Raw genomic sequence first — 72,089 nt, forward strand, 5'->3', positions numbered from 1 at the left:
AACACAATCATAGAGATATTCATCATCAAACTCATAACAATCAAACACAAGGGATAAATAATTTAAAAAGAATAAATTATAAAACCTGAAATATGAATAATCTTGTTCCACAAATGCTCCCTTGGTGACTTGAGTTACAAAGAAAAGTAGAACAAAAACTAGAAATGAAAAGTGACAAAAGTTGGGAACCATAAATCATTACAAGCAATGAGTTTTATAGGGAAATAATAAAAGTGCTAAAAAACTTTGGTTCAATGCAAAATATTCAGATTTGATACATATCCAATCATACGTAAAAGCCACAATTAAGAGTGAATCATTCTATTTATGGAAGAAAAAATAAATCTTGACTTTTCTCTCGCCTCCCTGCTACGGCCCGTAGCAGCTATTACGGGCGATCGTAGCAAACCCCTAGATCTAGTACTAGAAATCTTCAAATATAGGGGTCATGGCATCATGTTTCTACGGTTGGTAGCAGCTGTTACGGGTGGCCGTATCAACCCCCTGGTTTTTGTATGGGAGAAATTTCAAAAATATTATTTTGCTTCGTTTCTCTTACCTTTGATCCCTCTTTATCTTGAATGCTCATTAGACCCTGGAATTCACAAGAAAACACAAACCAAAGCATAAAACATGACAAATGAAAGGAAATTGAACAAAATGTGGTAAGCATGGAGATGATTTTGTACCTTTTCATGTTGGGGGACCTTCTGATGACGTGTCGCAGCTTACACCACCTTCACATGGTGCAGATGACACTCATCGTCTGACATCTGCAGATGATAACATTCATTATGGATAACTAATGGATTTGGTAAACCCATATGGTGAGTTTTTTTGGAATCGCAAGTACCACACTTAGCCCGTGGAGGACCTATTTAGACCTCATTATCATTTTTGTATTATTTGTAGTATTACTTAGACATTTGCACAACAAAGTTTATTGGATAACATTTTGGCACATCCATTATTTAATGATGAACATAACTTAACATTTGACAAAAGGATTGCATAACTAAGACAAAAGATTACTTAACTTCACAAATGAAAATCTCAACCCTTGAATTCACACTTCCAGATTTTTAATAGATCCACTAAAAATCCGGTATATGAAGACTGGTTTTGAAAAAATCCATACTTTTTAAACTACATGATTTTTCAACATTGAATAAAAACTCCGGGAAAGATAGGTACTTTTGAAAAATCCAGTTTGTTTCATCATATAGCGGTTTTTTGAAATATCTGGTATACCTGATTTTTTATATAGACTGTCATATTTTTTTTTTATTTGTAGCGGATACTTTATTGGTCCTACCGTATTTTTTGTCCGGACGTTTTAATAAATTATGGCATGGGTAAAATACGTATTATGGAAATATGTGGGTGTGCAAGGTCAAATTATGGGGGTGGAAGGATAAATTCTCTTATGGCTAAGAGGTATATTGGGAGGAAAAATGATGTTGGGCATTTTAACTTAGTTTTAGCTCAAAGCAAAAAGAGGGTGTAAGTTGTAGTTGTGGGTTCTTTAAGACGACATTATTCAAAATTTGTATTTGATAGGTTAACTTTGGATGTTATTGAGCTGAAATATATGGGGATTAATTCTTCCACCCTTATGGGTCCTCCCCCACCACCGGGAAAAGTCCCAATTGCCCATAGCATCCAAAGATGCATCTCCATACACACTTTTTTTAGCCATTCCTCAAAGCATATTGATGAGGCATTCTATTATGCCAAAATTTAATCTAGAGATGCATCTTCATATGTATAAAAGGGGAGTTTAAAGATGTATCTCCGTAAACACTATTAATTCAAAATTCAGTGGATGATCCGGAGATGCATCTCCTAACACTTTTGTTTCATATGCTCGCGTCATACCCTTCCTTCTTCCTCCTTCTTCATTTTCTAAAAAGTAATCAAACAACACCATTTGAGCTCTCAATTCTATTCAAGCTTCTCATCCATTCAAGCTTATACCATTAGAGATATTTCTCATCCTTTCAAGCATCTCACCATTCAAGCTTCTCTTTCTCGTTCATTTGATTTGGTAAGTTTGTCAAAATTGTTTCTTTTTAAATGTTTTGATTTATAGTTAGTTGTTTAAGCTACATTAGTTGTTTAAGGTACATTAGATAGTAATGGAGTCAAGATATGTAACCTACATCTACATGCATTGACATTTGTTTGGAGGGTTAGGGCAACAATGGCGTTTCTTCCATGACTTAGAAAATCGCAAGTTTGTCCGAAGAAGCATCTCCAAATTTTCTCTGTGCTGTTTTCGAAGATGTATCTCCGAATTTTTCTCAGGATGAAATTTGGTTAAATTTGTGGTGCGACTGTCTGTTTGTAACGTATGTGTAATGGTTGAAAATAACCATGGCATAGTTAGGCTCAGTCATGTGTCTCAAACCGCATCGGTTTGACGTGAGAGGGTCGCAACCAGGACCACGAGGTTATGGGTTGATGATAACGCGTTTAATGGTTTGCAACATCGAGGTTTGTAACCATATGGTTCTACTTCTCATAGTCACTTGTCTCAGGCCTCTACTTCACGGGGCCACGAGTTCTAAGATAATGCAACACCTGAAGCCCAGGAGGAACCAGCGGTCGATGCCCCTTTAGATATTTATCTAGGATGCCTATTTGACACATTTTTACTTCATCTTTATGCAAACCATGTTGCTAGGAATTCCTGGGAAGGAAAAGTGTATTTTTTTCCTTTGTAATACATATGTTTTAAACTAATTAAATTGATATTGATGGTGAATATTTTTTACAGGAGCGTTTGTGATTGAAATCGGTAAACCACTACTAGAAGATATTAGAAGTTGCAGAGATGATGGTCACCCATTTGGGGGATGACCCAACTAAGGTCGCAAATGAGGTAGTTGACATCGAAGGTGCTCATGCTATATTTATTTATTTTGGAATAACTTTATAAAGACCATCTACATAGGAATAGGGATGCCGAAGGTGACGATCTGCATGTTGACTACCATTAGACCTAGGCATTGAGGTGTTACCTCTTGTTTTTGGTTGACACGTCCATTTTTGTGGACAAAGTGCATCCTACATCAATGGGGTCTACCTTAAGTACTTCATCGACTTGAAGATGTTTCATAAGTACAACTTGAGGGCCACCTGTTTGGTCTACCTGTACTTGAAGTTGGGTGAGGGTTGTCTTTGGAAGACAAAGCATATGACAGGGAGTTGCAGACTACTTACGATAATTTACCATTACTACTATTTTCATAATTATTTTATTACACTTGTTATTAATATTTTATCTAAACCATATTTTAGGGATGAATCATCTCCCACTTTCTTCACATCATCTGGTGAGAAGTTATGCCTACCCACATCGAGGATTAACCATCTTCTATCGCCTTTGCGCCATACAAAGGGAATAATATGATCGAGCAATTTCAGATGTATCTTGACCATACTCTAGCAAATGACATTTACTTCTGCCCATACGAGGGTCACCACGAGACACGTATGTTTAACCTCATTTTTTTTATACTCTAGAAGACTGGCATGTGGGTCATCTCTTATGTATCCTTATCTTTCTGAGAGAGTGATGTATCAGTTTGGATATTTGAAGATTATTTCGAGACCCCCCCCCCCCCCATGAGTTTGCTTCTCCCACCATTGTCCACAAAGATCTTGATGCGATACTAGAGGATTTCGAGAGTTACTTGGTACTAGAGGAGTATCATAATGTGCTAGCTCCTTTATAGCGGACTTATGTTGATGGCTACATGACATGGTTCGATAGCGTGTCACACCTTATCATGACACATACGCTATTGGAAGACCACCTAGGTCAGCTAATTAGGAGGTACTTGAGAGTAGGGATGACCACATCGAGGACATGTCGGTGGTATGTTAGTGTATTATGGAGATGGGGAGATCAGACATAGATGTGAGACTTTTTGAGGATGGAAGTCCCCCGTTAGCTCTCATAGAAGGCATGATTTTCGAGCCATGAAATGCCTTACAGTACATGCGGATGAGAAGGCGGGGGGTTAGGCATACCCAATAAATTTTTGTTTGGTTGCATTATTTTGTATTTTCAGAACAATTTATATATGGTCGGTACATTTTGATAATTGTTTGACTTTTTCATAATTGCGTAATATGTTTGAATCAATTAATGTATGTGTTTTCCTTCTAATTCATGGCCTAAAATGACCTAAAATATGTTGGCCTAAAATGACCTAAAATATGTGTGCCTAAAAAATTATCAAATTTAGTGAATAAAAAAAAACAATTGAGTGCAAAGGATATTTCAGAGATGCATATCCAGATACACCTAAATAATATACGGAGATGCATCTCTGGACCATATTTTGTTCAAAATGGGATGTATATTAGAAAGACAAATATTTGTGTGATTTAGGTGCGTTCAGAAATGTAACTTCGGACATATCAAAGACAATTTCGAATTTCAAGAGATGAGGGGCGCACTTCTAAAAATGGAAAGAGCATTTCCTTAAATCTATTTCCCCTTAGTAAAATCCGTTGTTATCAAGCCTTTCTCTTTTAACTGAGATAGATGTGATTGTGGCATATGTGAGTGTATGTATATAATTCTAGGTATGTGTCCAAGATCTTAGTTTTGAGTAATATCTCATAGTTACATGATTAGTTTTTTAATGTATGTATCCTACTTATTAAGTTTTAAATATGTTGCATAATTTTTGGAAATTATTGCATGCATTAAAATATATTTTTCATTCTTTTGGTCATTTGAATTGATTACATAATTACTTCTTTCGGTTTTCATTCAGACTATAAGCGTGATTTGGACAACAAGAAACACCAATAGATTCACAAACCCTACAATCTCAGTGCATTCATCAACAATTAAGACCATTTTTAAAGGGAAATTACGAGTAATAGGGGCAGATAAACAAAAAAAATCTTTAGTGAATCATTTCAAATTGTCATGATCAGTTGTTGAATAATTACTTCTTTTAATGATGAACCTTTGAAGTCGAATTCAGAGAGTGATCGTGAGCGGTACACGAATGACAACACTTATATTCAATCCACACAAATAGAATGTATTCACTCACAGTGATAACTAATTTAAATGAGAGAGAGAGAGAGAGAGAGAGAGTTTCAAAAAACTAAGAGCTTCTCAACTCGAATTTAGTCAAACAAAATTTTACTTCAGCACAAGGATTCTATTTATAATACTGTTCGTGTGGACTGCAAGTCGAACAAGCCTACCAAGCACATTCTAACTTACATTGTATCATATTTCACTTAAATACATCGTATCTTATAATGTTTCGTATTGCACTTGAGTATATTGTATCTTACGGTGTTTTTGTATTACACTTAAGTACATTGTACTTCATGGTGTACCCCATTTCTCTAATTAACGATAGTGCATTGTAAGACTACACCATCAGATAAGAATTACTTAATTATTTTTATGTTTCATCAATCTATTCTTATGTGTGTGATCACTTAAATTCTTGTAACGTTGGCAATTACATTAAATTACATATTTAATATAATAAATAATGAGCGATATATATATATATATATATATATATATATATATATATATATATATATATATATATATATATATATACATCACTCTTATTCAAGTGACGAAAATATCATGTGATATGACAAAACTTTTATGTGATAATGTTTATGTGTACAATTACCATTTTGCAGCATGTCTATATTTAACACAATGCATAAATCATGTTATCCTTTTCCAGTTCAATATTGACCCTAAGACATTTATCTTGTTACGTAGGATAAGCAAATTACATCTAGGTCATCTGTATCCCTCATCGTGATTTGAGGAGTACCAATCAATCATCTTTATGTTCATCTTGTTACAGACAATGTTTGAACGATAATAAAATACTCAACTGCACGTCTAGGATCAATAATGGTTTTAGGTAGAAGGATAATATACACCACTATCATCATGAGAATAACTTATAACATTGGCATAACATTCTATGAATATTCTCATGTCGAGTCAGTTCTATATAAATATCACTCCTAATATTTATACATATGTAATGACTTGATAACTTTTTATCCATGATCCGTGAGATGTGATCATCAATCTATCCGTATAATAGTATCTATACCTTGATGTTATCACATTTCAAAATAAAACTTGAGTACAAATACTTTAAGAGTAATGTCATAATGTTTAATGGAGTTTTACGATTAAATAATACTTAATATTTCACCAAACAAACTAGCTATTCTATAGATTTTATTACTTTAGAAAACAAACATAATAAAGAAATGTATTATTACTATTATTATTATTAGATAATCCAATACAAATATCAAATTCTAATAAAACTATTGTCTTTTAGGGATTAAACCAACCGTGCCTTCATTCGATTGAGTTTGCACCTTATAAAAGAAGAATAAGTCTCAAACAATTAAAAGAGATTGAAATTGCTCCATCAGCTTCAAATCAAACCAAAATATAAAAAAAGACACTTAATATTACCGTTGTTTTCTAGAAATTCCCATCATAGATTGGACGAAAATAAATATCAACGACTCAGTGATGAGAGAAACAATGACATAAATTGGACGAAAATAAACATCGACAACTCAGTGATGAGAGATTCTGTGACGACCAAAGTCATTGCCCGCGACCACTTATAGGTAGGTGGCCATATGAAAAGCTTCTCATACCATTTGGGTAACATATCAATTTCATATGTTTGTGAACTACATAAAAAAATAAAATATAAATGACTTTATAAATAAAACATACTTCATATCTTTGTGAAATACATGTGACTATTATTTTTATTTGTGTCTGATAAATCATCTATGACACTTTTGGCCCCACCTTTTCGAATTTAAATAAAGTGAAGTGTCTCAAAGGGACCACACTGGCACACTGTCATGAATGGTTTATTTAGACTCGATGGTTGTGGTCCTTGTGGATTGTGAGTAACTTAAGACTCAATTTTGTGGTTGCTTGGTCTGTCATGTAGAGAGAATATTATATGGGTAATGTTGTGGTCACTGAACTTGCTAACTTGCAAAAACCTGTGCTAGTTTGAATTGAAAAAGTGCCTGGCTCGATGGTTAATTCTTTTCTAAATGACTTATGTTCTTTGTGTTTTTTTACTCGTCCTTTGTTTTGTTGTATAAATAAGTACTATTGGAATCATCAAATGGTGGACAATAAAACGTGATCGATGAATTGTATGGGTTAATACTTTGACACGTAGTGAAATTGAAAACCACTAGACACTTTAGTTTTTTATTTATAAAAAGATCACTTGTATTTTTATTTTTATTTTGCTAAAATAAGTATTCCACATGATATCGTTTCTATGAAATATAAAAATTTAAGAAAAACTGTAAAAAAATAAATTAAATAATATTCATAAATTAAGTATTGGCAAAAAATATTTTAATAAAAATTAAATACAGTAATGTAGATATAAATAATTGTTTAATACTTTAAAAATGTTAAATAGTTATATTAATGTTTAACTAGGAAAAATATTTTAAAAGTATTTATTAGAAGAGTAGAATTTATTTGATTAAATATTTTGTTAAAAAAATTACTATTAGTGCAATTTCGTTGAATTAAAAAAAGAGCCAATTTTGTAATATTTAAAAAAAAATTCAAAACTCCATATATATTGTTACACATTAACGTAATACATAATATTTTTGTATTCACATTAATACATAATGTGAATAAATAGTATTGTGAATTTCAGATTAAGTGAATTTTTAATTATTTATGAAAAAAAATAAAGGTGAACATTTAAGTTCTCATTGAAGTTAATTGATTAGAGATTATGATCCAATCAAACAATGTCATTTTTTTAGTATTAATTTATTTTAAAATATTAAAAAATTTAAATTGATTTTAACAATAGGTACCAATGTTCCTTCTTTTAATTATAAAAATAACCAATATTTTCAATTTAAATATCAAAATAATCAAAATTTTAAAAAATATACTAAAATAATTATTTTTTTAACTGATGCACCAGTTGAACTGCCGCATCCAATTAAGCTAGAGAGGAGACGCCATTGGAGTTGGCGCATGCTTCCAATTGCATTGCACTTAGGTGTCGTGCTTCTTGGCGCATGCATGTGTGGTTTAGTGTATGAGTCAATGTCTCTGGCGTATGCATTGCCATGTGTGTGTTGCGCCTAGGACATTGACACATGCATTTCATGGTTCATCTATAAATAACATGCGCATCTCCCATATTTTTGCACAAACTTCTTCTTACCCTCCAATCCCATTTTTTATCATTATACTTCAATCTCCTTCAATTTTTTGTTTTTTAACCATGTATGAATACATTAACAAGAAAAATGCCGATTTATTTTTTTCAACAGTCGCACCTCCGATAAAGATTAGACTTTGGAGTATAGAATCGTTTGAACGTCTTAATCGGACGTTGAACCGTTGGTTAGATGGAGAAATTGCAGATGGTGAAAGGATTAGAAGAATTCAATGCTTGAGTCCACGTTCAACCAAAATGGAGAAGTGCGTCTATGGATGGATATTAAGACTGACATAGACGTTCACAGGATGATGTATAATATGTTCAAAATTATTTTGATGGTTGTAATCGCTTAGTTATAGTAATGGTATTTTATTTGTTGTAGTCTGTTGTGTTGTTGTTTATGTGTTGCTTGTGTGTTGAATGTGTTGTATTTGTTTGTGATGGTATTTCCTCACAAAGTTATCATATGAATTAAATATTGTTTTTTATATAAAGCAAAATAGGTACATGTAATATTATCTTGTTGTGCTTGTTCCAACACTCAGACAGTTAGTACGATTGTGATCGAACTGGCGACATGAACTACATAATCAAACTATTTTGTTCGCCGTATCCATTTCGGTTCGAATACGGGTGGTGTTTGGGCGACCTTTTTTCTTTCTTCGCATAACTTCATTGTGCCAGAGAATGTCCCCTTGATATTCATGTTAGTAATCCTCTTTTGCAACAACTGAAAAGCTATTTTTGTAAACATTGGATAGACTTATGACTTTGTAAACGTCGGATAGTAAGTAGGATGGATCCCTTTGAATCTTTGAACATGCCGCAATGACATGAGAGCAGGGCATACGAAAGGCTTGGAAATTTATGCAGTTACACCAACCTCTATCTAGTTCCACTTTGTATTGTCCCATCGGCATGCCTACATTGTGATCCATGGGCTCAACAACACTGTACCAACCTTTAGTACGGTCAAACACCGTGACCACGTGTGTGTTAGCTTTTGCAGCTTCGTGTCTAATGAATTTTATTGAAGCATCACTGAACAACTGCCCATATTGTAACATTGAACTCCATTTGAAACGTCTAGTCTCAAACAGCGCCCCTAGCCTGAAATATGTTGCTTGCACTAAAGCGGTTATAGGTAGGTTTCAGATGTCTTTGAAGACAGAGTTCATTGATTCCACAAGATTTGTTGTCGTGTGGCCCCAACGTTGACCACTGTCGTATGCCCTAGTTCACTTCTCCAATGAAATACTGTCGATCCATACTACATCTGCGTTAGACAATCTGATGTCTTTGCGGTAGTGTTTGAAAGAAGGTTCTGTTAATGCATAACATGCATTGACAACCTTCTTCCGCAATGCTTTGTCTTTGATCTCTTGCATAAAATTTTGAGCGATATGTCTAAAAGGCGCCTCTTCTTTGCATGCATAAAAAGGCATGCATGCGCCACTAGCCTTGGCGCATGTGACCATGCATGTCTTAAGCAAAGCATGCACCTTAGCCTTAGGCGTCTACACCTATCTCACATACATGTTCCCTATCCCATGCTTCACATGCTGCATAGCTATTCACATGTTGCAACATTATCTCATCTATAAATAGGGCAACAACTCACAACACTCAACATCTACAACACTAACAATCAACCTCTGCAACACTCAACCTTTACAACACTCAACCTCTACAACACTCAACATTTGCAGCATTGTGTCTCTGTTGACTATGGATGATGAACATCGAGGAACAATCGATAATATCACGACATTTGTATGTTACTACTTCTTCTTACTTATTTCGTACTTATTTCTTACTTATGTTTTTATTGTTTATTACTTCTTCTTACTTTATTTCTTATTTATGTTTTATTAGGACCCAAAACGATTTAGATGATGTGTACATGAATATGTATCGCACGATCCTTTGATAGAACTATATATTCGAGGATGCGGTTTTGGTAATCTCCTCAACATAGTCTCATACTCGGTTGACTACAAATTTATTCTTGCTTTGTTGGAGAGATGGATACCCGAGACCCACATATTTCACCTTTCTTTCGGTGAATGTACCGTCACACTTGAGGACATCTACATTATTGGGTCTACGTATCGATGGTAAGGCCGTACATGATAGAGTATACTAGGATAACTCTATTTGCAATGAATTGTTGGGTGCCCCTTTGTGTGACGACCAAGTTACGGGAGAAACTTTTGGTCAAGCTAGGGATCAAGGTATTAACTTAAAATATCTCAAACAATATTATGCGAGTATAACATTGACCGAAGAATCTACCAAGTATGAAAAAATAATTAAAGCTCAATGTTATATTATGATTCTATTCGGTAATTTTTTATTTCCCGAAAGTACTAGTAATACGGTAAATATTATGTATTTACCGTTGTTACGAAACATAAATAAGGTAAGCACATATAGTTGGGGTTCAACTATTTTGACCCATCTATATAGTGCGTTGTATAAAAATGCCCAAAAAAATACTTGTACGTTTTATTCATGCGCATATTTGCTACAAGCATGAGGTTGGTCAAGAATGTCGTCACTCGCCCCAGTAAACGAGAAGTCATTCATATTCCCCTTTGTAACAAAGTAAGTTTAAAACTTTAACATCTAATTTATTAGACTTTATATTACAACTAACTGTAAATAATATTTTTGATCTAGGTGGTCAGTTAAAGGGATGAACTACAACAGGTGTCTGAAACACGTTATAGTAGTCTATCACAATCTATTGGACCACATTGGACCAAACAATGTAATACTCCTATACAATTCTACTTTTGATTTAAAAATAATTATCAAATTACATATCATCTAATCATGTCATATTCTTGTACAGTTTATCTGGAAGCCATATTTGGGTCTTGATCATCAGGTTAACCATGATGATGATGCAGTTTGGACAGCAAAAACACCAATTATCTGGTTCACTACTGTGGAGATGCACCCGAGTGACCAGGTAAAATTGCAGTTCGGCATGCAGTAACGAATTCCAGAACCTCCGACGTGTTTGGGAGATTGACATCAATAAAGAGTCGATGGCCAATGAGATTATTCCGACTGGAGAGACTTCGCAAAAGAGATGTGTCGTCATGAGAGGAATCGACGACAACACATCTTAAATGAACCAGTCATATAGGGTGCTAGACCAACTCAACAGTATATGGCATGGTTTAGGTCGGTTACAACGCCACAATTTATGTCTGAGCCAAGGTATTTGATTGATTCATGCCAACTAGCTTCATCATCATACACACAATAACAAATCCTCGTCCAAGAACAATGTCAACCCACCCAAACCCAACAAACAACTTCACATCATCACCCTACCATATACACCCAACAACCAAACACCCAACCTCGCAACCCATTCATGCCACACACCCAACCTCAAAACCAAGAATCAAACCCTATCCACCAACAACCATATGCAGCCACCACAACAGTCTATAGCCCAGATGATTCATACGATTCACTTCATCGTAGCCCCCCACCAATGACCACCCAAACATCTCATCGCCACAACACATAACCATTGTTTGACTATAGTACACTCCAGGAACCATTGATTCGTTTCCAAACCGATTCAATGTCCCAATTTGGGCAACCATATCGTCCACAATTCACCCAACCACAACAACCCAACTACGACAACATGGGCACCAAACTCAATTACGGAAGCGTCGTTGGCGACAACCCCCCAGCTATTGGGGACAAATGATAACACATCTATCAAATAACGTTGAACCTTCCACCGCTCCTTCACACCAATCATCATTGGATCATGTCAGCACTCAAAGACCCCAAACACCTTAGAAAAATCGTGGGAGACCTCGAAGACAGACTAACGCACCTGGATGTGAGACAGGGGGCCGTTTCAATCGGGCGGGTCATTGAATTTCTTGTCAATTCCATGTAATTTTTCATTATAATATAAATAAAATTTTTATTTTCAGTATTTTTTTAATTAATTAAAATTTTAATATTTAATTAAAAAAAATTAAAGGTCCATGTGCCACATGCATTGGCGCATGCATGCGCCAAGAAGCATGACGCATACATGCATTGGATTTGCATGTATGCGCCAAAACTTTGAGCGCCTCCTCTCTAGCTTAATTGGATGCATCAGTTCTACTGACGCATCAGTTAAAAAAATTGATTATTTTAGTATATTTTTTTAAATTTTGATTACTTTAGTATTTTAATTAAAAACATTAAAAAATCTCAATATCCAACTAAGATTTTTAAGTACTAATATCCAACTAAACTTTATTGGTACCAACTAATTTACCAAAAATAAATATACAACCTTTAAACCTTATATAGGTTTGGTTTTAAAACATTTGGTAAATTAAAGTACCAGTGTACAGGTCATGCATGCTTAGTGTGTCACTCGTGATGGCTCAATCATGGCCCTAGTACAAATAATTTGGGTGGAATGAAGAGGTGGATTACTGCTTGCTTGGAAAAGGAATCAAATGTTAAATAACAAACAACAATTAATTGGGTGTCTCAAGAAGAAGATATTTGCTATTATTTTTCTGTTAGAAAAAAAAGTTTGTATAAAGATCGTACATAATTTGAATATATCAATAACCAATAAGTATGATTTGATAAAATATATTTTTTAATCGATGTAAAAATATCAAATAGGAAACTTATTTTAAAATCGAGGGAGAATATTTACGAATCTGTTTGAAAAAAATATGAATTTATAAATTATCTTAAATATTAAATTTACTTTTATAATCTCTCTAAAATAATTTATAATTTAGGTAAAAATAATTTAATTTATTTTATTATAAAAATAGTTTATGGACAAATGTTCATCATAATAAAAGATTAGGTTAAAAATATAAATAAAATTACGTTGTTTACCTACATAAAGACATGATTTAAATGTAAACATTGACATAGGTAAAAAATGTTTTATCTCATTCAATTTTTACATATTTTTTTTAAAACTTTTTCTAAGGAAATTTTAACCATTTTTGTATAAAGGAGTCTTAACTTTTTACTAATGCAATTTGTATCTGCATGTAATATTTTTGTAAGAAAAAGTTGGACGAAGTTAAAAGATTATAAGCTCAACAAGGTTTTGTGGTCATATCATACGACGTCCCATTTTACTATTAAGAAAACAACATTTAAGATGGTTTACAACGCAAATGTTATGTTATTAGTTGAGATTTACACGTTTGCATGACATCGTAAGTATTTCGCTAAAGAAGAGAATGAAACAAGACCTAAGTGTGTGGTTGATCTGCTCGATGAAGTGGGGGAGTCTGTCAACATCCATGAATTTGTTGTCAAGCAAAGAGCTGTCAGGAGGTACGACTCCAAAGTAGATCCAACAAACATGAATGAGTGCGACCTTATGCTCAAACACGTAATGACACCTACTTAGATCAGAAAATTACTCCCCAATTGGGAAGGTTTCTCCATACATGGTGCGCCCGAAGTTACCACATAACGCGTATAAACTTGAAGAGCTAGATGGACGACTTGTTCTCAGAACTTAGAACTCAGTGAACCCGAGATATTATTATAGTTAATTTTTATGTCTTTTTGATCAAATAAGGTGATAACAATAATCTCGTTAATGTGTATGTTTTCAATACTTGTTCAATAAATAAAAGGAGTATGTGACCCTCTTTTTCTCTACAAGGACACATATTTGTAATGAGGCACCATATTTTCCTATTGACGTATTTGATGTAATTTTTACATGATGCGTTATTATGTCTACTAACTAAGATTCTATGTGTAGACCCATCAAGAAGATTACAGATGTACATATGGATATTTTGTCAAGAAAAATATGCTTGACATTATTAATGCATGTATTGTTGAAAGAATCAGTGAGGTAGTATTATTACAATTTGAGTTTCATTAACTCATCCTTCCAAAATTGATTTCTAAGGTGAAGATTTCCCTTGCTTATAAACATATGTTGAAGACAAATATTGTCCAGTTTGAGACTTTTAACACATTACTCATGACTACAACTATCAGGCTTGATGCATGGATATAAATGAGGGGTGACCCGATAGCAAAAACTTGATAGCAGATGCTCCCACGGATCTTGAACCAAACTCTCATACCATCTTTATATTGGGTTTGACCTAAATCATCCATACAAAACTGCCATGTAAGGTAAGGATTACTAAAATTTTAATATGGTACTATAACCTCCTGTTAAGATTTGTTAAGCCATTTGCTATTAAGTTTTTTCTATCGAGTCACACACTATTTATATCTATGCATCAAGTCCAATGGTGTTGGTCAAGAATGAGTGTGTTAAAAGTCTCATAATGGACAATATATGGTCAAATATGTTTATAAGTGAGGACAATACTCACCTTACAAGCTAGTTTTATTGGGGTGAGTTAGGCCAAAAATAAATTTTGAGATGGTATTAGAGCCTGATTCTAGATCCATTAGGTCACCTGATATTGAATTTCTTTTATCGGGACACACATAATTTATATCCATCCATCAAGCCCAATAATATTGCGTGTGATGAAGTGTATTAAGAGTATCAGATCAGACAATATATGATATGAACATATGTTTATAAGTGAGGGGATAATCTTCACCTTAAAAACCAGTTTTATAAGGATGAGTTAGGCCAAGATCAAATTTTAATATGGTATAAGGGCATATCGATCGATCCACCCACCATTTATTACACACATCAAACCCAATAATGTTAGACGTGATTGAGTGTATTGGAAAACCAAGTCTCACATATCGATAATTCGGGTCACCCACAGTTAATATACACACACCAGGCTCTTTTTCAAGAATAATGGTGATCAGATTCAATGCTCGTATCTCTTATCACATACTTTCTTCTATTTGGAACAATATCAAAACCAAAATATCTGATATTAAAAACCATGTTTGTTGGTTGGTTAGTGTGGTTCCAAAATCAATTTTTAGACAAATAATTGGATCGGTTCGTCTTTGGTTCAATCCCTCAATGTATCTCTTTTTATTCATCAACATCTTTGTGTCAAAGTTAATGTTATTTTAACAAAAAAAAGGTCTATCCTTCAATATCTACAAAAAGCCTATACCAACCTACTCAATATTATTCACCAGATTCACATTCCTTTAGATGACAAAGAAGATTAGATAATATTGCCCCAAGTAACTTATCTTTCATTTTGTCACAGGCCAAAGCATGAGTTAGTCTAAGAAAATTTGGTGCAAATGTATCTCTCCCTATAAATCACCATTGGTTTGGAGAAATTTCCATAAAAAAATTTCAACTAATGAGAACCTCAAGGTTAGAGGCTGCAACATTCCTTCTATTTGAAACCCGTGCAAGAAATTTAAAAAATACTAATTCACTTATTCAGCAAGTGCTCGTTTGTTCTTTTTATTTGGAATTGGTTGACCTAAAAAACAAACACTACTATGAACCTTGTTCTCCTTACTAAATGTATGAAAATCTTTGATACATGTTGGCCCATATGGTAAGTTAGGTTTGCTTTCGTCAATTATATATACTCTCAATGTTTTATGGCTCTACAAAAATCAGAAGAGATTCAATAACAAAATGATTGACTGGAAATCAACAATTAGCATGATCATATCAAAGGTGAGAAAAACACAAAAAATGAGGGTTTTAAATTGTGTTGCATTTAAATCTCTCTCTCTCTCTCTCTCTCTCAATGTTCTCAAACACAAAGAGTATGTGGAATAAAGTAAACAAATTAAGGATAAAGAATCACACACACAATATTTATAATGATTCATCCATTTAACGAGAGGAAAATTTAATCCCCTCACACTTTAGAGGTTTCCATTATAATCACACTTGATTATAGACAACTATTAAGACAACATAGTCTTAGATTTATTTACCCCACACTAGAGAACTTAATTGCCTTACCACATATAAGGATTTCCTTTCCTTAAACATTTAAGACTTGTTTTCCCCACACTAGAGGACTTTGAACATAAATTACAAAATGATTTGTTTACAACAACTCACATAAAATGGTAAACATAATACAACTTTATTACAAGTGACTAAATTTCTTAAGAAAATATAGTGAAAAAATGACACTTGTGACATTAATGTTAGTTCTTTGCTAATATGAGAAGTTTTACAAAGCTTACAAATATTCCAAATATTTTAGTGACACAACAATAGTATAGTTCAATTGTGGTATGGTGTGCACCCTTAAACATTTAAAGTTGTCTTGTATATATGACTTGGTGATTCTGAATTGATGGAAAATTATCCTTGCTAATCAGTTGGCCGTTGGGAAATGAGTTGTTGGAATTGTATTATATCCATGAAGTCCTTGTCCATTCATTCATTGTATCGATCTTTATCATTTTATTCCTTGTACAGACACAACTTCCATGATGTGATCATTGAGAATATTCTCTGTTGGTGACATATCATAACATGTCTCTGTCATTGAGGTGTACATGACCATCTTTTCATCTAGGCATTGATAGTTACTTGTGTTGAGTATAGATATTCATGCCTCTCTAGATACAAATAACCATTCTTGCCGCGAGGTGTAAATGGTCGGATTAGCATTAAAACAAATATTCAACCTTGTTGATTCAAGCATATATGTTTATCCCTTTCTTTAGGAAAAATAATCACATCCTACTAATTGAGTACAAATGATCATTTAACCAATCTTGTTGACAACACATGTGGATTGAAATAAATTCTAGGCTAATCACCTTAGTCTTTAAATCTCCTTTTATTATCCTTTGACACTATCTCTGATGAAAGTTCAAATTTAATGCATGGTGTGGTTTTTAGAAACCATGCTCATAAAATTTTGGTTATTTTGCCCTAAATTTAGGTTGTGCTAAAGCTTCCAAATTATTGAGTGTTATGAATAGGGGTGACAAACAAGCATGTCCGTCCCTGCAAAAGTTCTAAAAAAATGGGGCGAGAAGAGACGAGCATAGTCGATGGTGCATACCTAAAATTTTGGATCGCCCCGCGAAAAAGATGAGTGCATAGTGGAGCAAATATTCGAGTTTTGCACATCTAAACTTAAAAATTATAAAAATTCTTATTAACGTCCGCTCGTACAAAAGTTTGAAAAAAAACTAGACAGAATGAGACATACATATCAGAGCATGCAGACCTAAAATCTTGATCCATCTTCTTGAAAAAGCATAGACAAAACATATATGTCCAACAAACCGAATCTATTTTCACCCCTAATCATGAATGTTATTGAACTTATATTTGTTAAAGATGGAGAACATTTATGAATTGAAATAGATTATGATTATAAACTAACTAGTTATCTTTGTTTTTAAGTTTTCTTTATTCTTCGACAACTTAAAAACTACTTGTATTTTTTCTTGTATATTTTGTCTTTGAGAGAGATGCTACCCTCTTTGTATATTTTTTCTTGTTAATATATTTGAGTTGGTTTAAAAAAATATTTATACTCATATAACTATAAATATTTAATCATTAAAAATATTTAACTTAATTTATAAATAATTTTAAGCAGTTTAAAAAAATTTGTTAAATTGACTTTAATTGTTAAAAGAGTGAAATTATATTTGACAATGATACACATTAAATTCTCATTACAATATATATAGTTAATGCACTCACCACATAAGAGTCTCATTATAACATACTCAAATAGATCAATAATCAACAATTTTGTAAAAAATACTAAAAGCCAATAATCGATTATAACAAAGTAAGTAACATTTTTACCTTTTCAATTCAATGAAATTCAAAAGAAATACATCCACAATAAAAACGAGCAATTAACAATAATAAATCACAATTCCTCTAAAATCCTTTTCCTTTGTCTTCTTCACTTTTTCTTCACCATCTTCCTCTCCTTTTCCTTCTTCTTCGCCATCACCATCTAATCCAGCAACACACCCATTATCTACTACTCTCTCTCCTACACTCACATTACTCTCTTTCTTCACCCCATTTGCTAAAAATTCAAACTTTACAATTTACACTCTTCTTTTCATCCTTCAAATCTAAACCCACCAAGCTTCAGTGTTCATTTCCCTTTTCAGCTTGCGTGCTAAGAAAAGTAAGGAAGTGAAAAAGGAAGAAACTTTCCATCTGGGTCATGAGATTTGGTGTGTTCAATTGTTTAACATTCATCAGTTCTTAGCTTAGGCTTTTAATTTGAGCTGTTTTCTATTTACTTAGATCTCTTTAACTTAGAAATTGTCAAGTTTACTTTTTTAGGTTTTTCAGCTGTGATACCATACCAATAAATTTCCTTTGTAGAAGCTTGAACCTTGAAGATTAATCATGCATTCTTCTAAATGAACTACTTTTTGGGGTAGTTTGGGTCCCATCTGTGCTTAAAGTTTCAATTTTTAGTACTCAAGTTCAGCTTTTTGCTTTTATTTTGCACAATAGTCAAAAGGGCTTTCATTTTGTAATCTCTTTTTCTCCTTTTTAAGTTAGCATGGGTCTCAACACTGTCCAATTTCAAGATTCTCTGTTAAATTCATGGTGGTAACTTCCCAATTTGTTGCAAGATTCTGAGATTTTCATGGTGGTAGTGTGTGGTGGCTTGTTGAGTTTCTGAGCTTTGGACTAAGGTACCAAACTTTGCACATTTTTTTCCACTTTTGATTCTATTTGAGAAATTTCTTTGAAGCCCTTCAAATTTGACATCATAGTTTACCTAATATTTGACTTCAATGTATGTGTTTTTTTGTTGCCTTTTAAGCTGTTTTCATTGACAAAAACCTCTAACTTATCTTATCTTTTTCCACAGGTGATTGGTGTAACTGTGAGTTTGTGAAATTGAACTTATCATAATATAGACATGCTTCAATTGGAGTGTCTCCTTAGATTAGCATTGTTGCTTTGTGTTTCATTTGGCTTCTTGTTACATCCTGCTGTAACAGCTGTAATACCATTAGGTTCCAAACTCTCGGTTGTAGATAATAATTGTTGGGTTTCCACTAATGGCGATTTTGCATTCGGGTTCTTTAACATTACCGACGAACCTAACCAGTTTAGTGTCGGCATTCGTTTCAATTCAAAGTCTATTCCTTATAGCCAACAAACACTTGTATGGATTGCTGGTGGTCATGTCAAAGTAAGCAACGTGTCGTATTTCCAACTTACTCCACAAGGGGAACTTGTCTTGTTTGATTCCTTACACGGAGTCACTGCATGGACTAGTGGAACCGGAAACGGATCGGTTGTTTCGGCTGCTCTTCACGACAATGGAAATCTTGTTCTTATAGATGCAAAACAAAAAGTTATTTGGCAAAGTTTTGATAATCCTTCTGATACACTACTCCCCGGACAGAGATTATCTGTATCCAAGTATCTTCGGGCTTCATCCAAGGACCTAGAGACTAGTTACTATAGTCTTTACTTGAATGCTTCTGGTCGGTTGCAGCTTCGTTGGGAAAGTAATATTGTATACTGGACAAGTGAAAGCCATTCTTCTACTGCAAATCTCACTGCTTCCATCACATCCGATGGATCTTTTCAACTTCAAGACCAACATTCTAAAGCTGTTTGGAGTGTGTTTGGAGAAGACCACAACGATTCTGTGAGTTATCGGTTTCTTAGGTTAGATTTGGATGGCAATCTCCGGTTATATTCATGGATGGAAGATTCGCAGTCATGGAGATCTGTTTGGCAAGCTGTTGATAATCAATGCAAGGTCTTTGCTACTTGTGGCGAGCGTGGTGTCTGTGTCTTCAATGCTTCAGGTTCTGCTGAGTGCAGGTGTCCTTTCAAGACAATCGAAACTAACAAATGTTTGGTTCCGAATAAACAGGATTGTGCTTCTGGTACCGAAATGAAAGTGTACAAGAACATATATCTATATGGAATTTACCCTCCCGACGATTCGATTGTCATGAGTAGTTTGCAGCAATGTGAACAGTTGTGCCAGAATGACTCCCAGTGTACAGTTGCAACCTTTTCGAACATCGGTAGTCCACAATGTTCCATAAAGAAAACAAAATACATAACTGGCTATGAAGATCCATCTCTAACCTCAATATCATTTGTTAGGAGTTGCGCAGATCCATTTGCTGTAAATCTCAGTTTCACAATGTCGCCTCCATCAGAACCGTCTCCTCACAGGCTTTGTGTTTCTTGCTTGGTAGGAGCAGCGTCAGGAACATTTTTCATTGTTGGTTTTGTCCAGCTGGGAATTGTTTTCTTCATATGTAGAAGAAAAAGTTCTACTATGAGAAGAGTCACACTAGCATTCACATTCCCAAATTCGAAAGGTTTGATGGTGTTATCCTTTGCAGAAATCAAGAGCGTCACCGGAGATCTCAAGAATCAAGTTGGGCCAAATATGTTCAAGGGCGTGCTACCAAGCAATCGTGTAATTGCAATCAAAGACCTGAATGCATCCATAGACGAAAGGAAGTTCCGGAGCGCTGTTCTGAAGATAGGGAACATCCACCACAAGAACCTAATGAAGCTGGAGGGTTACTGTTGTGAGTTCAATCATCGGTATTTGGTCTACGAATATCCCAAAAATGGCTCGTTGGACAAGTATTTAGACGATTGTACTCTTTGCAAGAAGCTAACCTGGAGAAAGAGAGTTGAAATATGCTCAAGTGTCGCGAAAGCAATCTGTTATTTGCATTCGGGGTGTAGGGAGTTTATAAGCCACGGAAACTTGAAATGCGAGAATGTAATGTTAGACGAAAATTCAGTTGCTAAGGTGTCTGAGTATGGATTTGCAATAGTTAACGGTGAGGCTACATACTGCGGCTTTTCAGCAGAAAAAGACGTAGCAGACTTTGGCAAATTGGTGTTAACCTTGTTAACCGGGTGTCGCGATCACGAACAAGTCTGCGAATGGGCTTACAAGGAATGGCTAGAAGAAAGAGCAACTAATGTGGTAGATAAAAGAATTGACGGTTGTGCTAATTCGGACGAACTCGAACGTGCATTAAGAATCGCGTTCTGGTGCGTTCAAAGCGACGAACGTAAAAGACCTTCGATGGAAGAGGTAGTGAGAGTACTAGATGGTACATTGAATGTTGATCCACCACCACCTCCATTTCATTTGGCATTTGATCCACAAGAGAATGGTTCAGAGTCAGAAATAGAATCAGTGGTTTAGTAGTGTTTGTTATGGTAAGTTTACATTTTTTGTTGCCTTCAGATTGAACATGTATAGTATAGGACTAGACTAACATCTAGGGGAAAAATAGGCATGCCCTTAAAATTTTGTCCCTCAAAGCTATAAGAGGGCACTGATTGTAAAGTTTGAAAACCATGTTCATTTGAGTTTTATGGCATCTTTCTGATTTTAAGTCTTTTTCTGAATATTGCAAACAAAGTTAGTAACAAATTTGTGGTTGTTTAAAATAGATGGGGTAAGGTAAGTAATGATATGTCTATCTTTTGTTAATTAAATGACATGAATTCAAAAAATTTGTATTATTAATTTGTTAACTATTTGTTGGTAGTGTTTTTTGAATTTATCCTTCAAACTATTTACTGGTAAAAAACAATAATTATGAATATTTTGGTGAAGAAATAATTGAAATAGTTATTTTTTTTTGAAAAATGCATGTGAATAGAGTATTTTACATGATGGGTCCGTTTGGATCCAATCTCGATGGTTGACTGAGATAAAGTAATAATTGACTGAAATACAACTTAATTTTTGAGAAAATTTCAATTTACTGTCCAAAATACATGAAGACTTTTTGGCTTTTCAATTTTAATAACTTTTATAAGATCTTTCAACACAACTTACTCTAGCTCATTAAAATATATATATATATATATATATATATATATATATATATAATATATATATATATATATATATATATATATATATTATATATATATATATATATATATATATATATATTTAGACATAATTTGTTGTTTCGTTTTGATTCCTTAACTAAAAAATGTTACACATTAGTCCTTTAAAAACCATTTCAATGGTTCGTGCCATTAGTTTAAAAAAAATAATTAAGTATTGATTACATGGCATATGGTAAAATGACAGTTAGGCAAATGGTAAAATGTTGACTCAACAAATGTGTTATAAACGCCTTCTAGGGTTTAATCATCGTCTTCCCTCTTTTGTTTTCTCCTTCTTCTGAAATCACCATCATTCTTCCTCTTTACTTCTTTCATTTTCTCTGCGTTTTATTCAATCATCCTTCTTTCCTTCTTTCGTATTTTTCTGTGTTCAATCATCATCTTCTCAATGTCAAAGAATCCAAACACTGCTTCAATGTCAAACAACCAAAGCTTTAGGACTGTTGGATTTATGTTTCGTAGAAACAAGAGGATGAAGTGTTTTTGCCAATATGAAAGTGTTCTTCGTACTTTCAGTGATATGAATAGTGTGAACTATGGGAGAAAATTTTAAGGTTGTAGAAATTATAGAAATCACATGAATAAACACTGTAATTTCTTCAAGTGGTTAGGTAATTTCATACTCATGACGTAACTCATTACTATCATATTCCTCAATGTCACTTAATCATTTCCTTTAAGATATCACCTTCTTCATTCACATGATCAAGTGAACCACTCCTTTCACATGATCCTCCCACTTCCCTTTGTTTACATGGTCTCACAACATTGACTTTCCCATTCCACTTCCCTTTAGCCTTGCCCTTCTTCTTCCATTTGTTTTCACTTGGTTTTCACAAGCTACTTCCTCATCATCAACTACTATCTCTCCAACAATTGCTATATCATCTTCCGAGTCTTCAAAATTGACATTCAAAGCACTGCTTTCACTATCCTCAACGTCTTCTTGGTTATATTAATTACCCTCAACCTCTCCCCCCACCTCCACATCTTTTTGATTACAATCAACTCCCTCAACTCCTTCCGCATTACAATTTGGTCCCTCAATTTTTGCTTGGTTACAGGCAACTCCATCAGTGCCCCCTCCACATCCACATCTTTTTGGTTACAATCAACTCCCTCAATTTCTTCTACATCAAGTTTAGTCCTTCCATGTCTGCTTGGTTACATCCAACTCCATCAGTGGTCCCTTCCACCTCCACATCTTCTTGGTTACAATTAACTCCACCAGTGGTGCCCTCCAAATTAACATCCAATTCAGCACCAATGACCCCTCCTTGTTCAAACTTGTACTTTTCTCTTTTACCCACATCATCAAAAGTGACATTTTATTCATTATTCATAGCTTCCAAAATGTCCCTTTTTGCTTCATTTCCATTGGCTACTACATCATATTCTAAGGACATAATTGGCTCTTCAATATATTCAGGTTGTCCTACATGATGAATGACATATAAATGCACAAACCCGTTAATCGTTACTATGGTTTTCATTATCTTGGTTCCCATATCGTCTTTCAACAAAGCAAGCTCATCAATTCCACCACATCATAATACCAGAAACTCTCCACAACTGGATATCCTAAGTCCCTAAACACCCAACACTTCAAAACAACTCCGATAATTAGGATCTACAATCCAAACCTCCTTTAACACTTTGTAACCTAATTTTTTAAACTCAAGAAACAAACCCCCATGATGTCCAACACACTAAAATCTCATACTGTAAACCTAATAAGGATAATAAAGAATAATGCTTTACTGAAGAAAGTGGTAAAACGGAAAAGATCGATGAGGAATAATGGTTAACACTAGTAATCATACCTTGAGGAACTCTCGTTTGGAAATGCACAATGGATGTTAGCATTTGTTCAGTATACAAAAGGATTTAGTAAATTTCGTTTATTCTCTTTACTCTTCTTCGCACCACTCATCTTCCCCAGCCAATTTTAAGGTTTGAAAGTCGCAAAATGAATGCAACGAGTTTCATTTCTTCTCCTTTTGTTAAAATTTCATAATTTACATAGACAATTATAAAACAAAGAGAAATAAAAAAAGGGGGGTCGGATTTTACATGTCCAGCAAAACAAATGTTAATGTTTTTTTTCTTAAAGACTAACAACATACAACAAAAACCATTTTAGATTACATAATAGTTTTTAAAGGCTACTTTATAATTTATTTAAGAGATCAAAATGAAATAATTAATTAAATTAAGAGACCAAATCATCAATTAGATTTATTTATTTATTTCTGAAATTTAACACATACATGTTAGATTGAAGTTAAATTTGATTTAAATTGGGCAAGAGTTTGATCTTGAGTATATTTGGAGAGTTAGAATAAAAAAAAACTCTAAATACGAAAGAAAAATAATTATGATTACATACATAGTTCCATTAAATAAACTTTCAAAAAAATGTCTAAAAAGGATTAAAATTAGAATGCAAACGATGGTGTGGGATCAAAGGCTCAGAAGGAAAATTATAAACCGAAAATATTATAAAACTATATTATGGTCGAGTTAGCAATACAAGATGTGGGACGAAAGCTATGGTGGAAAGTTATAAACTTTACAATATTAAACATATTGTTGAACTACAACTCAAGAAGCCCGTCTAGCTCAGTTGGTAGAGCGCAAGGCTCTTAACCTTGTGGTCGTGGGTTCGAGCCCCACGGTGGGCGTTTATTTTTGACTCTTAGCCGCATCACACCTTTTGTTTTAACAATTTTATGAGTAACTCAGTACCATACCATACAATATTTTAGTTAATAATATAAGTAATACATGAGCTCTCATATTTAAATAAGTGCTAATAATGTTAATACCATACTTACCCAAACGATACTACACTTCCCTCCACTCCTAAAATACTTGCTCACGTTTTTCGTTTTTTTATATCAATTAATTTTAGTGTGAATTCTGTATTTGTAAATAATTCACATTTCCAAGTGGATAAGGTTGACATAGATCTTAGAGTTGTTAGGATATTTAGAACTAATTCATGTGAGATAAAAAAATTAGTGTATCCGTATATTTTTCTACGGTATTGATTTTTTTTTCCGGTATTATGATGCTGATGTATTTATAATTTCATGGGTCAAAATCGAGTCTTCCAAGAGTATAATAACTATTACTAGAATGGGTGATTGATTCCCTGAAATCCAGGAGGTGCAGTTAAGTCCCACGACTTCCTATGTAATGTCTCTTGATCTGGCATATGCTTTATGCACAGTCACATATTATGGAGGGAGAAACTGAAGGTTCGAGTGACATATATGGTAAACAGGCGCTCGAATAAGGGGCACGGATTGTAAAGTTTGAATACCATGAAATTGTGACCTAGGAAGGCCGAAGGATTAAGCTAAACTTAAAAAATTGTTATTTCTTGTGTGTGAGTCGAATTACTCACAAGTTATGACTAAAATTAAATCAAACTGAGGAGAATAATTTTTGTGTGTGTCTGTGACTCGAATAACAATTTTAACTTGATTCGAATCATGCAACACTCTGACTCGAATCATAAGTTGCACATGATTCAAATCACAAAAGTCTCGTTAGCAACTGCCTGATTTGAATCACACTTTACACATGACTTAAATCACAAAGTTTTTCACATTTTTCTATTTGGCTTTGTTCAAATTGATTCGAGTCAAGCTTTATACATGACTCAAATCATGCCCTTCCATGACTCAAATCGTAGACTTAACATAACTCGAATCACAAGGAATTAGTCACTTCTTTTATGTTGGTCTTGTTTCATTCTACTTGCTCACTTGATTCAAATCATCAAATGTTCTTGACTCGAATCTAACAACCATTTTTTTAAACCTATTTTTGTGCTTAATCTCCAGCACATATAATTCTTTTGTGATCTAACTCTTTCACAAGTAAGTAACAACTGAGAACACAACAACAACTTCTATTTTTGATAACTCAAAATCTCTTACAAACGAAATTTCTTTCATCTTCAACCTCTAGTTTGGATTCATATCTTGATTATCAAGATTTGTAATTGTTGAGGGAAACGTGTCTTGAAACTAACATTTCTTGAAGAGTTTGTAAAGATTTTCCAGAAGGCTTGCAAGATTGTGGTTGTTGTGATTGGTGGTGATAAAAATTCTAGTGAAAAGAATGAGGTTATTCACTCCAAGTTGACCTTAGTAGTGTTGCGTGGAAGCCTACATACAAGATATGAGTTCTTTTCAAACATAGCCTTTTATTCCTCCACCACACCACTGTTCATAACATAGTAGCATAATGGTTTATCTTCAGCAGTTTTATGTGGTACAAAATCCCCGTCTACTTCAGAGACTTCCGACACCATATCATATTCGGCAGGAAATACCGACACGATGCCACAGTTGACAACGAAATATTCACCATAAGTAGCATTATTAGTATCATCGTACATATCGTCGTCTGGTGACGAATTGTATTCTTCATCAGACTGTGGGTAATACTCAGGTTCTTCCTCACCCGAATGAGGAGAATATTCAAGTTCCTCCTTATTCGACTAAGGAGTGTATTTAGGTTCTTTCTTATCCTCGAACAGAGATGTACATTTTGTGCTTTGGGTTGATACTATTCCTTTCTCTCTTGAAGAGTCCATGGTCATGGACATTGTATGGTTTGCCACGATTTTCCCTTTTTCAACCCACATTCCTTTTGGATATTATCTTTCCTGTCCAGAGCTTTCGACAAGTTTCAGCCGTGAAGTCAAAGCCTCTTTCCCAGCATTCTTGTTTCTCTGATAATGCCTCCATTGCGTTCTTGTCATAGGTTTTTCCCTTTTGTAATTAGGGGAAACCACATAGCCTATAGGTTCGACCCTCTTCTCTGAAGTCTTTGCTTATTTCTCTAGATCAAGTACTTTCCACTTTGGCCTTTTGCTCCCCTTCTGATTCACAGGTTCCACCCACTTCTCTTGTGGGATATCCGACGGAGGACGAAAGGTCTTTGGTCAAGGCTGTTTGAATTTCCTTTTGTTCTCTTCATTTTGACGAGATGCCCCACTTTTGTCGAACACAAACCTTGGGTGTTGGGCTTTTCCTCTTCCAGTGCCTTCTTCTTGTCACTTTCATGCTTTTCAGAAACTTTCTCATTGAAAATAGCATTGCACCTTGGACATAGCACCGCCTTCGACCCACTCACTCTGAATTTCTCCTAGAAACTAGTTAAGTCTTCTCCAGCTTGAGGATAAACTACCTCTAATTTTGTCTTCAGTCTTTTTGTCGAAACCATTAGTAGTTTCAACAATCACGCATTCGAAAGATTCACCAACAAAAGACTCGTTGAGACCATCAGTAGTCTTAACCATCATGCATTCGAAAAGCTCGGAATATAAGGCTTCTTCGACCTTAAAAGGATCTATGTCTACTTGCATATTTGGCCTTTCGCCAAATCGAAGCCTGCTCTTCTTCAAAGCTTTCTGCACCAAATCCCTGAAAAGAACACATTGAGATGTTTTATGACCAAGAAAATTATGAAACTTACAGAATCCCCTTTTCTTTTTCTTCTCTAATGGGGAATCTTTTAAACCTTGGGGAATAATAATTTGACCATCTTTAACTAACAAATCTAATATCTCGTCACATTTAGACACATCGAAAGTTTAAGTTTTAGTAACGTATTTATCTATTTTCTACGTTTCGATGGGACTTTTCCCGTTTGATGGTTTCAACGATATACACGTGTAAGGAGGTCCTGGCTTGGACTCAACCACGTTAACCTCGCTTTCGTCGACAAGCTCTTCATCGTCAGAAGAGTATTTGTCAGCTGCTACATAAGACACTTTCTCTTTCTTATGGTATCTACCAGTTTTGGTTTTTTCTACTTTCAAGCGTTCGATTTGTCAACTCTATCAACTAATTGTGCCATATCCCTAAGATATTGTGTGTCTAACTTTTTCCTGATAGAATAGTCTAAACCGCTTGCAACTATTTCAACTAATTCGTGCTTATGGACTTGAGTAAAGCATATTGCTTTTAAAAGTCTAAGCTTATTGAGATATTGATCAACTGACTCAACAGTCTTTTGTTTGACGCTGGCCAGTTCTTTCAAACTTATTTTCGACTGTCCCATATACAACTGTTAATGGAACAATCTCTCTAATTGCGTTCACATATGGACAGATTGTGGAGGTAGCTTCATAAACCAAGTGAACACATTATTTGTGAGAGAACTTGGGAAATATTTCATTTTCAGGTCCTCATTGTTTGCTATGTCACCAAGTTCGGTTTGATATCTGGCAACATGTTCGATAGTAGACTTTTCAGTGTCTCCGACGAACTTGGTGAACTTTGGAACCTTCCATCCCCTAGGTAATTCTGTTTGTAAAACAAAGTCTGATAATGGAGACTAATAGGTTGGACTTTTAAGGCCTGGGTTTACCCTATTTCGAACCATGATTCATTCGACAATGACCTCTAAATTTTGTTCCCCAGTCATCACATCTTGTTGAAACTGCCTGACCACATGGTTGAGATCTTGATTTCTATTGACTAACACAATAGGAGGCTGTTGGGCCACCCCGAGTATTGGTTCGACCACCTGGTGTTCTTAGTCAATCGTTTCATTGAACAACTCCTTATGTCGGACTGGGGTTTCCGGTTGAGGTGGAGGTGGGGGAGTCTGTTGAAATTGTGCTATGGGAGCCCCTAGGAAATCCCTTATTTGGGTCATTTGAGTTTCTAGTTGTTGGTAAATATGAGTTGAATCTTGAAATAATGATCTAAGTATGGTACCCATTTGTTGAGTCAACATATGGACCATTTCGTGATTACTTTCATCCATCTGTTGTCTCATGACTGCGACATAGCTTAATGTGAAAGTTGGGATCTGTCGCATCTCGAAAAATACAATTCCTTGCGATGGTCGCGGAAAAAATTAGTGTTCGAACAGAATCGCCACCGAACTTTATTCATCCCAATAAAGGGTTAGGGAAATATCGATAAAATCTTTAGGAAATGGAATAATGGTCGTCGCAACCATATCCGGGTTCAGGAGTGGATTACGCAAGAGGAAGGTATTAGCACCCCTCACGTCCGCTGTACTCAGCAGGAACCTTTTAGTTCTAATTTGTTTCGAGTGTTAATTTATGTTTGTTTGTTATCTTTGGGTTATAAAATTATTAAAAAATAGAAATGGATGAGAACCTCAAAAAAGGAAAGGGGAGGTTTTTTATTAGTGTGCTCGCGAAGATACAACAATCTCCTGCCTGCGTATCCTTATGGTATAATAAGGAAATTAGAGCATTTGTAGTTCGGGGAACTACGGTTGGTTGGTCTTTTTTATGAACAACTGTTTTACATCGCATCCTAAGGCCTAAACGTTGGCTTGTCTACTCTCGGCGGAGGCTTAAGCACTAGTTTGTTACGCGCATTAGAAAGGATTAAATGGTGTTCTTTTGAAAGGAGTTTAGGTCACACGGAGGTGACAAGTTGGATTAATACGTTGAATGTTTTGATTTGTTGAGATGTTTTTGGTTGGATGACGATTACTCGGATAGTCGAGTAAGACAACTCATATCCTAACAGTCGGGAAAGGGAATAAAAGACTCTAGACCACTTTCTTTTTCATCCTTAATTATAGAAAGGATTTGATGATAATTAATGTGTTTTGAACGGATGATGAATACTCGGATAATCGAGTAAGACAACTCGTATCCTAATAACCAGGAAGAGGAATAGAAGACTCTAGACCGCTTTCTGTTTCATTTGAATATTTATGAAAATAAGGTTGTATAAGGTTGACGTATTTTAGCCTGAACAAAAAATACTCGAATGACTGAGTAAGACAACTCATATCCAAGCATTTGAGAATAAGAATTGAAAACTCAAGACCATCGCCTTTTTCGTATCGTTTGTTAAGAAAATGATTTGATTAGGTTGTATGTTTTTGAAAAAATGACAATTGTTCGACTGACCGAGTAAGAGAACTCGTATTCAAACAATTGAGGAGAAAAGTTGAAAACTCAAAGTCATCTCCCTTTTCATTTAACTTATTATGAAAATAATTTGATTTAATCAGGTTTAGAAGTTTGTGGAGGAACGACAATCATTTGACTAACCAAGTAAGAGAACTTGTATTCAAATAGTCAAGGAGAAAACTTGAAGACTCAAAGTTATCTCCCTTTTGATTTCTTGTTATAAAAGGATTTGATTTGTTTGTGCTTAAATGGATTAGAAATGACGACCATTTGACTAACCGAGTAAGAAAACTGGTATTTAAATAATCAAGCAGAGGAGTTGAAAACTCAAAACCATCCCCCTTTTCATTTTCAAATGAAGTGTTGTTTAGATGTGATGAAGTATTTTAATTTAACTTTCGATGTCGGATCGAGGGTTTAAAATTTTCATTTTTGTGAATGAATTGAATTTATTTAGTGAATAATCCATCTAATCGATTAATTAAAATCGAATAGGTCTAATTGTAAGAAGGCCCAAGAGTAAGCCATGTGAGGTTGATGGCGATGCTTTTACAAACGATCGACTTACAGAGGTGTTTTGAAAATAGGCTAGACTTTGAATCGAGAAGTATGTGATTTATTTTGAAATCGGTTCGGATTATTTTAAAATCGATGAAAGCGACGTGATTTGGTCACAATTATAACATGTCATTTCGTGTACACTCAAGGTTCGATATAAACAAATAGATAAAAAAATAATCATGCAAATACACTCCTCAAGATAAATAAACATCTAAATTATGAAGGACATTTGTGATTCTATAATCAAATAATTAATTGAATGTTTAACGAATTATTTTATTTTAATTAAATAATAAGTAGTAATAAGAAAAAATGAATATAACCAAATAATTAAATATTAATAATGATAACAACCATATAATTGTGTACTTACTTTAAAAAATAAATAAATAATAATAATAGCAATATAATTACACATTTACTATATATATAAAAAAATAATATTAACAATAGTATAACTGTAATTTCGAAAATAAAATAAAATAATATTAACAATAGTATAATTATAATTTCGAAAATAAAATAAAATAATATTAACAATCGTATAATTATAATTTCAAAAATAAAATAAATAAATCAAAGCATTGTTTTATTCTAGTGACCAAAGAATTTAGTGTATATATTTTTTATGTATAAAAATAAAGGGGTGAAATCACTTGAAAATGCATGTAAATGGGCCAAGGGAAACAGACCAAGCCCAGATGGGCGCTGTTGGAAGTCGCATGGGGGTGCTAATACTGAAAATAAAAAAACATAATAAAAAAGAGGAATATGGGCCCAAATATACGCAGCCCATGAAGGGTCTGGTCAACCTTGTTGACCCAGGAGACTCAGCTTTTGGACGGTGACAAGTGTCTAGGGTTGGTGACACTTGTCACCACTACTTTCACGCTTCCATCGGCCATCTTAAAACAAAAATAGAGAAACTGAAACATCATTTTTTCAATTTCCACTCTCTCTCTCTCTCTTCAATTCCAACCCTAAACAGAACGCTCTGCACAGAGCGTCTCTCTCTCTGACCTCTTCGTCGGAGAAGAGAGTGGCGGGTGGCCGTCTGCGATGGCGGCGCCTCAATCTCGTGGTGGTTCAACCACACAAAACCCTACCTCACCTAAAACAAACCCTCTGAGTTCGAATCCAGACTCAGATTTTCGAAAAAACAACCCCACTCGTCCAGATCGGAAATTCCAAACGCAACCCTAACACTTTACTAAACCAACAACAACAAAGGTTTGAAGCAAACAAAGAACAAGGATTTGGCATGCATAAAGATCCAATTATGAAGGCGATGCGAGAAGAAGGAAATGAGAGGAAAGGAAACCAACCTGGAGCTTAGTCCGACAACGGCGCTCTCAACGAAACCAGGTAGACGAACTCTCCTTTGCAACTTCCTTCCTCTGTTTTCATTTTTTGGTGATGATATCGATTGCAAGGTGTATTTTCTTTTTATGATTTGCTGTTTTTGAAAATTCTATGTTTTATGTTCTTAACGAAAAATGTCTTGGGTTAATCTTTGGGATTTCAAGAAATCTTCTCTGTTTAGTTTTTAGGGTTTTGAGAAATTTATCCTGCTGTGTTGTTCTTGTTGTTAACCTTTCCTCTTTTTATCTAATCAACTGATGAACTTTTAAAGTCTTCAAGAAAACTCTTTTTCAGTTTATCCCATCCCAAATTGTGTGGGATTCGATTTCTGTTGATTTGTGTCGCAACCCGAAAAATACGGATGGTGCGAAAAAACAACCGGCGAGAAAGAAATGACAGAAGAGTCGCCACCGTGCGTTATTTATCCCAAAGGAGGGAAAGGAAACGCTCGAAGTAAACCTGGAGAAAGGAAAGGAAAAGACAAGGTCTCGCAACCAAATCTTGGGTTCGGGAGTCGATTATGCGAAGGGAAGGTATTAGCACCCCTACGCATCCGTAGTACTCTACGGGATCCACTCTTGTTTGTTTCTTGTCTAAAGGGTGTGTGTTTATCTAATGTACTATTTACTAAAAGAAAGGGTCAAAGAAAATGACTCGCACGGATGTCGCATCCACTGCATACGTATCTCATCTGAATATGAGAATCAGAGTCTTCGTAGCTCGGGTACCTATGGGTTTAGGATAAGTGTGCTCGCTAAGACATCGCGTCTTATGCCTACGTATCTCATCGGGAATGAGAATCAGAGCAAAACGTAGTTCAGCCTAACTACGGGAATAAAGGTCTCGATTGCAACTAGGGCAAGAGAAAGGGAATGTCTCGATCGCAACGAGGGCGAGAGAAAGGATCGCAACGAGGGCGAAAGAAAACAAGGATTAGTTGTTAGTCGTTAGTCAAACTCGGCAAGACATCGCATCTTGTGCCTACGTATCTCATCTGAATATGAGAATCAGAGTTGCCGTAGTTCGGCCAACACGCACACAAACAAACACAGGCAAAGGCAAACGTGGAGCCTGACTGCCAATCACTGGACTTACATCAGCATCCGAACCAAACACACACAAAAGGGGCAAACGTGGAGCCCGACTGCCAATCACTGGACTTACATCAGCATCCGAACCAAACACACACAAAGGGGCAAACGTGGAGCCCGACTGCCAATCACTGGACTTACATCAGCATCCGAACCAAACACACACAAAGGGGCAAACGTGGAGCCCGACTGCCAATCACTGGACTTACATCAGCATCCGAACCAAACAAAAACACACTGGAACCCGAATGCCACTTGATGGACTTACATCAGCTTCCAAGCACACAACAACCAAACAAGTTAATAGGGAGTCGGGAACTCGAGCCTATAACTGTCAAGCACACACAAAAGAAAAAAGAAAGGTGCCCGGAGTGGTCTCGCACGACCACCTGCCTACATACCTCGTCTGGAACAAGGATCAGGGCGATGTAGTTCCCCTCAACAGGGGAAAGGAACACACGCAAAAAAGAAAAGGGTGCCCGGAGAGGTCTCGCACGACCTCCTGCCTACATACCTCGTCTGGAACAAGGATCAGGGCGATGTAGTTCCCCTACATAGGGGTTGCCATCTGAACAATGGACTTAGAAAGGAGGACACCAGTTGTGTCAAAGGAGAGTGGGCAATGTGTTCACGTCCTAGCAGTAGGTGTCGCAGCTCGCTGAATCGAGTCTTAGGCAGTTACCTCTTTGCAATAGAACGGATTGACATGCCACAGGATCGGAGACGCACGGAAAGGTCTAGAAGTGGGGGAAGCTCTGCCCTAGAGTTGTCATGCAATATGTACTTAAGTGTTAGGATTTACAAATGGGAATATCTACCTAATGTTAGCATGCAAAGAATATGGAAATTCTACCTATGTTATCATACAAAAGGTTCTATCTAATGGGTGCTACCTAATCGGAACAAGAATCGACGAAAGGAGCGAGGAGAAGTGTTAGGGATAAAGGTAGATGGCGATGCATGAAGCAATCGACTTACAAGGTTGATGGCGATGCATAAAGCAATCGGCTTACAAGGTTGATGGCGATGCATAGAGCAATCGACTTACAAAAGGGTGGATGAATACGTGCTGGTTCTGTTAGGTTTTGAAAAAAATGATTACTCGACGTTGGATCGAGGTTTTAGTCTTGTTTTGAAATTGTTATCGAATGTTCATTTTAATTCTTGTATTAACAGGTGAATAAAGAATGAAAGAGTAAATATTATACATTTCATGGGAGAGGGATACATTTGTTATGAATGGGGGTTGTCATGGCAATCAAGCAATATAAATATATGCCTCATACATCATACAAGTAGGCAACAATCAAACAATAAGATATTTAGACAAGTGCATGATCAAATCAAATAATCAAAGAAATGAAATGAATGAGCATTAAACAATGTATGAGTGTAAGTGCGAAGGAACCGGCTCATTGTAAGGAAGCCCAAGAGTAAGCTATGTGAGGTCGATGGCGATGCTTGAAAAGCAATCGACTTACAAGGGTGTGAAAATGGGTTCGATATTAAATCGAGAAAAATATGGTTTTTATAGTTTGAAAAAATGGTTTTTGAACTATACTAAAATACAACAACTATGCATTATTAACAAATGAAATCATGAGTATAATATAAAAAGATATTAATCAACATAAAAAATGCTAAAGGAAGATAAAATCAAATAAAAGGCAAAAAGTACCACCCATGAGTATCGAACCCCCTCCACCTAATGTTATGCAACTAACCTCTTTCCACTAGACCACTCAACAATATTTACTACTAAGATACTATCATAAATATATGAACTGGGCTAACAGATTTAAAACAAAATAAAAAAACAAGATAAACATTTTTATGGTTTTTTATTAAATAGAACAAAATAAATATTTTTGTGGGTTTTCTATCTCTGTTAAAAAACAAAAATAAACTAAATAAATAAAAAGTAAATAATAATAATAAAAGAAAATAAAAACATAAATATTTTTCTGATTTTGTGTTAAAAATAAATAAGATTAAATAATAGAAGAAATAAATAAAAAAGAAAAAAGGGAAATGGAAACAGAAGCTTGTCTCTCTCACTCGAGCTCAAACCTTCAGCAACAATGGCATCCTCACGCACTCGCCCATCTCATCCCTCTTACGACGCCGCTCATCAACAAAACCCTCTTACTTCCCAAAACCCAGTGAATCGCACTCTCTCAACTCTCACAAGTATTTCAAACAATAAGCATATGAGAAAGATAGGGAGAAAGAAACCTTACAAAATGTCGCAGTGGTGGCGGTGTAGGATGCGAAGAAACTGGCCTCCGGGTAAACGAACTTGGGACCTTAGGTTTTCCTGCTTCAGATTTTTGCCTCCAGCCTCTCTGTGAACAGTGGCCGCCTCTCACCTTTTGAAATTAGGGTTTTCTCCCCCCTCATGAACAGTGGCCTCCTATTATATATCTCTCATCTCCTCTGCTCTCTGCTCTGCTTCCTGCTGTGTTGCTAAGCTTCCTCAGAGTAGTGGGAAGTCTGCTGTGCAGTGGACAGGTTTTGAATTTTGTCCATATCCAACTTGTGGTCCCCTTCTCAACCCTCTTCATTTTGAAAACTCTACTGTGGGTAAGAAACAATTCACCACTGTAACTCACTTAATTGAAAAATCTGTTTTTGGAGTTAACTGATTTTGCATCTCAAACATATGGAACTGTTCAGGAACATGAGAATTGAGCACTTCTTTATGGTGTTCAATTCCAGACTCCATCCTCACTTGGTTTTCTAGATTGGGAGACAACTGAGACTGATTGAATCCATCGTCATTGACCAAATGCTGAGGCTGCCGACTATGTAGTTTCAACTGAAATTGCTGTCGTGATTATGAATACTGTTCTAGCTGTTGCAATTGCTGGGGCCTTTGCTGATACCGTTGTTGAGAACGCAGAAAGGCATCTCTTGAAACCGATGAAGACTGAAACTTTTCCAATTGATTGACTGCTTGGGATTTCATATGAATAGCCTGCTGCATACCATGCAGACTTGAGTGACTGCTAATCAATGAATTAGTCTTGGGTATCGACGGCAGTTTTACGGAATTTGTGTTCTGAGTGTTCATCATAGACCCAAAAGATGCCACAGATCCATAAAAGTTTCCAGAAGCAAAAAGGGTCAACATTACTCATTCCATATCTATCACCCTGCAAGTGTTGATGTATATTTGAGAAGGGTTTGAAAATGGTGGTGAAGGTGCGGCGATTTATTGGGAGAGAAAGTGTTGTTCGCCGGATATATTGGTTTGGCTGCTGAGCAAGCAAAATCTGAAGGTTATAAAGTAGAGAGTGTGATTGTTGAGGATGATTGTGCTATACCACCACCACTAGAGATGGCCGGAAGAAAGGGACTGTTCTGGTTCATAAGGTTGCAGGAGCTGCTGCAGATGCTGGTCTTTCTCCTGCTGGTCTTTCTCTTGCTGATTTAGTTTTGAGATCTTGGTACTGCTGCAGTGGTTCCATAATCTTTGTTTCTCGATAATCTGGTAGGCTGACTGCTAACTCTGCTTGTTGCTCCATAGAGTCTCTAACAAGCTGGCTCAAAAATGCTACATCATCGGACATCATCCCCAGGCCTTTCAGCAACTTCGAACCAAGTTGTAAACTAGTCTCTGCATTTTCCAAAGTGGCATCCGTTGCACCTGCTTTCTTTAGATCTAAAAGATGTTTTGGATCTCGAGCTCTGGCATATATTGGAACTGCGGGAAAAGCCAATCGTAGCCTCTGAACAGCTTCAACTGATTTCTTCTTCTCAGTGAGCATAATCATGATAGCTTTTGGAGATGAGATACCGGCAGATTGAAGAACACCTGGACTTGATCCATCCCCGTAAATAATAGGAAAACCAAGTTTTTCTTCCTTCCTTTACAACCCTGGCATAATATCAAATACCACATAAGGCCATCCTATTGCATCACTATCTCCTTCTGAAGCCATTGGGTTGGACAGCAAATAATGTTTTTGAACCTTGCAACATCCTGTTGACCCTTGTGAGCAGGTTTAGGAAATACTTTATTTCTGCAGGCTTGTGAGCATTCTGAGGTGCACCAGAGTTCCTTTTAGCATGTCCAAGACTCTGCTTAGAAAACATTCATCACAGAAACATTTCCAACATTCCGAGCTAGCTCCGTCATTAGGGAGACAGGCGATATACAATGATGAAAGAAGCAAAATTCACCGCGGAGCTCGAGATACAAAAGTTTCAACAGGACCTGGTGCGTTTCTAGTAAGCATTCCGATTTCAGCCAGCTTGTGCGGCTTACTGGTAGTTTGTGCATCAGCATGATCGCTAACCTGTCTTATGCTTGAAAAAATGCTAAATAGAGACAAGACAACATCCTTAAATAAGCTCCAGATCAATGCCAACATTACCAATGGCGTATTCAGGGTAACCGACCATTATTTCTCGAATAGAAGAAAAATGCCATTTGCGATCTTCGGTTGTACTACCATCCTGGAACTTATGCTGTTGAGTCTTAATCACGTGCGCACGTGGCTTTTTGTAGGTTATCAGAGCAGGAGCTTTGTAGTGGCGTTATGCTCGTAAGTTCTACCTTTGCAATTTAGACCGACGCGTCGACGTATTCTAATGCTACTGTTATCTGACATTTGCATGAATGCTTACTGCTGCTCAATCTTACACAGGAGCAGATCCCACACCTCCTTCTAGCTTCGCGTTCGAACTACTAGAGGCAATTGGGATTTAAGCAATTTATGCCCTTGTGAGCTGGAACTCCTTAGCACTAGGAACAAAACTACCAAGTGCAACCAGAATGTGAGAATATCTTACGGCGAAAAATCTACATCCTGCAGGATGCTCATAGCGAGGTGAACCAACATTCAGCATTCTTCCATTATAAAACATATCGAATGGACCAATGGTATTATGATCAGGCACAAGACTAGGAGCATGCTATTTTCCGTGTGGAATGAAGGCAAACGAGGTATCGTCTTTTGGTGAACCATAAGCGTCACTACTGAGAAGGTTCCACTCGGGACCAACCTTGGCAAGCACGGCAAAACCACTGGATATAGCTGGTGCGGGAAGTTCTAACCGATTCAATGCTTGAGAGCCTTTCTTCTTGGATCCTTGACTTGATGGCAAGCTTGGTTCGACAAGACTTTCTTTCCAAAGTTTCTCAAATTCACCGAAAGATGCAATTGTATAGTTGCTCAAACCTTCAGGAAAAGCATGTTCCTCTTGTCTATCGTCTTCAAAGTAGATTATATTTTGCAAGGATGTTACTTTTGATCTTATTGGTTCCAACTTATTCAACAGTTATGCGTCATAGATCGAGATATATATGATGGGACCAAAGCCACAAAAAGTGTTGCTGTCAAGCCAGCTCCGGAACCCTCAACCTCCTTCATTAATAGATAAGTATCCCACGAGGCAAAGGCTGAGAATAAAGGTGTTGTACACACAAACAGTTTCAACCGAGAGAGGTACGTTCAAAGAATTCAATAGTCACCACAAGGTGCCTGCTGTCAAGGTCAAACCAGGATAGACAGTCCTGCCAATGACAAATTCAGTGTTGGATCTTCACTTAATATTTCAATGTTTTCCAGGAAAATTCTATCCGCATCACTTTCTCCATTTTTGAATGTCCGTTGTCGCTCTTCTCGGAGGACTTATTAGGAACGGGCGGAATATGAAAAAAAACCGAGAAGATGTTTTGTTGGCAATGTTTTGCATTAACTCGCTATGATCTTCAGTACTTAGTATTGCAGACACAACCGAATTAATCATCACATACAGGAGCTCTACTTCTGGATAGCTGAGTGCAAGAGTGTGAAGAAAAGTCCATGTAGCCCTTCCAAGGTCTTCTTTAGTCATTATACTTGTAGTTGATGGTTGACCAGAATTAACACCTGCAATAGATACTTGACCAGAACTTACTTCAGCAGGAACATTTGGATTGTTCTGACCAGGCAAGGCACTCCTTTGTTGATACTGTGACGGCGAGAAACCAACTTGGCTTCCACTTTTAAACTCTGTCTCCTCCACCTTTGGCATTGCTGTTTTAAAATCTTGTTGGCTTTCAACAGACTGGTTATGTATGTTATGCGGATTCTGCTGGGGTGTTGACTGCCCAGATGGTAGCATGTTTGGCTGAATCTGCTGGGAGTTAGGTGGCCTGGGTGTAACCATGTTTGATTGATACCCCGTACAATGCATGTTCTGAGGAGTGAACTGAGGTGCTTGCGGTTGCACAACATGTGTACTATGATCCTGAGGATTAACTTGCCCAAATTGTTGTGGACGAATAACCTGCGGAGGCATCTGATGATGCATTTGCTGAAATTGCTGTCCTTGATACTGCATCATCTGCGGCCCATGAGGCTGCATCATCTGTAGTCTAGTTTGGTGTAACCCAGGCTGTTGCGTCGGCTGTGCAAGCTGTGAGTTCTGCTGCTGCTGGAAAGTATTGGGCAAGGCAAAGCAATCGGCATGGCTGACATATGGTTTCCCTTGGCTAGGTCATTTGTTTTCAAGGTTTGGTGTATTGTATTCTTGGTACGAGCTGTGAGTGATAAGCAAAGTATTATGTTGGATTGTTAGAGAACTCTTTCCTCCCTCAAGTGTCACAACACCCTTTCTACTAACCTTGCTCAATGCTTCGGCTATCATATTTCACTACTTCATGATTGTTCCCGGCACTGACTGCTGCCACATCAGCCAATTCACTATCTTCAACCTCTTTTGACATCAGTTTAAGTTCAGCTACAAGAGCTTTTGTTGTCTTCTCAATTCCACGTGCGATAAGCACAGGGTTTGCACCAGCTGCAACAACCTGGACACCTTCTGCAATAAGACCCTGAGCCAAAACAAACAGAAGTAGTGGTTCCATCACCAGCCAATTCATTCGTCTTGGAAGCGGTTCTTTTTGAATAATTGTGTGTTTTTTGATTTATTGCAGGGATATAGACTTGTAATATTGGAGGTCTTTTTGCATTGCAGATTTTGAAACATTGTTGCTGAACTACCATTGCTTTGCCATGTACTTGTTGTGTTTGGACTAATGGCTTGCTGATGATTGCAGCCTCATTGTGGCAGGTCAATTTGTGATTCTCATGCATTTGGTTATGGTGCATTACTTGGTAGGTTTATGTGTGTTGTTGCTGTTTTTCTCTCTTTTGCAGTTGGCAGGCAATTGCAGTTCAGTTTCATTGTGTGCAGTTGGATTTGGAGCGTCTTTAAAGTTCAGGTGCTCAGGGAGATGATCGGTCTTTTTTGCGTTTCGTCTGTTGGAGTTCATTCGGGTTTTCAGTTGTGATCAAGATCTCGCAACAGTGGACTTTTTTTGTGTTGCTGCAGAATTCCGGAGTCTATTGCGGTTCTCTTATATTTTCGGTTCAGCTCCATCGCTAGATTGGGTGGTATCTGGTCTCTCAGGCTACTGTCTGTTTGAAGTATTTGGAGTCTTTTCTTCTTTTTAGCCTTTGCTTTACATCTGGTGTAGCTTAGCTTGTAATGGTTTGATTTTTTTTTCTGAATTAGTGTTCTTTTAAATGGTTAGAATGTTAATTGATATGCTATGTATGTTAACTGTTTTGTTGCCTGCTTTTGTGGCTGAATTCCTTTAAGACTGTACAGTAGAAACAACGTCATACCCAAAGCCATGATCAACAGGCCTCCATACCACTTCTTCATTTTCATTAAACCTTGAAGTAAATATAGGTGCTTCCAGTCATTCACCATTGAAGGATGCAAAACGTTCCAAAAATCTGAGATGTGAAACGCTGAAACTACTAGTCACCATTTTCATCAATAGCACTTCCATTATTACCAAATGTACACTCCAAGTATATTGTGATCTTGCAAAATGTACCCTTCAAAGAGTAAGATTCTCTAAAGCTAATCCATTCTCAAGCACATGCTTGACCATTTAAAAGAAATAAAAAATGCCGGCCATTGATTCATTCAATACGCTCTAATCCATAATACAATAGAGTGATCAAAACATCAACAAGGATTATCTATTTATTAGCGGGATTATTTTTCTTTCATCCTTAACAAATATTCATGATGGCTCAAATTCCAAGCATTCGACCCAAAACCAACTTTCCTCCGATCCAACACTACATTGAAATCAACTTTCCCCTGATTCAAAACTACATTATGGTACCTGATATACCAACTCGTCCATAGGACAACACAAAACTTAAATCCAATCAAACCTTGGGCCATCATCTGAGTGTGAAGCAAAATTTATGACCTTACAGGTGATTGACTGGGAAAAAATTTCAGGGTCAAAATCGGGGTATGACAGTTGCCCCTATTTAAGCGTCTTCAACTAGAGAATATGAAGCAGGATGTTCTTCATATGATCATAGTGGGAGATGGTTAAATACTAAGAAAACCCGGATTTTGATCCTGAATCCCTATGAAATAATTAACCATGCCTGTCATAAGAAGCAATCTCAAAAGAAGAATCTGGCTGGTATGGTGAAAAATCGGCCTGAGTACCGAAACAGCAAGTTGACCTGGATACCAAAATAAATGGTAACACAGGAATACACATGGCCTGAACGTCGCGCCTTAGTCTGAACACTAAGCATCGGAATACGAGAGTATCAATGTTGGTCTGATCACCGAAAATCTGGTCTGAACACCACTTCGATCAGGAAATCGGAAACCGGCCTGAATGCCACATCGGTCCGGATACCGCCTCGGTCTGAACACCGGAAAACTAGTCTGAACACCACAAGTTCTTCGTCCTGATTGTTGAGAACTTCTTCGATCTGGAATCGGAAATTGGCCTGAACGCCACATCGGTCTGGATACCGCCTCGGTCTGAACACCGGAAAACTGGTCTGAACACCACAAGTTCTTCGTCCTGACTGTTGAGAACTTCTTCGATCTGGAATCGGAAATTGGCCTGAACGCCACATCGGTCTGGATACCGCCTCGGTCTGAACACTGGAAAACTGGTCTGAACACCACAAGTTCTTCGTCCTGATTGTTGAGAACTTCTTCGATCTGGAATCGGAAATTGGCCTGAACGCCACATCGGTCTGGATACCGCCTCGGTCTGAACACCGGAAAACTGGTCTGAACACCACAAGTTCTTCGTCCTGACTGTTGAGAACTTCTTCGATCTGGAATCGGAAATTGGCCTGAACGCCACATCGGTCTGGATACCGCCTCGGTCTGAACACCGGAAAACTGGTCTGAACACCACAAGTTCTTCGTCCTGACTGTTGAGAACTTCTTCGATCTGGAATCGGAAATTGGCCTGAACGCCACATCGGTCTGGATACCGCCTCGGTCTGAACACCGGAAAACTGGTCTGAACACCACAAGTTCTTCGTCCTGACTGTTGAGAACTTCTTCGATCTGGAATCGGAAATTGGCCTGAACGCCACATCGGTCTGGATACCGCCTCGGTCTGAACACCGGAAAACTCTTCAAGTCTATCAGCATCGGTGAAGATAACAAAACAGTGATACGTGAGCCGGCACGCATGCCAAAGATGACCAATCAAAAGAGGATAAAGTTGCTGACTTGGAGCAAATACCCAAAAGAAAGGGGAAAACCCACTGGGGACAATACTGCTTGATCAAGGCAAGTATCCAAGACTATCAATACCACAAAGAGGGGATTACATCTACCGGTTAGTAGAAAACCACGGAAAAGTAAACAGTCATCGATAGGATGAGCACACAGGGTTAACTCCACCAAGGGGATGAAAGTGGGATTTTACAGCTACCAGCTAGTAGGTAGAAAACCACAAAGATAGGACTTACAACTACCGGTTTGTAGGTAGAAGCCAACGAACAACATGAACCACAAAGGTTACCTCTGCTAGGGGGTGAAAGTGGGATTTTACAACTACCAGCTCGTAGGTAGAAAACCACAAAGATAGGACTTACAACTACCGGTTTGTAGGTAGAAGCCAACGAACAACATGAACCACAAAGGTTACCTCTGCTAGGGGGTGAAAGTGGGATTTTACAACTACCAGCTCGTAGGTAGAAAACCACAAAGATAGGACTCACAACTACCGGTTTATAGGTAGAAGCCACAAATTCTGCTGAGGATAAGATGAATGAGTGCCGGTTAGTGAGTGACTATTCATTTATGCCCCAGGGAAGCACGGGAGACAGCCAACAGGAAGCCAATTTAGGATCGATCCAAAAAGGCAGACTGAAACAGGACTCATCCTAATGAGGACAGAACTCAATAGGGAAAACCCATCCCGTTAGGGAGGGAACGGAAACAACCGTCATCCACGAGGATATAACTCAGTGGGGAGCGCAGAAGGAAATGGTAGACACTCTCTGCCTAAGGGGTAGACTCTATATGGAGAGATCAGACACACCCACTTCTGCTAAGGGAATGGACCCAAGCTTGCAAGATGCTACCAACTTCGAGGAGTAACACTGCTGGGAATACCTACTCAACTAAGGAGTCACTTGTTGGGAAAGCACCAACTTCTCAACCATGCTGATGAACCCAATTCTGAAACCGATCCAATGACGCGATGTTAAATTCTTTCCAACAAACCAAACTCGGCTGGTCACCACGGCCTAGGGCTAATGGATATGTTTGCAATGTTAATGCATGAGTTTTTTTTGTTTTACACAATGCCCCATGATCATGGAAATGCTATGCACTAATGATGCAATATGCTATGCTTATCTAAATGATGAATGCATAAACACACGTCCCCTCCTGAGACAACACCGGGGAACTCCAGGAACTGTGCTGAGGATCCTATAACCATGTCAACTTCGATCCTGCTGGGGAAAGACAAACCTTGCTGGGGATGCACTCCATCGAACCCGAACTGCTTGGAGATTACCCTGCTAGGGGAGGCAACCCATTCTTATCTCTACTGGGGATGATTTTCTCCGAACCCGATCCGCTTGGGGACCTCGCTGAGGGAAAACCATCAACACAAACCCTACTGGGAAGGCAGTAACCTTCAGGCTCGCTGAGGAGACACTGATCTCAAATCTGTTAGGGAAGTAACCCTCTCACATCTACTGGGGAAATACAGCTTATTGGACACGGAACACCTGTCGAGTCGCCGAACAGCGGCATCCATCTTCCACCCACAGTGTCGGCTCTCCCTCTTTTTTTACGAACTCCCAGACGCTTCTGGACTTTTCTGCTCCATCATCTTGTATTCCCAATCTTGTCCGTATTCCACGGAGATCGAACTCCTGGTGTTCATACAAACTTTCCAATCATCCGACTTTGAAGAGTCTTCTTGATTAACTTTCCAGGACTGTCATCGTAATCCTTCACTGTCTTTTCACCGCTCAACTATCTCTTGCCCCTGGCCAGGCTCTGCAGCAGAGATCGTTAGATAAAAGCGTGCCCCAGGTATGCCCCAGGTGGCTGTTCTGCTGATTCTCGAGATACAGCTGAGTGATCTTCTTTTCTTGCTCAAGAAGTCGGAAAATCTCGTCAGGAATCCCTTCAGCATCATCTTCTTCCGCTTCGAATACAGGGAATTCACAATTGGGAGATGACGTCAGATCATTGTGTTCAATGGGTTTAAGAAACAACCTCTTCGTTGAAGACCTCAGAAGAATAACCATCACCAACCCGGGACTTGCCGTCTTCAAGCTTGATTAACACGGGGACCTAAGTCTTCAAAGCTCGGAATCCCTGACCTCACAAGGTCTTGAACCTTCATCTTTAGCTGGAAACAACTATCCACATCATGACCAGGAGCACCCGAATGATACACACAATGCTGTTCAGGCCTATACCACCACCGAGGGTTGACGGGTATAGCCGGCGGGTCTCTGGGAGTAATCAAGTTCCGCTCTATCAAAGAGGGATACAGCTCTGCATAGGACATAGGGATCGGATCAAAAATGATCTTCTTCCTCTCCTTACTCGTACTGGCTTGATTACCATTGGGAGGCCGGTAAGTCTGCTGCTGAGGACGATGTTGTTGATGCTGATATTGCTGAGTTGGTCTTCTCTGTTGCTGTTGGGTTGCTGGAATAGTCACAGCAGCGGCCTGACGAAACTGTCCTCTGTTCACACTCCTCCGACGGTGCACAACATTTGTTTCACTTTCTCCCCTTCTGGGTGCCCCAGAGGATGGCTTTTTAGAACTTGAAGGATTTGAAGAGCCAGGATGGCGAACCGGAGCCAGGGTTGCTCTGACATTAACAGTCTCTGTAGCAAGGGGTTGTCCACTGATTATAATACCCCTCAAATCTTCACCCACGACATAGTTGTTGACGGGAATAGTGACAGCAGTAATTTGATAATTGACAGGGACCCTCTCTGGTGAAGCACGACTGGGCGGCAGAATCACAGCTTCCTGTCTCTGGGCTAAGGCACGCAGCTCCTCTTGCCCCTGAACAACTCCTTGCATCATGGTCATGAACTGGGCCATGTTCTGCCCTCATCTCAGCCAACTCAGCTTGGACTTGATCCATACTCCTCTGATGATTCAATCTGGTTGCGGTGCGGACGATGATCAACAATCCCGTCTCAGTCAAAACCCAGAGTGAGAAGTCTCTCCCAAGCATGTCTGCAATGCAAGGATGATATGTGCATGATGTGCATATGATGCAGATGCTATTTTATCATGAATGATCCTGAAAAGGATATGCACATGCGAGTTAACTTTTTTTCATGCATTATTATTTTTTTGGAAAATAAACATGCTATGATGCAAAGGATGGAGCCAAGACTGGCAGGTTGTGCATCTCGGCACACAGGATCCGAAGCTTCGGCTTGAACTCTGATCACAACCATCTGAAACCCAAAGTCAATCTGATCAACTGGCATCTGAACCCATGTCTGGAGAACTGAGCCACCATCTGAGTGAGCACCCACAGATTCAGCCCAGGGATCCGAAATAAACGGAACCTGCTGATAAACCACGGACAGAACTCCGGCGTCCCAGAAATAAACGTCCATAAATTCGGCTGAACCAAAGTCACCATCACAGCACCACCGGCAGAAACCGTATCTGTAGAGATCAAACCCTCCCCTCACAGGTAGGTTCTAAGAACAGAAGTTTGTCAGCTTCAGCCCTTCAGTCGAGAATAATACGTTTACCACTGAAGGTTTGGCATTATTACGGGATAAAAGACCTCTGCTAACTCCCCTCAACAGGATATCCTAAAGCAAGTTCCCAGTCTCGGGGTCCTCGGATTGAGCAGCGAGAATGCGCCCACCAGAGCTAACATAAACGCGTCTCGGAGGAGAGGCCTCGACTGAGTTCTCGGGAAATGGTCACCAGAGTCGACAATTTCTAGAGGAACATCATGTCGTTACGGAACATCCGTAGGACATAATATATCAAAGAGAAACCTCGTCTGGGTGTGGTTCTTCACGAACGACTTAACGTAGCAACATGCCACGCAAGCCTCATGAACATCCACTCTAACACCTATGTGTACGCTCAAGCCTGGGTAGTGGGCTTACCTCTCATAGAACACCCCACCCCAACAAACAGACAACCCACAGAACCCACAGATACAACAAACATATGTACATGAATGTAATAAGGTAAAGCAGGTAAATGCTGAAAATAAATAACTGTACAAAAAAAAATAAACATCCAACAAACAAGAAACCTACAAAAGCTAGGAGGGACTCGCTTAGGGAAACCATGTCCCCAGCAGAGTCGCCAGCTGTCGCAACCCGAAAAATACGGATGGTGCGAAAAAACAACCGGCGAGAAAGAAATGACAGAAGAGTCGCCACCGTGCGTTATTTATCCCAAAGGAGGGAAAGGAAACGCTCGAAGTAAACCTGGAGAAAGGAAAGGAAAAGACAAGGTCTCGCAACCAAATCTTGGGTTCGGGAGTCGATTATGCGAAGGGAAGGTATTAGCACCCCTACGCATCCGTAGTACTCTACGGGATCCACTCTTGTTTGTTTCTTGTCTAAAGGGTGTGTGTTTATCTAATGTACTATTTACTAAAAGAAAGGGTCAAAGAAAATGACTCGCACGGATGTCGCATCCACTGCATACGTATCTCATCTGAATATGAGAATCAGAGTCTTCGTAGCTCGGGTACCTATGGGTTTAGGATAAGTGTGCTCGCTAAGACATCGCGTCTTATGCCTACGTATCTCATCGGGAATGAGAATCAGAGCAAAACGTAGTTCAGCCTAACTACGGGAATAAAGGTCTCGATTGCAACTAGGGCAAGAGAAAGGGAATGTCTCGATCGCAACGAGGGCGAGAGAAAGGATCGCAACGAGGGCGAAAGAAAACAAGGATTAGTTGTTAGTCGTTAGTCAAACTCGGCAAGACATCGCATCTTGTGCCTACGTATCTCATCTGAATATGAGAATCAGAGTTGCCGTAGTTCGGCCAACACGCACACAAACAAACACAGGCAAAGGCAAACGTGGAGCCTGACTGCCAATCACTGGACTTACATCAGCATCCGAACCAAACACACACAAAAGGGGCAAACGTGGAGCCCGACTGCCAATCACTGGACTTACATCAGCATCCGAACCAAACACACACAAAGGGGGCAAACGTGGAGCCCGACTGCCAATCACTGGACTTACATCAGCATCCGAACCAAACACACACAAAGGGGCAAACGTGGAGCCCGACTGCCAATCACTGGACTTACATCAGCATCCGAACCAAACAAAAACACACTGGAACCCGAATGCCACTTGATGGACTTACATCAGCTTCCAAGCACACAACAACCAAACAAGTTAATAGGGAGTCGGGAACTCGAGCCTATAACTGTCAAGCACACACAAAAAGAAAAAAGAAAGGTGCCCGGAGTGGTCTCGCACGACCACCTGCCTACATACCTCGTCTGGAACAAGGATCAGGGCGATGTAGTTCCCCTCAATAGGGGAAAGGAACACACGCAAAAAAGAAAAGGGTGCCCGGAGAGGTCTCGCACGACCTCCTGCCTACATACCTCGTCTGGAACAAGGATCAGGGCGATGTAGTTCCCCTACATAGGGGTTGCCATCTGAACAATGGACTTAGAAAGGAGGACACCAGTTGTGTCAAAGGAGAGTGGGCAATGTGTTCACGTCCTAGCAGTAGGTGTCGCAGCTCGCTGAATCGAGTCTTAGGCAGTTACCTCTTTGCAATAGAACGGATTGACATGCCACAGGATCGGAGACGCACGGAAAGGTCTAGAAGTGGGGGAAGCTCTGCCCTAGAGTTGTCATGCAATATGTACTTAAGTGTTAGGATTTACAAATGGGAATATCTACCTAATGTTAGCATGCAAAGAATATGGAAATTCTACCTATGTTATCATACAAAAGGTTCTATCTAATGGGTGCTACCTAATCGGAACAAGAATCGACGAAAGGAGCGAGGAGAAGTGTTAGGGATAAAGGTAGATGGCGATGCATGAAGCAATCGACTTACAAGGTTGATGGCGATGCATAAAGCAATCGGCTTACAAGGTTGATGGCGATGCATAGAGCAATCGACTTACAAAAGGGTGGATGAATACGTGCTGGTTCTGTTAGGTTTTGAAAAAAATGATTACTCGACGTTGGATCGAGGTTTTAGTCTTGTTTTGAAATTGTTATCGAATGTTCATTTTAATTCTTGTATTAACAGGTGAATAAAGAATGAAAGAGTAAATATTATACATTTCATGGGAGAGGGATACATTTGTTATGAATGGGGGTTGTCATGGCAATCAAGCAATATAAATATATGCCTCATACATCATACAAGTAGGCAACAATCAAACAATAAGATATTTAGACAAGTGCATGATCAAATCAAATAATCAAAGAAATGAAATGAATGAGCATTAAACAATGTATGAGTGTAAGTGCGAAGGAACCGGCTCATTGTAAGGAAGCCCAAGAGTAAGCTATGTGAGGTCGATGGCGATGCTTGAAAAGCAATCGACTTACAAGGGTGTGAAAATGGGTTCGATATTAAATCGAGAAAAATATGGTTTTTATAGTTTGAAAAAATGGTTTTTGAACTATACTAAAATACAACAACTATGCATTATTAACAAATGAAATCATGAGTATAATATAAAAAGATATTAATCAACATAAAAAATGCTAAAGGAAGATAAAATCAAATAAAAGGCAAAAAGTACCACCCATGAGTATCGAACCCCCTCCACCTAATGTTATGCAACTAACCTCTTTCCACTAGACCACTCAACAATATTTACTACTAAGATACTATCATAAATATATGAACTGGGCTAACAGATTTAAAACAAAATAAAAAAACAAGATAAACATTTTTATGGTTTTTTATTAAATAGAACAAAATAAATATTTTTTGGGTTTTCTATCTCTGTTAAAAAACAAAAATAAACTAAATAAATAAAAAGTAAATAATAATAATAAAAGAAAATAAAAACATAAATATTTTTCTGATTTTGTGTTAAAAATAAATAAGATTAAATAATAGAAGAAATAAATAAAAAAGAAAAAAGGGAAATGGAAACAGAAGCTTGTCTCTCTCACTCGAGCTCAAACCTTCAGCAACAATGGCATCCTCACGCACTCGCCCATCTCATCCCTCTTACGACGCCGCTCATCAACAAAACCCTCTTACTTCCCAAAACCCAGTGAATCGCACTCTCTCAACTCTCACAAGTATTTCAAACAATAAGCATATGAGAAAGATAGGGAGAAAGAAACCTTACAAAATGTCGCAGTGGTGGCGGTGTAGGATGCGAAGAAACTGGCCTCCGGGTAAACGAACTTGGGACCTTAGGTTTTCCTGCTTCAGATTTTTGCCTCCAGCCTCTCTGTGAACAGTGGCCGCCTCTCACCTTTTGAAATTAGGGTTTTTCTCCCCCCTCATGAACAGTGGCCTCCTATTATATATCTCTCATCTCCTCTGCTCTCTGCTCTGCTTCCTGCTGTGTTGCTAAGCTTCCTCAGAGTAGTGGGAAGTCTGCTGTGCAGTGGACAGGTTTTGAATTTTGTCCATATCCAACTTGTGGTCCCCTTCTCAACCCTCTTCATTTTGAAAACTCTACTGTGGGTAAGAAACAATTCACCACTGTAACTCACTTAATTGAAAAATCTGTTTTTGGAGTTAACTGATTTTGCATCTCAAACATATGGAACTGTTCAGGAACATGAGAATTGAGCACTTCTTTATGGTGTTCAATTCCAGACTCCATCCTCACTTGGTTTTCTAGATTGGGAGACAACTGAGACTGATTGAATCCATCGTCATTGACCAAATGCTGAGGCTGCCGACTATGTAGTTTCAACTGAAATTGCTGTCGTGATTATGAATACTGTTCTAGCTGTTGCAATTGCTGGGGCCTTTGCTGATACCGTTGTTGAGAACGCAGAAAGGCATCTCTTGAAACCGATGAAGACTGAAACTTTTCCAATTGATTGACTGCTTGGGATTTCATATGAATAGCCTGCTGCATACCATGCAGACTTGAGTGACTGCTAATCAATGAATTAGTCTTGGGTATCGACGGCAGTTTTACGGAATTTGTGTTCTGAGTGTTCATCATAGACCCAAAAGATGCCACAGATCCATAAAAGTTTCCAGAAGCAAAAAGGGTCAACATTACTCATTCCATATCTATCACCCTGCAAGTGTTGATGTATATTTGAGAAGGGTTTGAAAATGGTGGTGAAGGTGCGGCGATTTATTGGGAGAGAAAGTGTTGTTCGCCGGATATATTGGTTTGGCTGCTGAGCAAGCAAAATCTGAAGGTTATAAAGTAGAGAGTGTGATTGTTGAGGATGATTGTGCTATACCACCACCACTAGAGATGGCCGGAAGAAAGGGACTGTTCTGGTTCATAAGGTTGCAGGAGCTGCTGCAGATGCTGGTCTTTCTCTTGCTGATTTAGTTTTGAGATCTTGGTACTGCTGCAGTGGTTCCATAATCTTTGTTTCTCGATAATCTGGTAGGCTGACTGCTAACTCTGCTTGTTGCTCCATAGAGTCTCTAACAAGCTGGCTCAAAAATGCTACATCATCGGACATCATCCCCAGGCCTTTCAGCAACTTCGAACCAAGTTGTAAACTAGTCTCTGCATTTTCCAAAGTGGCATCCGTTGCACCTGCTTTCTTTAGATCTAAAAGATGTTTTGGATCTCGAGCTCTGGCATATATTGGAACTGCGGGAAAAGCCAATCGTAGCCTCTGAACAGCTTCAACTGATTTCTTCTTCTCAGTGAGCATAATCATGATAGCTTTTGGAGATGAGATACCGGCAGATTGAAGAACACCTGGACTTGATCCATCCCCGTAAATAATAGGAAAACCAAGTTTTTCTTCCTTCCTTTACAACCCTGGCGTAATATCAAATACCACATAAGGCCATCCTATTGCATCACTATCTCCTTCTGAAGCCATTGGGTTGGACAGCAAATAATGTTTTTGAACCTTGCAACATCCTGTTGACCCTTGTGAGCAGGTTTAGGAAATACTTTATTTCTGCAGGCTTGTGAGCATTCTGAGGTGCACCAGAGTTCCTTTTAGCATGTCCAAGACTCTGCTTAGAAAACATTCATCACAGAAACATTTCCAACATTCCGAGCTAGCTCCGTCATTAGGGAGACAGGCGATATACAATGATGAAAGAAGCAAAATTCACCGCGGAGCTCGAGATACAAAAGTTTCAACAGGACCTGGTGCGTTTCTAGTAAGCATTCCGATTTCAGCCAGCTTGTGCGGCTTACTGGTAGTTTGTGCATCAGCATGATCGCTAACCTGTCTTATGCTTGAAAAAATGCTAAATAGAGACAAGACAACATCCTTAAATAAGCTCCAGATCAATGCCAACATTACCAATGGCGTATTCAGGGTAACCGACCATTATTTCTCGAATAGAAGAAAAATGCCATTTGCGATCTTCGGTTGTACTACCATCCTGGAACTTATGCTGTTGAGTCTTAATCACGTGCGCACGTGGCTTTTTGTAGGTTATCAGAGCAGGAGCTTTGTAGTGGCGTTATGCTCGTAAGTTCTACCTTTGCAATTTAGACCGACGCGTCGACGTATTCTAATGCTACTGTTATCTGACATTTGCATGAATGCTTACTGCTGCTCAATCTTACACAGGAGCAGATCCCACACCTCCTTCTAGCTTCGCGTTCGAACTACTAGAGGCAATTGGGATTTAAGCAATTTATGCCCTTGTGAGCTGGAAATCCTTAGCACTAGGAACAAAACTACCAAGTGCAACCAGAATGTGAGAATATCTTACGGCGAAAAATCTACATCCTGCAGGATGCTCATAGCGAGGTGAACCAACATTCAGCATTCTTCCATTATAAAACATATCGAATGGACCAATGGTATTATGATCAGGCACAAGACTAGGAGCATGCTATTTTCCGTGTGGAATGAAGGCAAACGAGGTATCGTCTTTTGGTGAACCATAAGCGTCACTACTGAGAAGGTTCCACTCGGGACCAACCTTGGCAAGCACGGCAAAACCACTGGATATAGCTGGTGCGGGAAGTTCTAACCGATTCAATGCTTGAGAGCCTTTCTTCTTGGATCCTTGACTTGATGGCAAGCTTGGTTCGACAAGACTTTCTTTCCAAAGTTTCTCAAATTCACCGAAAGATGCAATTGTATAGTTGCTCAAACCTTCAGGAAAAGCATGTTCCTCTTGTCTATCGTCTTCAAAGTAGATTATATTTTGCAAGGATGTTACTTTTGATCTTATTGGTTCCAACTTATTCAACAGTTATGCGTCATAGATCGAGATATATATGATGGGACCAAAGCCACAAAAAGTGTTGCTGTCAAGCCAGCTCCGGAACCCTCAACCTCCTTCATTAATAGATAAGTATCCCACGAGGCAAAGGCTGAGAATAAAGGTGTTGTACACACAAACAGTTTCAACCGAGAGAGGTACGTTCAAAGAATTCAATAGTCACCACAAGGTGCCTGCTGTCAAGGTCAAACCAGGATAGACAGTCCTGCCAATGACAAATTCAGTGTTGGATCTTCACTTAATATTTCAATGTTTTCCAGGAAAATTCTATCCGCATCACTTTCTCCATTTTTGAATGTCCGTTGTCGCTCTTCTCGGAGGACTTATTAGGAACGGGCGGAATATGAAAAAAAACCGAGAAGATGTTTTGTTGGCAATGTTTTGCATTAACTCGCTATGATCTTCAGTACTTAGTATTGCAGACACAACCGAATTAATCATCACATACAGGAGCTCTACTTCTGGATAGCTGAGTGCAAGAGTGTGAAGAAAAGTCCATGTAGCCCTTCCAAGGTCTTCTTTAGTCATTATACTTGTAGTTGATGGTTGACCAGAATTAACACCTGCAATAGATACTTGACCAGAACTTACTTCAGCAGGAACATTTGGATTGTTCTGACCAGGCAAGGCACTCCTTTGTTGATACTGTGACGGCGAGAAACCAACTTGGCTTCCACTTTTAAACTCTGTCTCCTCCACCTTTGGCATTGCTGTTTTAAAATCTTGTTGGCTTTCAACAGACTGGTTATGTATGTTATGCGGATTCTGCTGGGGTGTTGACTGCCCAGATGGTAGCATGTTTGGCTGAATCTGCTGGGAGTTAGGTGGCCTGGGTGTAACCATGTTTGATTGATACCCCGTACAATGCATGTTCTGAGGAGTGAACTGAGGTGCTTGCGGTTGCACAACATGTGTACTATGATCCTGAGGATTAACTTGCCCAAATTGTTGTGGACGAATAACCTGCGGAGGCATCTGATGATGCATTTGCTGAAATTGCTGTCCTTGATACTGCATCATCTGCGGCCCATGAGGCTGCATCATCTGTAGTCTAGTTTGGTGTAACCCAGGCTGTTGCGTCGGCTGTGCAAGCTGTGAGTTCTGCTGCTGCTGGAAAGTATTGGGCAAGGCAAAGCAATCGGCATGGCTGACATATGGTTTCCCTTGGCTAGGTCATTTGTTTTCAAGGTTTGGTGTATTGTATTCTTGGTACGAGCTGTGAGTGATAAGCAAAGTATTATGTTGGATTGTTAGAGAACTCTTTCCTCCCTCAAGTGTCACAACACCCTTTCTACTAACCTTGCTCAATGCTTCGGCTATCATATTTCACTACTTCATGATTGTTCCCGGCACTGACTGCTGCCACATCAGCCAATTCACTATCTTCAACCTCTTTTGACATCAGTTTAAGTTCAGCTACAAGAGCTTTTGTTGTCTTCTCAATTCCACGTGCGATAAGCACAGGGTTTGCACCAGCTGCAACAACCTGGACACCTTCTGCAATAAGACCCTGAGCCAAAACAAACAGAAGTAGTGGTTCCATCACCAGCCAATTCATTCGTCTTGGAAGCGGTTCTTTTTGAATAATTGTGTGTTTTTTGATTTATTGCAGGGATATAGACTTGTAATATTGGAGGTCTTTTTGCATTGCAGATTTTGAAACATTGTTGCTGAACTACCATTGCTTTGCCATGTACTTGTTGTGTTTGGACTAATGGCTTGCTGATGATTGCAGCCTCATTGTGGCAGGTCAATTTGTGATTCTCATGCATTTGGTTATGGTGCATTACTTGGTAGGTTTATGTGTGTTGTTGCTGTTTTTCTCTCTTTTGCAGTTGGCAGGCAATTGCAGTTCAGTTTCATTGTGTGCAGTTGGATTTGGAGCGTCTTTAAAGTTCAGGTGCTCAGGGAGATGATCGGTCTTTTTTGCGTTTCGTCTGTTGGAGTTCATTCGGGTTTTCAGTTGTGATCAAGATCTCGCAACAGTGGATTTTTTTGTGTTGCTGCAGAATTCCGGAGTCTATTGCGGTTCTCTTATATTTTCGGTTCAGCTCCATCGCTAGATTGGGTGGTATCTGGTCTCTCAGGCTACTGTCTGTTTGAAGTATTTGGAGTCTTTTCTTCTTTTTAGCCTTTGCTTTACATCTGGTGTAGCTTAGCTTGTAATGGTTTGATTTTTTTTTCTGAATTAGTGTTCTTTTAAATGGTTAGAATGTTAATTGATATGCTATGTATGTTAACTGTTTTGTTGCCTGCTTTTGTGGCTGAATTCCTTTAAGACTGTACAGTAGAAACAACGTCATACCCAAAGCCATGATCAACAGGCCTCCATACCACTTCTTCATTTTCATTAAACCTTGAAGTAAATATAGGTGCTTCCAGTCATTCACCATTGAAGGATGCAAAACGTTCCAAAAATCTGAGATGTGAAACGCTGAAACTACTAGTCACCATTTTCATCAATAGCACTTCCATTATTACCAAATGTACACTCCAAGTATATTGTGATCTTGCAAAATGTACCCTTCAAAGAGTAAGATTCTCTAAAGCTAATCCATTCTCAAGCACATGCTTGACCATTTAAAAGAAATAAAAAATGCCGGCCATTGATTCATTCAATACGCTCTAATCCATAATACAATAGAGTGATCAAAACATCAACAAGGATTATCTATTTATTAGCGGGATTATTTTTCTTTCATCCTTAACAAATATTCATGATGGCTCAAATTCCAAGCATTCGACCCAAAACCAACTTTCCTCCGATCCAACACTACATTGAAATCAACTTTCCCCTGATTCAAAACTACATTATGGTACCTGATATACCAACTCGTCCATAGGACAACACAAAACTTAAATCCAATCAAACCTTGGGCCATCATCTGAGTGTGAAGCAAAATTTATGACCTTACAGGTGATTGACTGGGAAAAAATTTCAGGGTCAAAATCGGGGTATGACAATTTGTTCTTGTTTTAGACCAATCTTTGACATGCTTTTTGGATGTTCAAGTTAGCCTTTTGGATAAAGTTTTAAACTGAGTAATTTATTTAGTTATTTTTCAGTTCCTTAAGTGCTTCTGAAAAGTTCTTTTTAATTAAGTTATTTTTTTCTGCAGGTTACAACTTGAAATGACTTTGATGGAATGGAAATGTGGGCTGTGTAAAGTTCCAAGACAGCAAGTTTGGAGGCGCGCCCAAGTCCAAAGAGGTTTCAACCTGGTCACCTGGTTTTGGTCCTTAGGATTTGTTTCCACCAACAACAATTTTCCATTTAATTAAAATGTAATTACTTAGGTTTTTATGACAAATGTGTATTTGGGCTATTTGTAACCCATTGGATTTAAAATTTGCTTATGTAATTACCTTTTTAAGTATTCAAACCTTATTTCAATGTTTATTTATGCTAATCAATTAAAGTATTTTGAATTTTGTCCTCTTATTTCAATTGGCAACCTACTTGGGCCACCATGAACATTCAACCAAAAATTGCCTCTAGCATGTTATCATTAATAAAAAAAAACAACTGTGACCAAGAATTTAAAACAAGACATGTCAATATAATTTCAATTCTAAAAACAATACACTTTCAATTTAGGTACAAAGAAACCAAATATAGTGATTTAATTTAAAAACAACACACTTTCAACTTAGGTACAAAGAAACCAAATATAGTGATTTAATTTAAAAAACAACACAATTCTAACTTAGGTACAAAGAAACCAAATATAGTGATTTAATTTAAAAACAACACACTTTCAACTTAGGTACAAAGAAACCAAATATAGTGATTTAATTTAAAAACAACACAATTCTAACTTCAACACATAAATCTAAATATGGTGCTTTAATTTAAAACCAACACATACATGTCTAAAAAAATGCAAATTTAATTTAGGAACCTATGAAGGACTTAGAACTTGGCATAAATATTTGGGGTGTGTAAATGGACTAATAAATAGTGATCATAGAAATAATAATATGACTCTTAATACTTACTAATAAGAAAATAGGTTTTGGATTAGTAATGTAAAAAGATTCAAACCACATTTTAGATTATGAACACTCTTATGCAAATGGGCCTTTGAAAGAAAGAGATCTCATGGGTAAACCACAAATTGCCGGACAAAATTGGGGTATGACAACTGCCCCTATTTAATTACCTCAAAACGGTAAGTGATAATGACAGTAGTCTTTACGCATTCACGGTGGGAGATAATTAAATACAAGAAGACCCAAATTTTGTCCTAGGAAATGAAAGGAAGAAAATACAGGAAGAAAATGCGGTGAGAAATGGCAAAAGACATTATCCCACAGTAAAATGGAATAGTCAAGACTTTCTAGGAGTCGTCAGAACAATATCTTGGACGTCATAGACGAGATATGTTAGCAATGGAATGATATCCCTAGCTAAATCTCAAGATTTTTCAGGATGCTAGAGCAGTATAAAGAAAATCTTGCATGAGACTCTTCATACGATGAAGCAACATCTCAACAGTAAAAAGTGACATTCTCTGTATCGAGTCGAAGCAGCATCTTATATGATAGAATTAAGATGTTCCAGCAAGGGAAAGATACCTTAATTGAATCTAAGACTCTCCAAGGATATTAGAGCAGTATCTCTAAAAAAATCTGAAATGAGACTCTTCATATTGATGAAGCAGTATCTCGAACAGTAAAAATGATATTCTCTGTATCGAGTCGAAGCAGCATCTTATCTGATAGGATTAAGATATTCCAGCAAGGGAAAAATACCTTAATTGAATTTAAGACTCTCCGAGGATATTAGAGCAGTATCTCTAAAAGAAATCTGAAACGAGACTCTTCATATTGATGAAGCAGCGTCTCAAACAGTAAAAATGAGATTCTCTGTATTGAGATCGCAACAGCATCTTAAATGATAGAATTAAAATACTCTAGCAAGAGAAACTTACTTTAATTGAATCTAAGACTCTCCGAGGATATTAGAGCAGTATCTCTAAAAGAATCTGAAATGAGACTCTTCATATTGATGAAGCAGCGTCTCAAACAGTAAAAATGAGATTCTCTGTATCGGATCGAAACAACATCTTATATGATAAAATTAAGATATTCCAGCAAGGGAAAACTACCTTAATTGAATCTAAGACTCTCAGAGGATATTAGAGCAGTATCTCTAAAAGAAATCTGAAGTGAGACTCTTCATATTAATGAAGCAGCATCTCGAACGGTAAAAATGAGATTCTCTGTATCGGATCAAAACAACATCTTATATGATAGAATTAAGATTTTCCAGCAAGGGAAAACTACCTTAATTGAATCTAAGACTCTCTGAGGATATTAGAGCCGTATCTCTAAAAAAAAATCTGGAATGAGACTCTTCATATTGATGAAGCAGTATCTCAAACAGTAAAAGTGAGATTCTCTGTATCGAGTCGAAACAACATCTTATATGATAGAATTAAAATATTCCAGCAAGGGAAAAATACTTTAATTGAATCTAAGACTCTCCGAGGATATTAGAGCAGTATCTCTAAAAGAAATATGAAATGAGACTCTTCATATTGATGAAGCAGTATCTCAAACAGTAAAAAGTGAGATTCTCTGTATCGGGTCGAAACATCATCTTATATGATAGAATTAAGATATTCCAGCAAGGGAAAACTACCTTAATTGAATCTAAGACTCTCCGAGGATATTAGAGCAGTATCTCTAAAAACAAAAATGAGATTCTTCAAATGAATGAAGCAGTATCTCAAACAGAGAAATGAGATTCTTCAGATAAATGATGCAGTATCTCGAATATTCGTCTGTTGGGGGAATTTTTTGAAAAGACTCCTTTTGAGGGAGATTTACTAGAAATGCTCTGCATGGGAAAAAGCTCATAAGAGACTTTTTAGGGTAACCTCTGCTTGGGGAGCAATGACTGTAAAGAAAAATGCAGGGAATATCATTATTAAAAAAGTTAAAAAATGATTTGCTGAGAACTAACCCTACGAGCCTATGTAGGGTAATAACTTCATTTGGGAATGAGGAATGTCAGAGACATATACGAATGACCTTGGATCCTGTTATTTTATATTTGATTTTTGTATAATGTCCCACTTTATGTGGGAATTCCATGCATGTGATGATGCATGGGATGTATGCAAGTATGCAATTTCGCTGGGGATATTTGGCTGTGCATGTAGGAATGCGAATGATTTTTATTTTGTTGAAATTCCCATTTTGTGGGAGTGTTATGCATGAGTATGCTGATAATTGATATGACTGTGTTTTTTTGAATTTCCTTGTTTGGCAGGAAATTATGCATGAAATGATGCCTGTGATGCATGTAGGAATGCAACTGGGTAATTGGATATGCCCCGGTTAAGACATTTCGCTTTGAGGTATGATGCCAACAATATGAATTTTTTTATCATTGGGGCGATCAAATTTTAATGCCCCTGCTAGGTGGTTTTGGGAATATATTTGGGTTGTTCCGAGTCATTGAAAGGTTCAGACTTTTCAACACGCGATACTCCGCCCATGATTTATCAATGTTTCTGTTGGAAATGTGATGGAGCCTTGCCCCGGTCTGGCTATACCATGAGTACATTTATGAGAGGTATGAATCAGTAGTTTGAAAGGAACATAACCGTCTGCAATCAGTTCTGCACCTTTATGAAAGACAAGAGTGAATCTTGGGGACTAAAGGATTCGTCCGCTTACTGTTTCAAAAGCAATTTTACCACTTTATTCGAACATGCATTTTATTTTCTCCAATAGTTTTTAAAAGTGATGTTTATAAAAAATAAAAGGTTCTTTGCAAACAAACAGATAAAATAAAAAATGATTTGGGCACACTTTGTTGAGAAAAATTCTCTTTTATTGATTTGACCCTTAAATGGGTGATTGTACATAAAGATGCAATTCCTTAATGAGGTAATTGCTGTGCATAGAAGCAAAATGGCAATGAGAATTGAGTTCTTATTGAGTTCCACACCGCTATGATCCTTATGTCTTTGATAGCCCGAGCACTTTGCTTTTGAAAAGTAAGGTAGATTGATTCTTTGTCTTCGAGGGTATGTCAGATGTTTGTAAGTACAACTATTTGCCTTGGAATTGATCCCTAACTTTTTCCTGGATCGCCCTTTCGGGGTTTCGATCCATCGGGATACCCATTTTTGCCTGAGTCGCCCTTTCGGGTTTTCAACTCAGCGGGTCAAATTTTTATTTTTATCCCTAATTTTTGCCTGGATCTCCCTTTCGGGTTTTCGATCCACCGGGATAGCCATTTTTGCCTAAATCGCCCTTTCAGGTTTTCGATTTAGCGGCTTTTACTATTCCACTTTTTAGGCGAAGTACTTTTTAACAGCATCAGTGTTGGTGGGAAGCGGCAACTCATCGCCATCCATAGTTGCTAGAATTAGAGCGCCTCCGGAAAAGGCTTTAACCACCACAAATAGGCCTTCATAATTTGGTGTCCATTTCCCTCTAGAGTCTTTATGAATGGGCAAGATTTTCTTCAGTACTAAATCTCCCTCTTGAAACACCCTGGGACGAACTTTCTTGTTGAATGCCTTTTTAAGACGCCTCTGATAGAGTTGACTGTGACTTAACGCTTTCAAGCGTTTCTCCTCGATAAGGTTGAGCTTGTCATACCTTGATTGAACCCATTCCGCCTCGTCTAGCTTAGCCTCCATCAGGACTCTCATCGAGGGGATTTCTACTTCTATAGGGAGAACTGCTTCCATACCGTATACCAAGGAATAAGGGGTTTCCCCTGTTGAAGTTCGTATCGACGTGCGATAGCCATGTAACGCAAAAGGTAACATCTCATGCCAATCCTTGTACGTAACAACCATCTTTTGGATGATTTTCTTGATATTTTTATTTGCAGCTTCAACAGCCCAATTCATCTTAGGTCGATAGGGTGATAAGTTGTGGTGCTCGATCTTGAATGTTGCGCATAACTCATCCATGGTCTTCTTGTTGAGATTGGACCCATTATCAGTGATGATTTTGTTGGGAATCCCATATCGACATATGATGTTATTTTTCAAGAAACGGGCGACTACGTGCTTTGTGACATTCGCATAAGACGCGACTTCCACCCATTTGGTAAAATAATCTATGGCCACCAAGATAAATTTGTGTCCATTTGACGCTTTGGGTTCTATCATCCCAATCATGTCGATGCCCCACATAGAGAAAGGCCAAGGTGATGCTATGACATTTAACGGAGTAGGTCATACATGTATTTTGTCAGCATAGATTTGGCACTTGTGGCATGCTCTGGTGTAATGGTAACAGTCGGTTTCCATCGGCAACCAGTAGTAACCTGCCCTTAGAATTTTTTTGGCCATGGCATGCCCATTGGCGTGCGTACCGAAAGAACCTTCGTGTATATCCCTCATAAGCTGATTTGCTTCATGTTTGTCCACACACCTTAACAAAACCATGTCGTAGTTTTGCTTGTACAATACCTCTCCATTCAAGAGGAACTTTGATGCCAACCTCCGGAGGGTCCTTTTGTCAAGGCCGGAAGCCTCTGCCGGATACTCCCTCTTCTCCAGATACTGTTTGATATCAAAGAACTATGGTTTACCATCTGGCTCTTCTGCTATTGTCAGGCAATGAGCAGGTTCGTCAAAATGCCTAATCTCAATAGGAGGCTGATGGTTGGGCCATATTAATTTGTACATGGAAGCCAAAGTTGCTAAGGCATCTGCCATATGATTTTTTTCTCGAGGAATATGAGAGAAGTGATTTCGTCAAACTTTGGGAGTAGCTTCAGCACATAATCCCGGTATGGAATTAGGTTAGCATGCCTTGTTTCCCAATCGCCTCTGATCTGATGTATGACTAGAGCGGAGTCCCCGAATACTTCTAGTATCTTGATCTTCAACTCAATAGCTTCTTCCAACCCTAGTATGCAAGCTTCATACTCGACCATGTTATTTGTGCAGGTAAAATAGAGCTTTGCGGTGAATGGTAGATGGAAATTCTTGGGAGACATCAGTACTGCCCCAATTCCATGGCCTATTGCATTTGAGGCGCCATCAAACATGAGCGTCCAACCTGCTCTTGGCTCGTGGCTTTCCTCTAGTTCGGAGTCTTCAACATCCCTAACAGTCATGATGTCCTCGTCTGGAAAGTCAAATTTCAATGATTGGTAATCCTCCAGTGGTTGGTGAGCAAGATGGCCTGCTAGTATGCTTCCGTTGATCGCTTTTTGTGCAACATATTGGATATCATATTCTAACAACAACATCTGCCATCGAGCAATCCTACCGATGAGAGCTGGTTTCTCAAATATGTACTTGATGGGATCCATTTTAGATACCAGCCAAGTTGTGTGAGTTAGCATGTACCGCATGAGACGCTTAGCAGCCCATGCGAGTGCACAACAAGTCTTCTCGAGTAATGAATATCTGGTCTCACAATCATTAAATTTCTTGCTCAGATAGTAGAATCGGTGGATTCATCGAGCACGGTTAGATACATGATGAGAGGTCTTCCTTCGGTAAGGGGCATTAGAATCGGTGGCTCTTGCAAGTATTCTTTGATTTTATCGAAGGCTATCTGACAATCCTCATTCCACTTCACGCCTTGATTCTTCCTCAGAAGCTTGAATATTGGTTTGCATGTTGCAGTGAGGTGAGAAATAAACCTGGCGATGTAATTTAGTCTCCCCAAGAAACCACAAACCTCTTTCTCAGTCTTTGGTGCAGGCATGTTCTGAATGGCTCGAACCTTGTCAGGATCTACTTGAATTCCCTTTTGGCTTACAATAAAGCCTAAAAGCTTCCCAGATCAAACCCCAAATGTGCATTTATTAGGATTAAGTCTCAACCTAAACTTCCTCAAACGAGTGAATAATTTCTCCAGGTTGGTGATGTACTCTTCTTCTGTATGGGATTTGGCAATCATGTCATCGACATACACCTCGATCTCTTCATGAATCATGTCGTGAAAGAGAGTCACCATGGCACGTTGATATGTTGCCCCAGCGTTTTTTAAACCAAACGGCATTACTTTGTAACAAAAGGTGCCCCAAGGAGCAATGAACGCGGTCTTCTCCATGTCTTCGGGATCCATTTTAATTTGGTTGTACCCTGAGAAACCATCCATGAAGGAAAACACGGAGAATTGAGGTGTGTTATCCACCAGTACATCAATGTGAGGTAATGGGAAATCTTCTTTGGGACTCGCTCTATTTAAGTCTCGGTAGTCTACGCACATGCGGACTTTTCCATCTTTCTTCGGCACTGGTACAATGTTGGCAACCCATTGTGGGTATTTAGCGACTTCCAGGAAACCAACGTCAAACTACTTTCTCACCTCTTCTCTAATCTTGATAGCCATATCTGGTCGAGTTCTTCTTAGCTTTTATTTGACAGCAGGGCATTCTTCTTTAAGGGGAAGTTTATGAGTCACAATATCAGTATCTAATCCAGGCATGTCTTGGTATGACCAAGCAAACACGTCATCATATTCGTGGAGGAGCTCTATCAGTCTTGTCTTCACCGTATCTTGAAGTGCTGCGCCTACCCTTACTTCTCTCTTATCTTATTCTGTTCCTAGATTGATAACTTCAACGTCTTCCTGGTGTGGTTGAATGACCTTTTCTTCTTGTCTGAGTAATCGGGCCAACTCTTCAGGGAGTTCGCAATTTTCCCCCACTTCGTCTTCAGCTTGGTAGATTGGACAATCAAAGTCATATTGAACCATAGCAGTGTCGTTATCAATGGTCTCGGTGGTGTTTCTGCATGTTATGATTTATGCAGTTTATTTAGAAAGTGCGTGCATAAAAATTGATTGCCATTTTCGTAAATAGATCAAAGCGAAAGAAAAGGAACAAAAATTTGAATGCAAAACGTCATTTCATTAATGATAAAAACTCTTGAAAAAGATAAAGGAGGCCCTACAACATGCCACTGTGCCTTGGGCAGAGCACAGGGTTTTGTCTAAAAATGATAAAATTACTTTTGAAATATTTGGGGAACTTCCACAGCCTTCCAGTTTGTTAGTTCTTCATTAGGTGCGGCTTGACGCATCCAGTTGGACACCCCCTCCTTGCGGTCTTCTTCATTGATCATTGCCACTTGCTTGCCAAAGATGTGACCAGCGCTGGTGAACGTTTTCTCCACAGAAGGAATCTTCTCTTTGTCAAATTGGTTACCGGCTCTATGTGATGACGAGTCATACCCCAAGCCAAACTTGTCTCGTTTCTCTTTCAACTCCACCACTTTGCCCCAGTTTTGTGCGTCTTCACTTTCCATAACAGCTTTAGCTCCTTGCCACGAGGCCATGGATGGTCCGGATTTCGGGACCTCCAAGGTCTGTTGGATGGCCATCATGTTTACCACTTCCAGGGATTGGAATGGTGTCTCAGTGATTTCACCATCCACCTCGATATATCGAAAAGATGTTAAGTGACTGACCAAGATATCTTCTTCTCCTCCAGCCACAATCATCTTGTCATTTGTGATGAATTTTAGTTTTTGATGCAGAGTGGAAGTGGCAGCACCTGCGGAGTGAATCCAGGGTCTCCCGAGTAAGCAACTGTAACCAGGATGTATATCCATGACCTGGAACGTGATATTGAAAATAGTTGGACCTATCTTGGGTTGTAAGTCAACCTCTCCTATCACTGCTCGCCTTGAACCATCAAATGCTTTTACGATTAGGGTGCTGGGCTTTATACTTATCCCTTCCACTGGCAGCTTTATCAAAGTCGTCTTTGGCATGACGTTCAATGAGGAACCTGTGTCTACCAACACCCTTGACAGTATAGTATCCATGCATTTCAAAGAGATGTGGAGAGCCTTGTTATGGTTCTTTCCTTCAATCGGTAGTTCGTCATTATTAAAACCCAAGAAATTTCCAGCAGTCCCACAAGTTATCACGTCATCAAACTGTTCTATTGTTATGTCCTTGGTGTCGCATTACGCGAAAAAACCGGCGAGAAAACGAAAACAACAGAGCCGCCACCGTGCGTTATTTATCCCAAAAGAGGGAAAGGAAACGCTCAGAGTAAACCTGGAAAAGACATGGTCTCGCGACCAAAGAGAAAGGGTAAGGGAGTCGGTTACGCAAGGGGAAGGTATTAGCACCCCTCACGTCCGTCGTACTCGACGGGATCCACGCTCTAAGAAAGAAAAGGTTGCTAAAACAAACACCACACACACACACTGGCTGAAAGAGACATAAGAAAACAAACAAGACTGAAACTGACTCGGCAGGATATCGCATCCTGGGCCTACTTAGTCTATCAGGCATAGACATCAGAGTCAAAGTAGTTCGAACTGGGGAAACGACACATGCTCGCTAGGATATCGCGTCCTATGCATACGTATCTCCTTGGACGAAGGAGAATCAGAGCATTCGTAGCTCGGCTGACACGCACACAAAAAACAGGCAAAGGCAAACGTGGAGCCCGAATGCCAATCACTGGACTTACATCAGCATCCAAACCAACACACGCACACTGGAACCCAGATGCCACTCGATGGACTTATACCGGCTTCCAAGCACCCAACAAGAACAAACAGACAACAAATTGCTAAGGAGTCGGGAACTCGAGCCTAGCAATCGTCAAACAACACACACAAAAAGAAAAAAAAAGGTGCCCGGAGAGACCTCGCACGGTCTCCTGCCTACATACCTCGTCTGGAACGAGGATCAGGGCGATGTAGTTCCCCTACGCAGGGAAAAAGACTAGCCTAACCAGATAACAGAGGGAGACACAACTAGGGAGACTACGACTCGAGCCTAGATGTTATCATGCAAATCATCCCTAAGTTAAGGTTTCTAGCTAACTTGCACAGGAAGCAAGCCTATCGTAACCCTGACTTGCACAGGAAGCAAGCCAAACTAAACCTAACTTGCACAGGAAGCAAGCTAAACTAAACCTAACTTGCACAGGAAGCAAGTCAAACAAACACACAAGCACAAGTAGCACACACTATATGCAAACAATGGGCTCAATCAAGGTTAGGTTTTAGTCGAGGGGTCATATCAACCTCAACAAACAAACCACTGGAACCGGGTAATGTTAGCTCTTAACCTTGCCATTGAGGGGCTAAGGTGAAGCAGATGAAAGGTGAGTGAAGATAGGACTTCACAGCTCTTATCCCTGGCCTGGGAGAGCTTAAGACAAGAATGTGTGGGTTCAGAAAGTGGGAACCCTTCTACACATTTAAAACTGACTCAACTGTACAATTGTACAAGATCTTGGGTTTGTATCTGCAATGCATCAACACAGTGGTGTGAGCAAAACAGATGACACACAGAATAGCAGGGGATAGGTTGCATATCCCTTGGGTTCTGCCAATTGCCTCTTCACTTAGGAGGTCTTTGACTCTATACAAGGACAAATGTAAACAGTCACAAACATTGCCTCTTAAGGAGGACTTCAGACAGTTGCCTGGCCAAGTAACAGGCCAGGTCTTCCAGACTACATGAAGATTTAGAAGTATACCTCAATGAAAATTGCTTATACAAGCAAAGCAAAGCAAAAGTTCACAAGGAACTGAGCAACTAAAAGCACCTGAAATAGTCAAGCAGACATTAGTATACAACTTCAAAACAAAGCAAAAGGAAACAGACATCAACAGTTAATCATAAGCAAGTGAATGTGCAAGGCACAAGGCTCAAGGCATGTGAGCCAAGCAACCTACAAAAAATAACATGTTAGTCATGATAAACAAGCAAGTTCAATCAAAAAGAATTGGTCTCATTGGCCATTTGTTGGTCAACCTGAAAACATGAACTCAAATGTGAGTAACAGGACCACTAGGGCAAGCCTAGGGTCAAAAGTGAATGAGAAAGTTAAAACAGCAAAGGGCAAGTATCCAAAATCATGTTCAAACAATCAAGAAACAAAACCAATTGGGTTCACATTCATATCAATCATCATTATCATTTCATGAACAAATTAGGTCAAAACATGGCATTTTAGAAGCTCATAGAAGTCAACAGCAAGACTTGAATCAAAAGCAATCTTAAACATTTCCAAAAATCATCAAATAAATCATGATCAATCACAATCCACAGCATGGTAAGCATGTCAAATTTCATCTCATTTGGACAAGTAGAAGATAGTCAATGAAAATCAGAAAGGCAAGGCAATTTTGAACATGCTCAAAGAAGTCAACCAAACATGCATCAACTTATAAAAATCATAAATCAGGGATGGCATATGATAAATGAATGGGACTAAAACCATGGCAAAGCTTAAGATGTCTAGTAATCACATATAAAATTTCATGTCCATCTAATAAAGTATGAGCATTTCACAAAACAAATGGGAACAAGTGTCACAAAAAGTCAACATAAGACCAAACAGGGGACAAAAATCTCAAACAATTAGGAAATGCCACAAATAATTCCAAGAAAAATCACATGTAAACTAGACATACTCAAGCTCAATCATGCAAAAAAATCAATCCATTTTGAGGTCAATAGGCATGGCTATGAAAATCATCAAGTTGCACATCAATGGTGTGACACAAATTGTCACACCCTACTTCAAAAAATCACAACTCAAAGACCAGAAATGAGAAATTCATGAACTTTATACCAAAATCACCATGGATTTGTCTAGTTTGTGCACAAAAAATTTCAAAGTCAAAGGATAAAGTGTGACTATTTCACAAATGATTTAGTAAAATGTGCAAAATATTGATACATGTCACAAACCCTAATGCCAAATAAAATCCATTCATCAAAAAAATCTGGAAAAAAAATATGACAAAATGCTAGAGGTCATGATGAAGACAATGCAAAAAATCCCATTCAGATTGGATCAAGCATGGTGGAGTTATGATTTTTACAAGTTGGTGTATCAAAAATGAAATTAAAATGAAAAACAACATGGTCTAATAGGTCAAAGGGCACGCTGGATGGCAATTTTGTAATTACCCGTGCCACTTAACTAAACGATGCGTTTTGGGCCATGAAATGAAATAATCTGATTGGTTGTTATGTGTAAACAATGCCATGCAACGTGAAGGTTCAATTTCTGGAAAATGGATTAGGGTTTTCAAGAACAGCAAGCTTCATCTTCATCATTTCAAATCGCGAAATTTTAAAACGCCCAGAAACACAAATTGAAGATACCAACATGACCAGCAAACATTGTACATACATAATCCATCATCCATTTTCATTAAAACACACTACAAATCATGAATCGAGCAAGAACAATATGCAACATCAAACTTTAAAACAGCATAACTTCACAAATACTCAACCATTTTCATCAACTCAAAGCTTATAATGACCAGGGCAAGGATATCTACAAAGTGCATAGCATGGTTTCAAGATATTGGAGATTTGAAATCTTACTTGATTTTGAAACAATGAGTGAAACGGTTGTTGTTTGATGTTGTAAGCTCGAAACAGATGAAGGTTTAAGCTCCAGATGATGAATGGTTAAGATGTTTAGCTCAGTGATGCTTGAAACAAACCAAATCGAAATCTGCCATTGATGATGCTTTAGAGAGAACAGTCACGAATTGGAGGTTACAGTTGTGAAATGAAGGTGGAAATAAGCTCAAGATGGGGAATAGATGTTGTAGCAAGCAAGGCACAGTTGAGTTCTTGAAGCTTGTTGACAGATTTTCCAAAATGAGAGAAAATGAGAATTTGAGAGAGTGAGATTTTTCTGTGTGCAAAATAGCTGCTAGGGTTTCCAAATGACAGAAAAATGAGTTTATATCTTCTGTTTAAGGTTGCATAAGTAAGTGTTAAACATGATTTAGTTTAATGAAGCATTTTGCTAAATGGCCACTTTGGTTCACATGTGGAGGTGTAATGGCTGGTGCACGAAAATTGGGCTTGCAACAAGTTATAATCAACATTTCAGACCATATTTGAAAGGCCAAAGTGGTTAAAAGTGGTTAAATCAAAAGTTCAATTTTTCACCTCACTTAAAATTAATTCAAGTAGGTTCAAAAATGCCATTTTGATCCATGAGGTTTTGGTGCATGAGGGTTACATTTTTGGAAAGAGGAGGTCAAATGTGACTTGTTGGAAAAAACCCCACCAAATTTGGCCAAATGGTTTGAGAGATATGGCCTTTTGAAGTTCAAGAATTTTTGAAAATGAATTGATCATATCTTGCCAACCATACATGGGAATTGAGAGTTCTTGGACTTTTTGGAAATGGGAGAACAAGATCTTCAACTTTCATGTTGGGCAAAAATTCATTTGAAGCTTGTATCATGATGTAAGTTTGGGATCAAGAAGTTTCCATTTTTGGCAAGTTTCAATTACAGGTCCAGTTTCTATTTTTGGAAATTTCTGATTTGGCTTCAAATTCTTCAATGATGATGTTTACCATGATATATGAGGCCTATTTGGACATGAATAAGCTCTCTCAAACCAAATCCCATCATCAAAACCATAAAATCAATCACAGTTGACCAAGTTGACTCTTTAGGGTTTCTGACTGACTGTGCATTGAATGATGACCTCTGAACATCCAATCTTTGACCTAAACACTTCAAATGGATCCCCAAGTCATGTGAACATGTTGGACCAACCCTAGGGCCTTGGCTCAATGAAAAACACACTTGCTTGCTTGACTGACTGATCTCCTGACCAGTTTGACCTAAATCTTCTGAATGACCTTGCACTTGGGCAAAAGGGACAATGCAATGTTATGCAGTGGACCATGTTATGCTATGACCTAATATGATAATGTATGTACAATGATAGGTGCAAATTTGAGGTGCTACACTTGGTGATATGAGCGGCGCTCAATACCTTCAACAGCGAATTCCTGTGTGCTTCTGAGTTAAGTAGGAGAGATAACATGGAAATTTTGGAAGGTGTTTGGTTTAGCTGGTCCACCATCTTATAATCGCTTTTCTTGATTATTCTCAAAAACTCCTCAGCCTCCTCACGAGTGACAGCAACTTTAGGAGACAGATGCATGTCTTGCATCCCCTGATCAGGGATGGGGATCTGGATAGCATCCTCCTTCCCTTTAGCTCTTTCAGAAGTATCAGCAGTTCTTGGTGCGAATACCCGACCACTACGCGTCATTCCTGCTGGCCCCATAATTGAAGTGACATTTGGTTCGTTAATCATTAAAGGTTTATCTTCCTGCCCATGCTTAAAAGCTCTGGGCTGATATATCCATGGGACTGCCTTCTCATCTATATATTCGAATGGTGCTGGGAACTCTATCACCAACGAGCTTATAGGTATTTCTACTTTAACTTCATCATAGGGGATATCCACCACCGCTATCTCTTCCTGGCGCTTGTTCTTGACACGGTAAGTTATCTGTAACTTGCCTCAATTCAGCATTTGTTGTACAAAACTCCTCAACTCTTCATTGTTCTCTTTCTCAACCAGCTCTTCCGGGATCAGACCACTCTTCAGCAATTGTGCTCCTATCATGGTGATAGGGGTTTGAATCTACTTCAGCTTTTGCCTGACGAACAGAATTGGCAAGTTCTTTTATCTGAGCCCCAAGTGTATCCCTTATCGTCTTGTTTTCTTTTGCGGCTAGATGCCAACAACGCTTATTGTCTTAACATTCTTTCTGAGCTTGTCGTAGTTGACCCTTAAGAGTATCCAAACAATGATCAGCATGTTCTAATCCCACTTTGATCTTCTTTCTCTTATGCTCCTCCTTGTTGAACTTTTCCACGTGGGCTTGAAGTTGTGCCTTTTTTCTCTCGAGCTCCCACTTCATATTGTTTTTCTCATTGATGGTTTGTTGGAGTTTTATCTGCAGATCTTCATTCTCTTTTTCTAGCTTTGCCATGGTGGTCTTGAGTTCCTCCATTTCTTCAATAGGGACATGGGTGAGCTTAGGTTCAGGAAGAGGTATAGGTGTCCGAATGACGAATGACATTTTAATTATCTGCACCCTTTCCTTTACCCACTGAAAATATGGTTCTTTTGTAATCCCATTTGCTCTCCCTAACTCAGCTTTTCCTTTTCGATTGACATTTTTCCAAGCTTCTTTGATTCGCTGGAATAAGCTAGGATTCTCAGCCCCAAAGTTAAGTAACAAGAAAGCTTCCAAAGAATTTGCCTCTGGAGGGCCTTCCATTGGGTAACCGAGTTGTCTGAGTGATAGAACTGGATTAGCATTCACACATCCTTGAGTTCCAATAAGCGGTAGATTTGGGAAATCTCCACAACTGAATATGATGTCTACGTTGATATATTTTTTGGAGTACCAAGAGAGATCTTCAGATCGGAGTGATCCCAATCTCTGAGGCCAACTAACATTTGTTTGTTCAACCCAAGCACCTGTCTTCGGAAGATGTTATAGAAACCACTGATACAATAAAGGAGCACAACAAGCAATCAATCCCTTCTTCTTAGTATACCTATGACTTATGTGATAATAGACATCGGCTAACAAAGTGGGTACTGGGTTCCCAGTAAGGAAGACACAAATGGCATTCATGTCTATGAAACCATCCATATTCGGGAACATGACGACACCATAGATGGCCAATGCAATAACAGAGTAACAAGCATCCCAACTTTCTACTTTCAACAGGGTATGAACTCTTTCCAAAAGAAAACTTAGTGAAAATCCTTTGGTATTCCCTTTGGTCTCTAAGTTATCTTTTGCTTCCTTTTCATCCATGTGAAGCGCACTAGCAATGACCTCAAGGGGCAAAAATTCATCTGTCCCTTCAAATAGTGACTTGTCCTTCATAGGGATCCTAACAAGACGCTCAAATTCTTCCAACGTCGGTGCTAGCTGGAAGTCTTGGAATGTGAAGCATCTTAAAGGTAAGTCATAAAATTGGGCTAAAGTGATCAAGGCTGTATGATCCACTTGTTGATTGAGGATGCTGAGCAAATTGCCATAATTCTTTCCAAAGTTGATTCTGTATACAGGGTGCATCTGAGAGACCAAGTTACGTAAATTCTTCAGATCGGGATCCTTGAACTTGAAGGAGTAAATGTTTCTTTTGCTTGATTCCATGTTTCTTGAATTCCTGCAACTCATGATACTCAGATTCCTTAGAAATAAAATAATATGAATGTTATGCTATGAATGATATTATGCGTGTCACATGTAGGTTGATATACAGGTCATGCGAGTGGGTACTCTTGGTTACTAAACAAAACCCTTTTGGTAGAATGCTAAAGGTAAGAAGTTCCCAAAGTCATCAATCAATATCTAGGAAAGTTATTGTCATGATGAAAACTCATCTGCAAATAACATCCCCAAACAAAGTTTCATCTGGGTGAGGCCTTCGTATGGTCCCAGAGAGGAAAACTCCTAGTGGGCCCATACTACACAACTCTCGAGTCTAAGGTTCTAATAAGGTTCTCAGAGTCATAGATCGAGGTTGGGAATACCACTGTAAGGTAGTAATACGCCCAAGGGATCTCATCT

General features: G+C 38.3%; 2 protein-coding genes, 1 non-coding gene and 1 pseudogene across 3 annotated transcripts; 2 read left to right on the forward strand and 2 right to left on the reverse strand.

The window, feature by feature from the left end:
• The first annotated feature begins 18,062 nt into the window (after positions 1 to 18,062).
• LOC127126302 (G-type lectin S-receptor-like serine/threonine-protein kinase SD3-1) lies at positions 18,063 to 21,584 on the forward strand. Its single transcript, XM_051055203.1, has 2 exons — positions 18,063 to 18,878; positions 19,058 to 21,584. The coding sequence occupies exon 2, from the start codon at positions 19,109 to 19,111 to the stop codon at positions 21,389 to 21,391; it is 2,283 nt and encodes a 760-aa protein (XP_050911160.1). The 5' UTR covers positions 18,063 to 18,878; positions 19,058 to 19,108; the 3' UTR covers positions 21,392 to 21,584.
• Positions 21,585 to 24,724: 3,140 nt separating this feature from the next.
• On the forward strand, positions 24,725 to 24,797 carry TRNAK-CUU (transfer RNA lysine (anticodon CUU)). Its single transcript has one exon. It is a non-coding gene; the product is annotated as a tRNA-Lys (tRNA).
• Positions 24,798 to 35,807: 11,010 nt separating this feature from the next.
• On the reverse strand, positions 35,808 to 36,936 carry LOC127129072 (K(+) efflux antiporter 3, chloroplastic). The gene has a single exon (XM_051058387.1). It carries the CDS (start codon positions 36,831 to 36,833, stop codon positions 36,426 to 36,428), a length of 408 nt encoding a protein of 135 aa, XP_050914344.1. The 5' UTR covers positions 36,834 to 36,936; the 3' UTR covers positions 35,808 to 36,425.
• A 2,610-nt stretch (positions 36,937 to 39,546) lies between these two features.
• On the reverse strand, positions 39,547 to 40,086 carry LOC127130423 (ruBisCO large subunit-binding protein subunit beta, chloroplastic-like; annotated as a pseudogene).
• Positions 40,087 to 72,089: the final 32,003 nt, after the last annotated feature.

Source organism: Lathyrus oleraceus, chromosome 3 (assembly GCF_024323335.1).
Source record: "Lathyrus oleraceus cultivar Zhongwan6 chromosome 3, CAAS_Psat_ZW6_1.0, whole genome shotgun sequence".
Lineage (NCBI taxonomy): Eukaryota > Viridiplantae > Streptophyta > Magnoliopsida > Fabales > Fabaceae > Lathyrus > Lathyrus oleraceus.

Excerpts from the sequence above, each read along its gene's own strand:
- LOC127126302 (XM_051055203.1), top strand. The coding sequence starts at position 19,109 with ATGCTTCAATTGGAGTGTCTCCTTAGATTAGCATTGTTGCTTTGTGTT.
- LOC127129072 (XM_051058387.1), bottom strand. The coding sequence starts at position 36,833 with ATGATTATGCTCACTGAGAAGAAGAAATCAGTTGAAGCTGTTCAGAGG.